The 70,723-nt window shown below is 37.6% G+C and overlaps 1 protein-coding gene and 1 non-coding gene across 3 annotated transcripts; one reads left to right on the top strand and one right to left on the bottom strand.

Annotated features, from left to right (window-relative positions):
• The first annotated feature begins 10,411 nt into the window (after window positions 1–10,411).
• On the top strand, window positions 10,412–10,518 carry LOC132376471 (U6 spliceosomal RNA). Its single transcript, XR_009506309.1, has one exon. It is a non-coding gene; the product is annotated as a U6 spliceosomal RNA (small nuclear RNA).
• Window positions 10,519–26,912: 16,394 nt separating this feature from the next.
• Window positions 26,913–67,419, bottom strand: HDAC2 (histone deacetylase 2). Of its 2 annotated transcripts, none has more exons than XM_059941377.1 (14): window positions 67,096–67,419; window positions 56,985–57,097; window positions 55,746–55,863; window positions 53,751–53,825; window positions 53,132–53,270; window positions 50,986–51,127; window positions 47,354–47,446; window positions 47,164–47,272; window positions 41,071–41,211; window positions 40,717–40,825; window positions 39,924–40,054; window positions 38,793–38,948; window positions 36,297–36,354; window positions 26,913–27,027 (listed from the first exon to the last, which is right to left on the bottom strand). In XM_059941377.1, the coding sequence occupies exons 1-14, from the start codon at window positions 67,145–67,147 to the stop codon at window positions 26,985–26,987; spliced, it is 1,479 nt and encodes a 492-aa protein (XP_059797360.1). In that variant the 5' UTR covers window positions 67,148–67,419; the 3' UTR covers window positions 26,913–26,984. The 2 variants fall into 2 exon arrangements, with proteins under 2 accessions (XP_059797360.1, XP_059797361.1); XM_059941378.1 differs by lacking the exon at window positions 26,913–27,027 and adding an exon at window positions 33,957–34,848.
• Between the last annotated feature and the right edge of the window lie 3,304 nt (window positions 67,420–70,723).

Here is a 70,723-nt window from a genome sequence, read left to right as displayed (position 1 = left end):
ATGAAGATGATGAAGGGTTGGGAATGTTTGCTCCAAAGGAGATTTCCATTTTTTGCATTTCAGGCCTTTGTTGTTACCCAAAGTTGGCTAGAAGTTTTGGAGTCATGGTTACCCCTCTGCACAGCTGTTCTTTATTTTTTTTATTACCACCATAGATCCAATCACAAGAGAAAAAGGAAGTTTATTATTTCAAATAGTTTCTTTAAATCTGAAAAACCGGGAAATAAGCCTGCAGTCATAAAAACATATAAATTCAATCATAACACCTCAGTCAGGCAAAACATCAGTCTCGTGAGCCAAGCAAGCTTAGCCCCAGTCCCTGCTCGGCCACTCTCACCGAACACCCCATAGTATCTATGATTTAAAGCCAAACCGAGCTGAGTCACTCAGCTCTGTGCGCCGGAGTGAAGAGGAATTAGTGGTGGGTGGGCTGCGGAGGGTATCAGCTGAGAGCAAAAACCCTTTCTCACATATGAATGCCAGCAAGATGGCTGCAGATCTTAGTTTTCAGACAAACGTTCTACTTGAACTAAAAAAGCGGGAAAATATTTTGGCTTCTAAAATTGATTGTTTTGTTTTGGCCGCCCCAGGCCACGTGCGGGATCTTAGTTCCCCCACCAGGGATGAACCCGCACCCCCTGCAGTGGGAGTGTGGAGTCCTAACCACTGGACCGCCAGGGAAGTCCCAAAATTGATTGATTTTAATGATAAATCTCTATGCTTAGATTTTTCTACAATAATATGAGATTCTCAGGGTAACTGACTTCAATTTCCTTGATGTTAATGCTCCTAACTCTGATTTCCCGGGTCACAGCATCAGAAGCAAGACCACATGGAGAAGAACGTCCTGTGGTTGCCAGTCTCCATCAGTCCCCGCTGGACCCCAACTCTGCAGCGCCCTGCTGCGCCTCCTGTGCGCTCACCTGGCTCCAGCGTGGCGCGCACCCTCCGGACGCATCCCGAATGCTGCTGCCGCTGTGCCCGTGCCCATCCCCATCCCCGCTCTGCTGCTTTGTGGCTGTCACTGACGTGGTCACCCTGCTGCCCCTAACCAGTTACGCAACCCTTTACCTGTCCTTGGGATTTGTTACTGCCACCCTGACGGCCATTCCTAGGGGACTCCTTTTCTTGATAAACTCATAGATGTAAACAGAGTTAATGTGCTTCCATTTATTCCAGTTACTATTTTTATTGATATTCAAACGAGAGCCCCTGCAAGTTAGTTCCTGACTCCTTTTGACACAGTCATAGAGGTTGTCAATAGTGTCCTTCTTTTCACATATGACCAGATGTTAAAGATTCATCTTGAGCAGACCTGGAGCCAGGTATTTCTCTAAGGAGCCCTCCTCCTTCAGGGTTCCTAATCTCCGTGTTAGGGATGCATGTTCCTAATGGGTTGTTCATTGTTTCTAGGCCTCTTCAGGGAACAAAGCTAGGAGATTGGAGATGGACAGATGATAGATGATAGGTAGATAAACAGATAGGTATAGACAAAATATTACAAGTTGATACTAATGTTTCCAATGCCAATTCTAGTTCAGGACCATAGGGCTTTGATCTGGTCTTGTCTATCTTACATCTGTATCTCCTTTCATACCCAAAATCCTGGTTCCCAGCAACACCTACGTAATTACTCATTTGTTTTACCCCACAAAACGTATCCAACAGTCTCAGAATAACAATAGCAACAATATAATTATTGAAAATTTTGAAGTTTTTTTGTTTTTGTTTTTTCCGCAGTTCCTTCTGATCTAAGGATATATATATCCCACTTGGGATCTAGAATTAATTCCCATGTGTTAAAGTCACTTGAAATATTTCCTCCCTGAGGGGATGTGCCATCAACCCCCAATACATAAGTTCAAATTTTCATATTGTTTTGTTTTAGTGATCATGTCTTAACATTTAATTCATTGACAACATATCCTGGAGATCCTCTCATAGGGTTATATAGAGATAATATTCTTCATTACTTTTTATAGCTGTATAATATTCCATCGTATGGATGTAACCATAGCTGATTGTCCCCTTTTGATCAACATTTGAGTTGTTTCCAAAAAACAAATAGTGATCCAGTGAATAATCTTGTGCATACATCTTCCCATACTTGCCAGTGCATCTTTGGGGTAGATTAGAAACTGGAATACTAAGTCAAAATATGGTCAGTAGAACATCTTTTGACCTGAATAATCACAGCAGTACTCCTATGCTTTAAGGATAGAATGATGCCACCTATTCCCCAAGCTCAGGGAATGGAGAGATGAGCCTTTGGCTTCTGATATAAGTCAACAGTTGCCTCTCCCAGAAGACTCATTAAGTCTTCAAACCAGTAGAATTTCTGGAAGTACATCCAAACATGCCCTGCTGGAACTAAATTCCTATTACTAGTACTCAGAACAGGCCTGGAACATCATCATATACCCAGGTGGAAACACATCTTATACATGTATAAAAGAAATCATGAAGAGTCAAAATAGATCTCAAAATTTCTTTCCACCATACAAGTTCTAAGTATGTCGCATGAAGCGACCTTTTCCTCCAACATTAGGACATATCACTGTTGGCTGAGCACCAGGTGGACAGTCAGTCTCCTGTTGGAAGCTCAGTCTAAGTAACCTGCCATTGGGAGAACTAGAAGGTACAATTACCAGCTCTTATCACTAATGGTTGAATTTGGGTAACTGAAATGCACGTTTTATGAGATTCCAATGAAGTCAAATATAGGCATTTTTGTTGTTGCAGCTGTTATACTTAAATAATCACAACAGTGAACTCCACTTCTCACCTTCTTGTAAGCCAATCACTGGGCAATAGTTACAACTTCTTTAGACTACTTTCTGCTGCAAGCACACAGTCAAAAATAGAAGAGCTGCAGGGGAGAAAGAGGAATATTTTATTATTACATTGGAGAGGGAAATGCAGTCACATTTGTCACATTAAAACCGCATCTCTCTTATGCAGCTGTCTTAAACATATGAATATATCATATGTAGAGAGAGGTAGATACGTATTTCCATTTTATAACTAGATAGATCTTAAATTGTCTTAAATTTCAGTTGTAACTTCTACCACTTTGAAAAAGCACTGCCTTGACCATCGTCTTTGCAACAAAGGCTTCTACCACAACTAGTTCACTGGATTCCCCAAGAATCATTTCAGGACACTCCATTTAAAAGACCCATTTCTGGGGCTTCCCTGGCGGTCCAGTGGTTAGGGCTCCTCGTTTCCACTGCAGGGGGCACGGGTTCGATCCCTGGTCAGGGAACTAAGGTCCTGCATGCCGCATGGTGAGGTCAAAAAAGACGATAAAATAAAATAAAAATAATAATAAATAAATAGAAGACACCTTTCTACCAGTGTAAGAATCCAGTTGTGCCTAGTGATCCCTGAGTGATATCTAGGACTAATCCTTGCCAGGTGATTGTTTCCAGAAAAAAATTCAAGTTAGAGTACCAGGTGGAAGAAACAATGTAAAGGAAAATGTTAAGACAGGTGGGCCCAAGCCTGGGCCCTCTCTGCGGCACGTGCAAGGAGCCTGCAGAGAAATCACCTCATTGCATCTTATTTAGACCCAGAAGCAGCCTGTAAATTCCCTGGGATATAAAATTACCTGTTTAGCTTGGCCAGCTGCCCATTCCCTTTGCTCTCCCATCCTGGGCCCATTGTTTTATAAAGGTGTCCCCACCTTCCCTTCTAGGGTCACATAGGTGACATGTGAGCTCACATGGCTGGTGTGATTTGTCATAGCCCAGAGTAGAAAGTGCCAGAGAAGATAGTAGTTATCAGGTGAGAGCAGCTGAATCCACTTAAAAAGTCCTTAGGAGAGGGTTTGTTTTTTTTTTAATCTGAGCATTTGATCTCCCCACTCCCACTTGTTACTGAATTCTGCTTATTTGAAGTTCTGGAAAACATGAACAAAATGAGTTAAGTCAAAAGAAAGTTACCACCTTTTGTAAAACAGTGGGAAATACCACCCAAGAGTGAAGGAATCTTTACTTCTTGAAAGACTGTGAGCTACTGACCTTTTTGGATTCTTGATCTATGCTATCTTTTCTTCTTTCTCTCTAATACCTAAACTTATTTATCTTTTGGTATGGAAGACCATGTGATAAGGCCAGGCTGATATTCTTTCACACCCTAAAGGTCCTAAAGTTGTCTCTAGAAACAAATGTTGAGCAAAACGGTCCATGAGAATGTTCTCATTATCTACTGTTCAGCCAAAGTAACACCATGCATAAAGTTGACCATGAAAGGTCATAAAGTAAAAGTGCACTGAAGAAATGACTCCAGAAAATCAGTACAATCTGTTCAGGGAATGGCATTTTCATAAAAAGGAAACTCACTGAATACATCTAAGAATTTGTAAAAATATTCTGAGTGTGTGCAGTAATATTTCCCTAGATAAATGGTTTTATATGGATTTCAATCATATTCTAACTCAAATATCTGCATAAATATCAGCTTCAATATGAATTGTCATTGAGGTATTATTTTTTGTTTTTATTGCAGATTATTATATTAATCATGTATTAACCTTGTTTATACTTTTTAAAGATAAGATATTAGCTGTTACCTTTGAAAATTGAGTTGATAATTAGACTCTGGCAATAAAATTAACCTGCAGTCGTGTCATAAAAAAAAAAAAAAAAATTCTGAGCGGATCACAAAAGTTCTCCTAGGAACCCTCACTACCTCCCCTTCACCCCGGCAGCTCCCCAGGAAAATAACCCTTGGTGTCGATCTTGCGATTAGAGGGATATTAAGTTTTTGATGACCTTGACAGATTTGGCGAGGGCTGTACAGCTGAGTGCTCAGCGAGCAGGGTTGGCTGCTCTGCAATGTGCTGTAGGCGGGGCGGCCCAGGATCTGGAAGCTCTGACCGAATTCTGCACATTCACGCCCCGGCCCCTCCCCCTCCCCCACCCTCTCCTGCAAAACAAGTGACCTCGCTCGGATCCTGTTTGTGCTTTACTTCCTTCCTGCGCCAAAGCAGTTTGCCCCCGAGCTTACCCGCTGATCCCTTTGGAGCTGCCTAGCTGGCTTTTCCTCCTTCTTGTCCTTTTCTCTTGTGCATTTGTTTTCTCAGAGTGAGCGCTCACTGAGGCCCCGGCTCCACTGCCTGAATTACAGGAAACTGGCCAAGGCATTCTCTCCCTGCTGTTCCTAGAGAGTTAGAAAGCCTGGGAATGGGTTTGGCAAGAAGGTTCCTTGTACCCTCAACCTTGACTGCTTCCAGTGCTGCCCACTTCTTCCCAGTTACAAGCACAAAACCTGCATTTATTGCCCTCTGGGGAGCTTCAGATTCACCTACGACCCCCAGGCCAGAGGGCATCACCAGGAGCCTTGTTGCAGAAGGAGGGACTCAAAGGTTGTTGAAGAAGAGACCCGGAGATCCCCAGCCCAGGCTTCTCTTCCAGCTGTCCCGGCTTCGGTGGGGCCTGCCAGCCCCCTCCTCTACCTTTAGCTTCCTTCCTGCCAGCGCCTTTGTTTATCGGAGGCATCAAGTTCCCACTGGGAAGCCTGAAAGAGTGACCAGTGGTTCTAGCTCTTTTTCTCTAACTATCTCTCAATGTCGTCTTCTTTCCTTCTCAAAGATAACTGGATGTTTGTTTGTTACTGATTTTCTTGGGATGAGGTCAGTGGGCTTTATTCTCCCCAAGAATGTTTGACTGTGCTACAGAAACACAGGTAGCAGGGCAGAAGGATGAAAGGAATCAGTTCGGGACCCCTGGCACTGGTGTCCCTCCAAATTTAGCTTCACCCAAACATGCCAAAACCATTTCCTTCCAGGCTTTTCACACTTACAGGACCCATGGTAAGTCTTTAACTTTTAGGTGAAATGACCTTTAAAGAAATAAAAGAGGGCTTCCCTGGTGGTGCAGCGGTTAAGAATCCGCCTGCCAATGCAGGGGACACGGGTTCGATCCCTGGTCCGGGAAGATCCCACAGGCTGCAGAGCAACTAAGCCCGAGAGCCACAACTTCTGAAGCCCGCCTGCCGAGAGCCCGCGAGCCACAACTGGAGAAAGCCCACGTGCAGCAACGAAGACCCAACATAGCCAAAAATAAATAAATAAATAAAAATTAAAAACAACAACAACAACAAAAAAAACCATGTAGCACTGTGATGTACATAATGTGATAGGAAAGTGGTAGAGCTACACTGGGATGTGCTAGTGGTTTGAAAAAAAAAAAAGAAAAGAGTTTCAAAAGCTGAACTAAAGGAAAGAACAGCACACTGAACACTTAGCCTAAAATAGGAGTGAAAAAGCAGAAGGTCCAAAGTTATTCGATGGGTAGTCTGTGTCCTACCTGCTTACTTTATACTTGCCCACCCCGTCTTAAATCAGCCTCCAATCTCGTTTTTTTGTTTGTTTTTTTTTGTTTGTTTTTTTAAATGAGTAAGCCTTCTTTTTGGCTCTTTTTTTTTTTTTTAATAAATTTATTTATTTATTTATTTATTTTTGGCTGTGTTGGGTCTCCGTTTCTCTGCCAGGGCTTTCTCCAGTTGCGGTGAGCGGGGACCACTCTTCATCGCGGTGCGCGGGCCTCTCACTATCGCGACCTCTCTTGTTGCGGAGCACAGGCTCCAGACGCGCAGGCTCAGTAGTCGTGGCTCACGGGCCTAGTTGCTCCGCGGCATGTGGGATCTTCCCAGACCAGGACTCGAACCCGTGTCCCCTGCATTAGCAGGCAGACTCTCAACCACTGTGCCGCCAGGGAAGCCCCCCAATCTCGTTTTAAAAGGGCCATCAGGGTTACAAAACCATGTCCTCCAGTGCCCCCATCCAATTCCTATGGCTCTCTGTTAAGCATCTGAGAATTTAAACATCTCTCCAGAGCAAGTACATCAGGAATTCCCAGCCCCCACTTTATATGACGTCTAAATGATGACAGTAAATGAATGACAGTATGTTCCATATCCCACATGGACTAGTTTGGACTTCCCCACAACACGGCAGCCTCAGGAAGGCAGGCTGCTTATATAGAAGCTGAAGGTTACAAGAGCAAGTATTCCAGCAAGCAGGTTGGAAATATCGTCACTGCCTTTTTTGAACTTGCCTTGGAAGTTACATAGCATCACAGTCAGAAAAGCCTGCCCAGTTTTAGGGGGAGGGAGCATAGCTCCCACCTCTTGATGAGAAGAGGGTAAAAGGATTTGTGGATGTACTAAACAATATTGACTGACCATCCCTTTTGTCTTGCAATTAAGTTTTTGTTACCCTGATCTTTTCCAGTTCTTCCGATTGGTCTAGCTTCAGGCGTTTTCCACATTGAAATGTTAGCAGGTGAGGTAGCTGGTCTCCAGAGAGGGCCCCTGAACCACTCCTCCCAGTATTGTGCTCTTGTGCAGCCCCCTCCCACACTGAATCTGGGCTGCGGCTCTGGGTGTGACTTCCCAAGAAGCCTTGCTGCTTCTACCAGGGTCTTTTGAAATGCCCATCCTGGGGAAAGTCAGCCACCATGTAGGAAGTCTAACCTGAGACCACCATGCTTTGTGGAAGTCCCATGTAGTCACATGGAGGAACCGCAGGAAGAGAACAAAATGCTTGGCGAGCCCCTAGAGATTTCAGCTGTCCCAGCCTGGATGGCCAGACACGTGAGGACGCCATCTTGGATGTCCAGGCTGGTTGAGCATTCAGATGACTCCAGCTGAGCCACCATCTGACTGCAAACGCACTTGAGACTCCAAGCAAGAACCATCCAGCTAGGTCTAGTCAACCCCCAGAAGCTTAAGAGATAATAATAAATTGTCACTTTAAGCCACTAAGTTTGAGATGGCTTTTTACATAGCAATAGAACACCAGGTTCTATTCATGCTGCCTCAGAATGTCTCCCCAATCTGGTTCTCTTAGGCAGACCTTCAGCTTCATATATTTGCTAAGGCAAAGCCTGCTGTCTGGTCAGAACAAGGACTCATGCCTTTAAAGAAGTTGCTCTTGGATGTGATACCAAACATGGTCTCAAGGAACCATAAAATAAAGGTCAGTACAGAGAAAAAGTGCCATGAGAACTTAGGAAAGAGAGAGAGAGAATTATTCCAGACTGGGACTGATGCGTCTGAAGAGGAGGTGGCATTGAATTGGATCTTGAATGCCGAGCGGGAATTTGTGGCTTTGTTTTGTAGAAATAGGGAGCTACTAAAGGTTTCTGAGCAGAAAGGTGATGTAATAAAAAAATTTGTTTCATGAAAATTAGTCTGAGAGCCATGTATAAAGTAAATTGCATTTGGGAGACACTAGACAGGAGTGGCCTGTGACGGGGAGGCCAAGAAAAAACTATCATGACCATCCAGGGGAGAACAACGAGCTCTTGCACTTGCCTATGGCACTGAGCACGGGTAAAAGGAGTAGTTTTAGGGGACATTCCAGAGGTTAATATGACCCTGAAACACTACATATTTCATACATGTATCATATGTGAAATGGTAAAATTATGACACCAATTCTCCCATCCGTGAAAAAATGAAAACAAAATAAATAATTCTAAAACTTTCCTTTTGAATAAATGTGGTATTTAAAAGAAAGTACCTTTAAAAAATAGTTTATGTTCTGGAAAAAAAAGAAAAAGTAAATTAGATCCATAACTTTAATGTGTCATCAGAGATTACACTTTTGGACATTTCTGGACAATATTTCTAATATATTCACATGGATTTACAATTCTTGTCACTTATCCATCCTTTTGGAACGTTAGCAACGAAAGAAGCCTCAAAGAACAAAGAAACAAAAAATCAGTGCAGCATCATTACGAGTTTTTAAAACCCACATTGGAGGCCTCCCTGGTGGCGCAGTGGTTAAGAATCCACCTAACAATGCAGGAAACACGAGTTCCAGCCCCGGTCCGGGAAGATCCCACATGCTGCGGAGCAGCTAAGCCCACGTGCTGCAACTACTGAGCCTGGGCTCTAGAGCCCGTGCTCCGTAACAGGAGAAGCCACGGCAATGAGAAGCCCGCGCACCGCAACAAAGATTAGCCCCCGCTCGCCACAACTAGAGAAAACCCGCGCGCAACAACGAAGACCCAACACAGCCAAAAATAAATAAAGAAATAAAGAAGTTTATTTTTAAAAAAAACAAAAAAACCCACATTGGCTGTTGGTGGCACAGTGTGGTTGCTCCATTTTTTTTAAAGTATGAGCTCCCTCTAGTGGCCAAAATAGTCTTTACTGCCTGATCAAATCTGCACCAGGCATTTATATTTAAATAATTTTAATGGTAAAGTTTAACTTCTAGAACTGAATTTGCACTTTAAAATTTTTCTTTGCTTTGCGCTGAGTAGGCTCCATAATATTAGCAGTGAATCTCAGCATCTACTATTATTGTTACAATTTATAATTATCAGTTTTCAATAATGTGTTTATTGAGTTTCAGACCACACCAAAATGCAATTATCACCTAATTAATGTACAAGCTAATTTACTATACATGTTCCCAAGAAGTGAGGTCATCATTTATCACTCTATATAATGTCCTCATAGATGAACCTATATCCTCTTAAAACTAGTCTAAGTTGAAACTATTCCAGAAATATACATTTCCCAACCAAATCCCATCAATCCTTACAGGGAAGGATCACCCTCAGTGGATTCCACTGAATCACCTCTCCCACTAGGGGTCAGAGTTAGACAAAAGCCTCCAAGAAGAGGGATTCGGAGGTGTTGGGGGAGTGAAAAGAAAGACTAATACTGAGTGTCTACTGTGTGTCAGGTGTTAGGTTATATGCTTTACATCTGCTGTCTCATTTGAAGCCCTAGAGGGATGTCATCCCATTCCTCTCCTATTTAACACAAATTTTCCAAATTCTTACGTCAGAATAAGGCATAGAAGAAAAGTAGACATCATCTGTGCCTTTATGGTATGCAGAGCCAAGTGGGAGGGCCAAGAAGGAAGCAGATGAGTGTACTTACTGGGCAGGTAGAAACCCAAGAAGTGGGAGGAGCCCGAGGAGTGGCTCTTCCCTCCAGCTGCTGAGGAGGGTGGCAAGCATCAGGGAGAATTGCCTTCTTGAGGAGGGGATACTAAGTTGAATCTTGAAGGACGCTGAGGAGTTAGCCAGGCAGAGGGACAGTAGGTACAAAGGCCTGGAGTCTGAAGAGAGTGTTAGTGCAAGTTGGCTGGAAATTAGGGAGGGGATGAAGGGTTAACACCCCATTTTCAAATGACCTAGTTGACACTCAGAGAGGTTTACTAAGAATCCTGCCGAGATAAAAGTGAGGGCTCAGTGATGGCATTGCTGTCTGCTTTCACCTCTGCCTTATGTATTGGGGGAATGTGACCGTCCCGATCAGGGTGATGCCAGGAGAAGTTAACACCAACAAAAGTAATTATGAGGCCAGCTCTGCAAATGCCTCCCTCTTTGAAGCTAACGATGGCTGGACTTGTGTGTTTGAAGCAAAAGTGTGAACACCAGTGCTCGCTTCGGCAGCACATATACTAAAATTGGAACGATACAGAGAAGATTAGCATGGCCCCTGCGCAAGGATGACATGCAAATTCGTGAAGCGTTCCATATTTAAAAAAAAAAAAGTGTGAACTCCAGAAGTGGTTTGGTAGCCAGTTATGATGAGCATAACACAGCTGGCCTTGGGAGTGGGCAGAGTGGGCAGCTTTCCCACTCAAAGGCTGCCCAGCCTTCCTCCTGACCTTAAGATCCAACCCAGCTGCCCCACCTTGGCACCATCACTCAGTGGAATTGCATCTTCTAGCCAGCTAGGACCTAAAGTGAACAGGAAAGACAAAACTTGTGTGTAGTCAAAATTACTCTCGAAAAATACCTTAAATTATCCGTAAAATGATCCATATAAACATGGTTTTGTATATACAACCCAGTATAGTGAATCTTATAAACCCTGCAGTGTGAGACCCACTGAGCTAAACTAGGAAAAGCACAAAATTAGAGCCTATAAGCAGAGGTCTGGGTGTTCAACCCATTCCTCCTTTAAAGTCATCTGAGCCCGACCCTCTCCTCCTGATTTCCATGATGCTTATTCCTCTCATGCTGTCTTTAAAGCTGCTTTGTTTTCCTCCAGTTTTATTGAGGTATAATTTACACATAATAAAATTCACCCATTTTAAGTGTATAGTTGATGAATGTTGAAATTGTACACAGTCTTATAATCACCACCACAATCAGATGTAAAACATTTCTGTCATCCCGGAAACTTTCCTTGTGTCCTTTGAAGTCAACTCCCTCCTCCAAACCCTGGCCAAAGGCAACCTCTGGTCCTTTTGTTGCTATAGCTTTGCCCTTTCTAGCATTTCATATAAGTGGAATCATAGAATATGTAGTCGTTTTATATGGCTTCTTTCAATTAGGGTAAAGTTTTTGAGGTTCCTCCATGCTGTTTGTGTGTATCAGCAGTTTGTTCCTTTTTTTGTATGTAGTGTTGATTACTGCCCAGCTTCACAGAAGGACAAATTACAATGAATTTTCAAAGACTCCTCTGCAGTCAGTGAAAACACAAGGTATCACAGACCTCACTGGCCTTAATGAGGAGGCCTGAGATGAATTTAATTACTGTGCCATGCAATGCCTATCCCAAATGCTCTGTGAGATTCACAGCTTGTAAGAGCCAATGTGAATATAGATGAGTGTGGACATGGCATCAATAAGACATGTCGAAGCTATTCATCACTCTGAAGTTTCATTAAAGCTGTAAAGAAAGCGCACACTCCCTCATGACTGGTTGGGTATCTTGCTGTGCTCCCGAGAAGGCAGTTTCTACTGACCTGAAAGAGCAGGTAAGAGAGAGGCAGTGCGTCTTTTCTTCTGCTTCCAGCTCCCGGGCTGCCTGGATCACTGCCTGGGTCATCTGTGGACCGAAGGTGACACTGTTCTCCAGGGGGCTGGAGCACAGGTGGATAATGCCGAAGCCAGTAGAGACTCCCCTAGAATGAGGCAGGTGGAGGCGAGCTACGGAGGAAAGGGAGCTTGACGAGTGGGCCTAGGAGGAAGGGTAGGGGTTATTTATGTAGAAGGTACGGATAGTAAAGTCATGATTAATGATTCTGAGAGAGAGACAGCCAGAGACAAACTACTGCAAGCACACCACCCAGGACAACTCAGGACCTATGTTGTGAAGGGTGCCCTCCCCATGTGCAGTGCATTTGTCAATAGGAAACTTTGTGCAAAGGTCCCAAAGCAATTCCTTAGAAGTGCTATCTCATCTTGCATTTAGAAAGATCCAGACATGGAAATGTGGCAGTGACTGTAGTGGGTATAATGAACCCCATCGGGAGGCCTGGGTCTTAGCTCCCTGCACTAGTGGAGGGAGAAGAAGCCTTGAGCAATTTTCTCCCCCCTTAAGTGTTTATTATTATCTTATTATAAAAGTAATAATAGCTTGCACAGTACAGAAAAGAACAGTGAAAGATGAATGCCCATCCGCAGTACAGTGCAGTAATTAAGAGCCCAAGATCTGGTAAAAATCCCAGCTCTGTCACTTTCTACCTTTAAGATGACAAGCAAGTCACTTAATCACTTTGTGCCTCAATCTATGGAAATGATAATAATAGTATTTGCCTCTATAATGTTGTTGTGGAGGAGAAAGAGTGTAAGTACATGCCATGCTTAGCCTGTTGCTGAGCAACAGGAAGCTTTCAATAAACTATAGTTGTTGTGATTATCGTTGTTGTTTCTATTATTATTATTGTTGCTGTTGTTGTTATAATGACTCTAGCCTTATCTTCCACTTCCTATATTTAGTCTGTTAACAAATCTTCCAGTGTAAAATCTAATCTCCTCCTTGGCCCAGACCTTTATCATCTTGATTGAAAATATATACACCTGTTGGTCCCCAGCCTCATTATTTTGCATAAATAGAGCTTTGACCAAGTGTATCCAAAGGTAGGTAAGTGTGTGGTAAATATACCTGTCATTTACATTATCAGACAGCGTATTTGTTTCCTAGAATCCTGATACTGAAAACACATAGCATTGCTCAAAACATTAAATGGAATAAAACTCAATATAGCTGCACTAATCTGTGCTTTCTAAATTTACTGACAGAAGTGCAGAAAGTAGGCTGGCATGGCTTTTGTACAATTTCTGTATCACACTAACCTAAATTCAAACAGTGTGTTTAGATAAAAATATTGTTCCCTCCAAAGAGGTTCCCAACTTTACAGAGAAAAACACTTCTGTGTGGTACATTACTTATACAATGAATGCCTTGCTTTCTGGAGGAGAAATGATGCAAGCACATCACCACCATATTCTCCAGAAGTAAAGATTCTCTGGCACCAAGTCACAGCCAAGGAGGGGTCCCCAAGCCATGGAACAAATGGCACCAGCAGTTTAGCACCACCAGCCGCCTTGGTGGGGTCAGAAGATAGAGGGGTCCTTGTGTGATGGGTGTTGACTCCCTGTTGCGGCCAGGCTGGCTGGGATGGAGTGGTAGAAGGCAGGAGAGAAACCAGAACCACAAATAACAGATGGCTGGCCAAAGCTCCAGGGACTTCGAAGAAAATATTTGCCTAGGAGGCTCTTCCTTAGAAAGATATTGAGGGTTGTTAAATGTATCCTCTTGTTAGGGAAATTAGAATTGTTTTCTTCTCTTAGTTGGAAAGAACAACCAAGAAGAAAAGCAGTACTCTTAAGAAGTACAGTTTGGGCTTCCCTGGTGGTGCAGTGGTTGAGAATCTGCCTGCTAATGCAGGGGACACGGGTTCGAGCCCTGGTCTGGGAAGATCCCACATGTCGCGGAGCAACTAGGCCCGTGAGCCACAACTACTGAGCCTGCGCGTCTGGAGCCTGCGCTCTGCAACAAGAGAGGCCACGATAGTGAGAGGCCCACGCACCGCAATGAAGAGTGGCCCCCCGCTTGCCGCAACTAGAGAAAGCCCTCGCACAGAAAAGAAGACCCAACACAGCCAAAATAAAATAAAATAAATAATAATTAAAAAAAAAAAAAAAAGAAGTACAGTTCATCAATTACAAGATTAGAAAACATGCTTCTTTCCAAAATTTACATTGAATTTCCTTCCTCATCCCATATGCAACCTTGTGGACTTAAGGTGGTGAGTCCTCAGGGTCACCTGTATACCTCTCTGTCTGCTCCCCCTGCTAAGTAGGAAGATATTTGAAGTCACATCTGTGCCTGCTTCATTTCTGGAGTGCACAGGCCAGGGTCACACACTTTGTAGGTAACCCAGTAGATGTTGATTGGATTAATGTTTAATAAAATGAAGCCATCAGCTCTGGTGTTATCATCATCATTATTTCAATTTACTGACTTTTGCACCAAGGCCAAATACATTATCATCTTTACGCTTTGTTAAAGCCATCTATGTAAAATTGGCAGAAATTGGAATCTTACAATAAACTAGAGTTAGCAATAATAGTCTCTATATGTATTTTGTGTTTTCAACCCCAGATCTCAAAGCATTTTAGGAAGAAACATTACTATTACATGTTTTTTTTTTTTTTTTTTTTAAACATTGTTTCCTTTTCTTTTTTTTTTTTTTTTTTTTAACTTTTTGGGTTTATTTATTTATTTATTTATCTATCTATGGCTGTGTTGGGTCTTCGTTTCTGTGCGAGGGCTTTCTCTAGCTGCGGCAAGTGGGGGCCACTCTTCATCGCGGTGCGCGGGCCTCTCACTATCGCAGCCTCTCTTGTTGCGGAGCACAGGCTCCAGACGCGCAGGCTCAGTAATTGTGGCTCACGGGCCTAGTTGCTCCGCGGCATGTGGGATCTTCCCAGACCAGGGCTCGAACCCGTGTCCCCTGCATTGGCAGGCAGACTCTCAACCACTGCGCCACCAGGGAAGCCCCTACATGTTTTTTTTTTGTTTTGATTTGGTTTTTTTAGTAAAAAAAATAAAATGATCATTTTTAGTAAAAAAAAATAAAATGATCAATCTATATAATAGTCAATAAGATGTTAGTAAATAAATTCTGGAAATTGATGAAAAGACATACTATGCAGTCATTAAAATTATAATGTAGCTCTATATTTATTAACAATGCTATCCTTGGAAAAATTTTTATTATAAAAAAAAGCAGTTTAAAGTATGTGTGATGGAATACCTTTTGTGGGTAAAACTATGTATGACTATATGTGTAAAAATATGTATGAGTGTGTGTTTGTAAATAGGAAAATAATTTCCTCTAGGGTTGGGGGGGTTACATTTTATATATTACTATATCTTCTGTTTTTATAATGATGGAAAAGTATTACTTTACACTCACAAAATGCTAGTTTAAAAGGATATGTAGAAAAAAATATTTTTGAAGAAAATATTTTTAATTACTCAAAATCTTAAAGAAAATATTTTTAATTACTCAAAATCTCATCACCAATAATTATTCAAAAACTTTTTTATACCATTTGTATTGATTAGCTAATGTTTTGTTACAGAGTACTTCAAAACTCAGTGCCTTAAAATGCTAATCTGTTATTACAGCACATGAGTCTGTTGGACACCTGAGGACTGCCTGATCTAGGCTGAGTTTGACTGATGTTATGAGCCAAATCGTGTCCTCCAAAAATTCATACTTTGAAGTGCTAACCCCTAGTGCCTCAGAATGTGACTGTATTTGGAGACAGGGCCTTTAAAGTAGTAATCAAGTTAAAATTAGGTCATTATGGTGGGCCCTAATCCAATCTGACTGGTGTCCTAACAAGAAGAGGAGATTTGGACATAGACACACATAGAGAGAGAACACCACATGAACGTGAAGACGGCCATCTACAAGCCCAGGAGAGAGGCCTCGGAAGAAACCAACCCTGCCAGCACCTGATTTCAAACTTCCAGCCTCCAGAACTGTGGGAAAATAAATTTCTGTTTAAGCCACCCTGTCTGTGGTACTTAGTTATGACAGCCCTGGAAACTAATACAGCAGGTATGAGTTGGGCTCCAGGTACAAGTGAGCTGGGAGCTCTGCCCTGGGCTGGGTTTGACAAGGGTACTTTAGCTGGGGCGACTCACCTCCACATGCCTAAATTCCTACTTCTGGCACCTGTGGCTAGCCCTGGGCATATCTCTCTGGTGGATGGCAGGAACACAAGAGAGAAAGTGGAAATATGCAAAATCTTTTGAGGCCTAATCTTGGAGCTAGCAAACTATTGATGCTGCTTCATCCATTGACCAAAGAAATCCAAATGACTAAGCCCAGGGTAGAGAATGAATGCAATCTAAATAACTGTCAATAAGAAGTATGCCTACTGTGGGAGAGAACTGCAAAGAGGCACAGCAAAGTGTATGGATATGGAGGAGGGAAAGTGGGGCAGGGCCAGTTGGGGCCAATGATGTAATCTATGTTAGTATTTTAGATGTTCACATATGTTTATATTGCAGCAGTCTTAGACCGTGTACTATATCTATATATTTCTAATTTTACTTACATTTAATCTTATTCCACATTTTTAATAGGATGGATAATTTTAAACTTTATTAGATGCAAATACACCATATTAAACCCACTCTTTTTATTAATTGAGACTACAGAGGTACATACTCAATTGCACAGTACATTAGTGAGGAAGTAGTATAAAAAAATCAGGTTGAAAATTTGTTTCTAAAAAATCAGTCAAAAACTTAACACATAAATTAACCAATATAAAAGTTTAATCCAAATGGAAAGTTTATAACAGCACAGTATAATGTTTCATACATGGGGAGTACTCTATATATTTGTTGAAAAGATTCTATGTAAATTTATTTTGAATGTGAAAACTGTTGCTAAAACAACACATTCAAAATGTTAGAACTCTCACTTGTTGAAACAAAGAAAAAAAATACATACAAAATACTGACAACAGTATTGACTCTAAAATGTTACAATTTGGTATCCACCATCATCCTTCTAGTTAGAAACACATGGAAGTATTTTACGGACATGTTAAAACTTTTTTATTCACTTGGATGGAAGATTGGCTAAAATTTAGCCATCCTGATAGCCATTTTTTAAAAACTATGATACTATGTTTGCACTCCAAAAACACTTTTATGTTTATGCAAAAGGAATGTGAGAAATCTTCAAGAATTTTGTTTTCTGAAGAGTGATAAGCCTCATTTTCCTAAAAGGATTAAAGGATGAGAAAACTTTATTGAAGTTTCCTTTCTAAGAGAAAGTAAATCTTGGCTCCAAGTTCATTTTCCAAATCAGGAAGCAGAAATTTTTTCTTAGGATAGCATTGAACTTGAGAAATAGAAAAAAAAATATTTTCCAGTGGTTAATTATTTTTATAATTTGGTTCTAAAAACATTACCACTACACATATTTCTAAAAAGATTTTAGTGTCTTATGTAATCAGGAATGCAGTCACTTAAAAAACATGTGGAAATTGCAGAGCTAAATAGCGGACATATATTTATTACATTTGGTACATGCCCATACTCTAGGGATAGCTAAATGTGTGTATAGTACTCCTTTGTCTCCTCTTAGAAACCCCTCCAGAGCTCTGTTATGAATTATATTGTTTAAATATGTCCACATTCAGTTTCGGGGAGTTATTCCCAAGCCGGTTTCAAATTGAACACATGTTGCATCTGTTTTCTGTTTGTGAATACTGAATGCTTAGCACTTTAATTGGGATATTTTTCTTTAGAATGAAATAATTTCAAATATTCGCTGAATCAAAACATCAGTTTCCTTTTCCAGTTTCCATCACGGATTGTTGGTAGGTTTCCCAGACCTGGTCTCCTGTGCAGTAGGGAGGGACCCACCTCCCCTTGGCATGTAAGGGGGAACAGAGGAGGCAGCAGGCAATATCCAGACCCCTGGATCATCCCTTCTGCACGTCCCATGCCTCTCCAGATCCCACCTGACCTGAGGGCACATATTCAAGTACTCTGGAAGGTTTTAACCATCTCACCTTCTTCTAGTAATTTATAATCTTTTTTTCTTTGAAAACTTCAATGGGTGCAGAAGAATTTTCCCCACAGATAAATTTCTGTGAAGCTACTGGAACCTCAGCTCCCTCCCCTGGTTTGATTCACTCAAAAGCCTTTGGGGACCTCGATTTTGGGGGTATATGTGTTTAGGATAAATTAACCTGGTTGCTGGGTAGAGTATGGGACAGTGTGGATTGAAGCAGAAAGAGACTGGAGGGAAGGAAGGCAAACTAGGAGGCTGTTGGTGTTGTCCGTGGGGAAAACAAGGAAGGTCACTTCAGTAGAATTGAAAGAAAACAGCATGTCCTCCTGGGAAAAGCACAGACTTCAAAGTGAAAAAGGACTGGGTTTGAACCAAAGCTCAATCACGTATGAGCTCCGTGACCCCAAGCAAGGTACCCGACCCCTCTAAACCTCAGTTTCTCTACTTGGAAAATGGATGTGAAATTAACATATATAATTCTTGTGACGACTAAATTATAGTTTTTTAAATACCTAGTATATAATGTTAATATGTGATTTTAAATAGACACATTTGAAAGATATTATGAAGGAAGAAACAAATAAAGGCCAATGGATTGAATACAGGAAATGAAAGAGAAAGATATTCAAAGATCAGAAAGTATCCAGTCCACCAACACACAATTTCTCTAATTTACTGACCACAGGACATGTTTTTTTTCCCCACACAAAATTAAGTAATTAATCAATTAAGGAATAATGAGGTTAAATAACTTGCCTTAAATCAGGCACTAATCGTGGCAGAGACAAGACTCCAGTTTTTGTCTTTTGCTCTCCCCCTTCCCTTCCTTTACCTTCTCTTTCTGAAAAAAATTTGATCTGAAAAACTGTATATTAGACAAGGCAGAGCCAAGGCAGGTGCCTACACCTTGAGGAGCCACAAAGTGGAGTGTCAGAGTCTGAGCAGGATGAGGGGCGCCCACATGGAGATGAGCGACTCTTCTGCTCCTCAAGGGACTGACTGCAGTCACCCCGGGGCACTCAGTGGGCCTGGGCTGGGCTAGTCTTTCCATTTCTTAAATGCACTAGCTCTTTTCTGCCTCAGGAAAAGGCACTAGGCAAGGTGCCCTCTCTGTCTGGAGTCTGTAATACCCAACTCCTCACTAGGCTTAATTCCTACTTATTCTTTAGATCCCAGCTGAAAAGTCACTTCCTCAGATAGACCTTCCTGACGCCCCCTCTCCCGTTGTCCCCTCTCTCCCACATCCCAATCTAACTTAATTTCCTCACTTCTTCATGCCACTCCTTCTTCGCTTTTATATAGCTAACTGACCAAAATCATAACTACATAATTGTCTGCTGGTTTGCTATGCCTGCCTCTTTCAGGAGACTAGAAGGTAGATTAGATTAGATTTAGGGCCAGTGCTATGAACACTACAATAAATACATCAATCAGGAGAGAGCCTAACATAAACATACACATTTTTTTTTGAGGCGAAATTCACATAACATAAAATTGAGCATTTTAAAGTGAACAATTCAGTGGCGTTTAGTGCATTCACAGTGTTGTACAACCAACACTTGTATCTAGTTCCAAAACATTTTCAGCACCTCCAAAATGAAATCTCATACCCATTTAGTACTTACTCCCCAAATCCCCCTCTGCCCTAGCCCCTGGCAACCACCAATTTGCATTCTCTTGCTAACAATTTACCTATTCTTGATATTTTATATAAATGGAATCATACAATATGGGACCCCTTGTGTCAGGCTTCTTTCGCTTAGTGTAATGGTTTCAGGGTTCATCCACGTTGTAGCATGTATCAGTATTTCATTCCTATAACATTTCACTATTATATATTAGTCTGTAGTTTTTTCTTGTGTCTTCATCTGGCTTTGGTATCAGGGAAAGACTGGCTTCATAGGATGAGATAGTAAGTGTTCCTTCCTCTTCCATTTTTTGGAAGAGTTTGAGAAGTATTGGCATAAATTCTTCTTTAAATGTTTGATGGAATTTGCCAGTGAGGCCATCTGGTCCTGGACTTTTTTTCTTTGTTGGGAGGTTGGTTTTTTGGTTTTTGGTTTTTTACTGATTCAATCCCCGTTACTTGTTATGTCTTTTGAGATTTTCTATTTCTTCTTAAGTCAGTTTTGATAATTTGTGTATTTCTAGGAATTTCTCCATTTCATCTACATTACTAAATTTTTGGCACACAATTCTTCATATTATTCTTTTATAATCTTCGTTATTTCTGTAAGTTTGTTAGCAGTGTCTTCACTTCCATTGCTGATTTTAGTTATTTATGTATTCTCTTTCTCTTAGTCAGCCTAGCTAAAAGTCTGTCAATTTTGTTGATCTTTTCAAATTTGATGAAATATATGAATCTACAAATCTAAGAAGCTCAATGAACTCCAAGAATTATAAACACAAAAAATATACATTGAGACACAGTAGGGTCTCACAGTTTAGCATGAAGGCTTTCATTTTCTCAGGGTGTCACCTCAGGTCTTGTGTCTCTGAGCCCAGAGCCAATCTGGTTCATCTTCTGCAGAGGGCAAAGCTCTTCTACTGGGGAGGAGGAGTGGGGTGACTACCAGGCTTCTCAGGGTAGGGAAAGGTATTTAGAGATCTAGTTGATCCTCTTAAAGACATCATCCATCGTCCCACTTTCATTTCCAATTAGCACTGCAGATTTCAGTGATGCCTCCCATTCTATGCCTTTCTGGAGTTCTGACAAGGAACTGACTGCTTCCTGACTTTTACCCTTGCAGCAGTTGGTTCCAATCACCACTTTCTGTAACTTTCCAAAATGATCATTTTTCTTTTCTGCTTTAATATCCACTTCCATTCTCCTTCTGGATTTAGTTTTTGCTCCTTTTTAATATATTAGTGGTTTTAAGAAGGACCAGAGATAAACTCATATCTCATTTAATCTTTATATCTATCTGAAACTGATATTATTCCCATTTTATAGATGAGGAAACTGAGGTTCAGAGAGTTTAGGAAACTTGTAAAAGGCCACAAAGATAGTAAGTGGTGATCTTTATACTACCTTATATAGCTTTACTAAGCATAAGTAGTCACAATTACTCCAATGTTACCTGGCTTCAGCAAGTGTGCTAAAACAAGTTTTTTTTATAGAGTTCCCTCTGTTCCCTATGGCATAAATCAAGAAGTTCATTTTCCTGGTACTCGTACCCCAAGACTAGACAGGTTCATTATTTTAACCTTTACTCATACTCAATGTTCCTAGAGACACAGGAATCTGTGTTAGGCAATTACTAGCAAAGGTTCAAGAAGCAGTAAAGAGGAAAACAAGTGGTAGTGATAGTGGCTGAGAGAGATTTGGATAGTTGTGCAGGAAGGAAGAGTGGATTTGCTTCTAGGTGGGCAAGGCAACAGCGACTCAAGTCTAGCCTACCAGAGCCCAGAGAGAGAACAGTTGATGATTTACTACTCCATTGCACTAAACAGCTAACACCAAAGAGTCCTCTGGGAAGAGGAACAGGCCAGTTATGAGTTTATTTCCTCTCAGTTCCAAATAGAGCCTTCTTTGCCTGCACTGCAATATTAGAGCTGACTCTTTTAAATACCTCTGCTTGGTCAGCTGGCATGATACCAAGCTTTGTCAGTAGAGGGTGCTAAAGGAGGAGGGGCTTCTCTTCTCCGGTTCTGGTGTGCTCGTCTCAGCAGGTCCTTGCAGCGTGAATGGCTTCTCCAGCACCTGGCTCCTGCATCACCAGTCAGTTCTCTAGCGCCTGGCCCCATCACACAATGGTCAGCAGCATCTCCCTAGCACCTTAGAGGGAGAATTTCCGGCAGGTGTTGCAGAGTGGGTTTCCACCCGGACAATCCCCAGTGACTTCTCTGCTACCCTGAGAGCCATGCACGTTTCCTCTCCAGAGTCTGGATCTCAGTCTTGGGTTGGGGTGGTGGGCTCTTTGAACACGCTCTCTCAGTCCTAGGGGTAGTGGACTCTCCTTATATCTGTTATTTATTGCTGTTTTTTCAGTTGGTTTTTTTTTTTTTTTAGCATTCTCTTTATTTTTCACTAGGCAGTCCCTCACTACTCCAATCCTGTTATAATTAATGATTATATTAAACTTGTCATGTTCAAATTACATTGTGGTTTTTCTCTCCTGATTAGACTTTGGCACAGGGAATCTTTGGTCTCTGTGACCTTTATGATATTTTTCCAATAGAAATTTTTGGTATAATGAACTGATGTAAAATTTTAAAAATTAACCTCTGTGGGTAAATGTTTATATATGAGGGAAAGATTAAAAAAAAGAATTTCTAGTAAGTATATTATATTCAACAACCAAGAAATATATTGCATACCTATTATGCAAAAAGACATAAAGGCATACTGTTAATTTTGGACTTGAAAGATCTTTCAACACAGGGATGGCAAAAGCATTTCATCTTTAATGCCAACCCTGATGAACTATAATGGCTATCTGGGTTGAGAAGGATTTTAAGGCCAGAAAACAATGATCAATTTATGATATCTGCCACAGGTAAAAGTGGTGGGAAAGCATGGTTATGTGTCAGCTGTTACCTGACCAGTTTTACAGATTAGTAAACTGAGGCATAGAGATTTAAATGACTTGGTCAAAGCAAAGCTATATAACATAAAGGCTGTGGCTAACTCCTTATTTATGATTTCCAGTGCACTGCTCTTTACCTGTTGCTGCTCCAAGTGATGATGGAGTTTTGAGCAGGCCAAGTAAGAAGCACGAACAAGCTAAAGATGAGGCTGGTTACCCTTAAATCACTTTTAGGAACTGTGGTGCATATCTGGGAAGTCAGATTTATTGCCCACCATAGTAATAAATAGATCTGAAATAAAATGAACTTACAGAGTTTTCTAACTCTAGAAACAGGACGGCATTGAGTGTCATTAAATTAAGAAACCCCAATGACAATGGAGATACGACGACCCAAAACCTATGGGACGCAGCAAAAGCAGTGCTAAGAGGGAAGTTTATAGCAATACAAGCCTACCTCAAGAAACAGGAAACATCTCGAATAAACAACCTAACCTTGCACCTAAAGCAATTAGAGAAAGAAGAACAAAAAAACCCCAAAGCTAGCAGAAGGAAAGAAATCATAAAGATCAGGTCAGAAATAAATGAAAAAGAAATGAAGGAAACAATAGCAAAAATCAATAAAACTAAAAGCTGGTTCTTTGAGAAGATAAACAAAATTGATAAACCATTAGCCAGACTCATCAAGAGAAAAAGGGAGAAGACTCATATCAATAGAATTAGAAATGAAAAAGGAGAAGTAACCACTGACACTGCAGAAATACAAAAGATCATGAGAGATTACTACAAGCAACTCTACGCCAATAAAATGGACAACCTGGAAGAAATGGACAGATTCTTAGAAATGCACAAACTGCCGAGACTAAACCAGGAAGAAATAGAAAATATGAACAGACCAATCACAAGCACTGAAATTGAAACTGTGATTAAAAATCTTCCAACAAACAAAAGCCCAGGACCAGATGGCTTCACAGGTGAATTCTATCAAACATTTAGAGAAGAGCTAACACCTATCCTTCTCAAACTCTTCCAAAATATTGCAGAGGGAGGAACACTCCCAAACTCATTCTACGAGGCCACCATCACCCTGATACCAAAACCAGACAAAGATGTCACAAAGAAAGAAAACTACAGGCCAATATCACTGATGAACATAGATGCAAAAATCCTCAACAAAATACTCGCAAACAGAATCCAACAGCACGTTAAAAGGATCATACACCATGATCAAGTGGGGTTTATCCCAGGAATGCAAGGATTCTTCAATATACGTAAATCAATCAATGTGATACACCATATTAACAAATTGAAGGAGAAAAACCATATGATCATCTCAATAGATGCAGAGAAAGCTTTCGACAAAATTCAACACCCATTTATGATAAAAGCCCTGCAGAAAGTAGGCATAGAGGGAACTTTCCTCAACATAATAAAGGCCATATATGACCAACCCACAGCCAACATTGTCCTCAATGGTGAAACACTGAAACCATTTCCACTAAGATCAGGAACAAGACAAGGTTGCCCACTCTCACCACTATTATTCAACATAGTTTTGGAAGTGTTAGCCACAGCAATCAGAGAAGACAAAGAAATAAAAGGAATCCAAATCGGAAAAGAAGAAGTAAAGCTGTCATTGTTTGCAGATGACATGATACTATACATAGAGAATCCTAAAGATGCTACCAGAAAACTCCTAGAGCTAATCAATGAATTTGGTAAAGTAGCAGGATACAAAATTAATGCACAGAAATCTCTTGCATTTCTATACACTAATGACGAAAAATCTGAAAGTGAAATTAAGAAAACACTCCCGTTTACCATTGCAACAAAAAGAATAAAATATCTAGGAATAAACCTACCTAAGGAGACAAAAGACCTGTACGCAGAAAATTATAAGACACTGATGAAAGAAATTAAAGATGATACAAATAGATGGAAAGATATACCATGTTCCTGGATTGGAAGAATCAACATTGTGAAAATGACTCTACTACCCAAAGCAATCTACAGATTCAATGCAATCCCTATCAAACTACCACTGGCATTTTTCACAGAACTAGAACAAAAAATTTCACAATTTGTATGGAAACACAAAAGACCCCGAATAGCCAAAGCAATCTTGAGAACGAAAAATGCAGCTGGGGGAATCAGGCTCCCTGACTTCAGACTATATTACAAAGCTACAGTAATCAAGACAGTTTGGTACTGGCACAAAAACAGAAATATAGATCAATGGAACAGGATAGAAAGCCCAGAGATAAACCCACGCACATATGGTCACCTTATCTTTGATAAAGGAGGCAAGCATATACAGTGGAGAAAAGACAGCCTCTTCAATAAGTGGTGCTGGGAAAATTGGACAGATACATGTAAAAGTATGAAATTAGAACACTCCCTGACACCATGCACAAAAATAAACTCAAAATGGATTAAAGACCTAAGTGTAAGGGCAGACACTATCAAACTCTTAGAGGAAAACATAGGCAGAACACTCTATGACATACATCACAGCAAGATTCTTTTTGACCCAGCTCCCAGAGAAATGGAAATAAGAACACAAATAAACAAATGGGACCTAATGAAACTTAAAAGCTTTTGCACAGCAAAGGAAACCATAAACAAGACCAAAAGACAACCATCAGAATGGGAGAAAATATTTGCAAATGAAGCAACTGACAAAGGATTAATCTCCAAGATTTACAAGCAGCTCATGCAGCTCAATAACAAAAAAACGAACAACCCAATCCAAAAATGGGCAGAAGACCTAAATAGACATTTCTCCAAAGAAGATATACAGATGGCCTACAAACACATGAAAGAATGCTCAACATCATTAATCATTAGAGAAATGCAAATCAAAACTACAATGAGATATCATCTCACACCGGTCAGAATGGCCATCATCAAAAAATCTAGAAACAATAAATGCTGGAGAGGGTGTGGAGGAAAGGGAACTCTCTTGCACTGTTGGTGGGAATGTAAATTGATACAGCCACTATGGAGAACAGTATGGAGGTTCCTTAAAAAACTAAAAATAGAACTACCATACGATCCAGCAATCCCACTACTGGGCATATACCCTGAGAAAACCATAGTTCAAAAAGAGTCATGTACCAAAATGTTCATTGCAGCTCTATTTACAATAGCCAGGACATGGAAGCAACCTAAATGTCCATCGACAGATGAATGGATAAAGAAGATGTGGCACATATATACAATGGAATATTACTCAGCCATAAAAAGAAATGAAATGGAGGTATTTGTAATGAGGTGGATGGAGTTAGAGTCTGTCATACAGAGTGAAGTAAGTCAGAAAGAGAAAAACAAATACAGTATGCTAACACATATATACGGAATCTAAGGAAAAAAAAAAAAAAAAAAAAGGCCATGAAGAACCTAGTGGCAAGAGGGGAATAAAGACACAGACCTACTAGAGAATGGACTTGAGGATATGGGGAGGGGGTGGGGTGAGATGTGACAGGGTGAGAGAGTGTCATGGACATGTATACACTACCAAATGTAAAATAGATAGCTAGTGGGAAGCAGCCGCATAGCACAGGGAGATCAGCTCGGTGCTTTGTGACCACCTAGAGGGGTGGGATGGGGAGGGTGGGAGGGAGGGAGATGCAAGAGGGAAGAGATATGGGAACATATTGTATATGTATAACTGATTAACTTTGTTATAAAGCAGAAGCTAACACACCATTGTAAGGCAATTATACTTCAATAAAGATGTTTTAAAAAAAAAAAAAGATACAGATTCAGATAAATACTGCATCTAACATTGATTTTCAATAAATATTCATTGTATTCACAAAGTAGCTGCAAGTGTAACTTCATGATAGTAAACATCTTTAAAACTTAAAAAAAAAAAAAAAAAGAAACCCCAATGCTTTACCATTTACTTAAAGAGATGTCATATGTTAATTTGGTTTTCAGACAGATTTTAAAAACGTACTCACCAACAAAAGGGAATAGCACAGAAATTGCACCTAAGCCTAGTACATGTAAACATTAACTATACAAGTAAATATGTCTAAAAATAATATTTTCTTTTTTTAATTCACCAAAAAGAAATTTTATTTGCAGTTGACTGATGGGGAGGATGATAGCTAGTAATAGTTTGGACTTCGGATTGTAGAGAAAATATTTTCCTGGAAAATACTGTATGTCCACTTCAGATAGATCCTATGGAAATTCGAATTCAGCCCATTTAAGAGTATAACCTCTGCAAGGCCGATGAGATGTAGCTCTCCAGTTCTTGTACCTGGAAGGCTGTTATCCACCACAGGAGCACACAAGAGTGCCCTTAAGCAGCTCAATCCCACCTAGAATCTAATCAAAGGCAACCCAAGTTTGAATTTTCCTGCTAGACTACAGAATAAGGAGATTTTGAAGTGCTTTTCTCACCTAGGGATACAGCAAAAGTGCAATTAAAAAAGGCAAAAGGAGAAACTCTTGTCTCTTAAGTCAAACATTCAGTTTATTAGTTGCCAGAACCCAATGACCTTTTGTTGGTATTTATTAAGCAGAAGCAATTTTGAGAACGTTTTCTCTTTTAACTTAGGAACTGTTTCTCTATATTTGCCTGTTTATTGAAAAGTTTTACCTGCACATCAGGCAATTAATTATATGTCACGTGATTGGAGGTCACCCTTGAAATGTTGATTTCTGAAGAAACAAAAAAAGCTAATTAGTTAAAGGATACATGAGAGAAGCTAGAAACTTCTGCTTTATCAATAGAACCAAAATTCGTAACTTGAGAGAGACTAGAGTCCTAGATTTCACTCATTACTTTGTTGAACTCACTCCTGAACACATACCATTGGTTACAAGGTGGGCCTGGCAAAAACACTGACCGATTTGGAATTTTATTATTCACGTTATTTTAGAAATAATTAATTTGTACATATTTCCTCAACCTTTAAACATTCGTAAATTATTAAAGAGCAAATAACAATTTAATCAAGGACTCAACTCTCCTTTATAATTTATTCCACCAGCATTTACTAGTAATCCTAATCACAACTCTGCAAAGTTTCATAATTTCAAAGATCAAAGAGGTTAGGTACTTAGTTTAGTAACAGAAGATGTGGAACAAGAGTCCAATGTCCCTGCATATGAACTTCACTCTACTGAGATACATTTCTTTTTTTCTTTTTTAAAAATATTTATTTATTTGGTTGCACCAGGTCTTAGTTGCAGCAGGCAGCCTCCTTAGTTGAGACTTGCCAGCTCCTTAGTTGCAGCACACAGGCTCCTTAGTTGCGGCATGCGAACTCTTAGTTGCGGCATGCATGTGGGATCTAGTTCCCTGACCAGGGATTGAACCCGGAACCCCTGCACTGGGAGCACGGAGGCTTATCCACTGCGCCACCAGGGAAGTCCCTGAGACGCATTTCTTAGAAATAAATTTCAATTCTCCTTTTTTATTGTGTATTTTAAATGATTCCATTCCCAGCCAAAATAGAAAACTACTCTGGCTCTAATATTCATTTCCATTCTACTTTTGACTAGACAAGTCACAAGTAACATTTACTACCAGATACACTCTACTGTGTTTTATGGATGTAAAGCTCAGGAATCAGTGTTATAATTTTTCTACCTAAAGAAAAATCCAAATCAATAAACCACATTGTAGTTTAATTCAAATAGTATTGAGTCCAATACTGCATTCAGAAGAACCTGTTAATGAGTGTTACTCTGCTTGTTAAATGGATCACCAAGTGATTACAGGAGAAAATACACAAACAGTAGAAAAAAAAATTTAAACAATGGAACATCTGCCATCTTGTGGTAAGAAGGAGGAAATGCAGCCACTGTTGAGTAGCTTCTAAATACTGTAACACTTCTGAGCATTTATTTCTTCCCATGAACATTGCTATGCATGTAAAAAGCCAATAACAATGTAATAGTTTCATTTTTTCCATAATCCATTCACAACCATTTTGCTTGACAGATTATCCACGAGTAAATCGCAAGGGCACTGAGATCCCCTTAAATTTGCCAAACGTTAATAGCTCCCTTCCTAAAACCAGTTGTCAAAAGATTGCTTCTCTATCCACCATGGCCTAGTAGTTTGATGCTAGTAGGCATCGAACTGCAACAGAAGGCTCAAAAGCAATTCATCTGATGTCTAAATAACACTTGAAGATTTGACTTCCCTCACAATTCTGGCCCGATCTATCTCCCTTTACCTGACATAACAACAACAGTAGTAGTTAACACTTGTTGAGCATTAACTGTGTATTGACTCAACCCTTACAACAACCTTAATGAGGTGAGGACTATTATCATCTTCCTCATTTTAAATTAAGAAGCAATTGAGGCACAGAGAAGTTAGTAACTTGCACAAGATTGTGGAGAAGAAAAAAGGATCTTTAAGCTGCTGAAACTTATTACATGTGATAGCATACAAATTGAAGTTTTCACTTAAAACCTTGAAATCCATGTCCTTTATACCACAATATAAATAAGAAATGCTATGAACCCCAGGTATAAGAGAAGCTTCAGTAGTAATTTTACTGAAGCCACAGAAACCAGAAGATGCAGGTAAATTACTTCAATGTAAGGACTTCAAAGAATCTCCTATTGACAGAATGCTAGTAGGTTTGGTAATTATACAACTACCTTATAGTACCAATGGGATTTGGAAGTTTTCACCCATGTCACAAGGAAAATGAGAAAATTGAGAACACAGCAACATCTTCATTAACTTAGTTAAAGGACTGGCCCCCACCCCCTTGCTGAATTGAGGTGTTTGTTTTAAAGTGCCATTTTTTAAGAATGAAATGATAGTGATGGTTGATAGCTACTATACCCTCATCAGGACCACATGATTCTTCCAGATGACTTACATACCTTATTTTTTGTGTTAGGCTTTTAGCCACATGGCAAAATCTTCCTTCTCCTGGGAAGAAAAGAAACTAAGATAGTCACTAATGTCCCAGCAACACTGAACTGCATGAATCTGCAAGTCATTGCAAAAGATAATTTGAGAAAAGGAAAAGAAAGCTGTAAGGTTGTATAAAATTTCCATCCCTTTGACCAGAAATGATCTGTTCATATTTTTTAGTTAATTAAAAATTTACACATTAAAAAAATTGAATAAAAACCCCATGATAACCTCAACAGATGCAGAAAAAAACTTCTGATAAAATTCAACATCCATTTATGATAAAAATTCTTCAGAAAGTGGGCATAGAGGGAACATACCTCAACATAATAAAGGCCATATATGACAAACCCACAGCTAGCATCATACTCAATGGTGAAAAAGCTGAAAGCATTTCCTCTAAGATCAGGAACAAGACAAGGATGCCCACTCTCACCACTTTTATTCAACACAGTTTTGGAAGTCCTAACCACAACAGAGAAGAAAAGGAGTCCAAATTGGAAAAGAAGTAAAACTGCCACTGTTTGCAGATGACATGATACTATACATAGAAAATCCTAAAGATGCCACCAGAAAACTACTAGAGTTCATCAATGAATTTGGTAAAGTTGCTGGACAGGAAATTAATATACAGACATCTGTTGCATTTCTATACACTAACAATGAAATATTAGAAGGAGAAGTTAAGGAAATAATCCCATTTACCATTGCATCAAAAAGAATAAAATACCTAGGAATAAACCTACCTAAGGAGGCAAAAGACCTGTAGTCTGAAAATTATAAGACACTGATGAAAGAAATTGAAGACGACACAAACAGATGGAAAGATATACCATGCTCTTGGATTGGAAGAATCAATATTGTTAAAATGACCATACTACCCAAGGCAATCTACAGATTCAATTCAATCTCTATCAAATTACCATTGGCATTTTTCAGAGAACTAGAACAAATAACTTTAAATTTTGTATGGAAACACTAAAGACCCCAAATAGCCAAAACAATGTTGAGAAAGAAGAATGGAGCCAGAGGAGTCAGGCTCCCTGACTTCAGACTATACTACAAAGCTACAGTAATCAAAACAGTATGGTACTGGCACAAAAACATATAGACCAATAGAACTGGATAGAAAGCTCAGAATAAAACTCATGTACTTATGGTCAATTAATCTAGGACAAAGGAGATAAGAATATACAATGGAGAAAAGACAGTCTCTTCAGTAAGTGATGGCGGGAAAACTGGACAGCTACATGTAAGAAAATGAAATTACAACATTCTCTAACACCATATACAAAAATAAACCCAAAATGGATTAAAGACCTAAATGTAAGATCGGATACTATAAAACTTCTAGAGGAAAACATAGGCAGAACACTCTTTGACATAAATTGCAGCAGTATCATTTTGAATCTGCCTTCTAGAATAATGGAAACAAAAACAAATGGGACCTAAATAAACTTAAAAGCTTTTGCACAGCAAAGGAAACCATAAACAAAACAAAAAGACAACCTATGGACTGGGAGAAAATATTTGCAAATGATAGTACTGACAAGGGATTAATTTCTGAAATATATAAACAGCTGATACAGCTCAACATCAAAAAAACAAACAACCCAATCAAAAAATGGGCAGAAAATCTAGATAGACATTTCTCCAAAGACATAGAGATAGCCAACAGGCACATGAAAAAATGCTCAACATCACTAATTATTAGAGAATGCAAATCAAAACTACAATGAGGTATCACCTCACACCCATCAGAATGGCCATCCTTAAAAGTCTACAAATAACAAACACTGGAGTGGGTGTAGAGAAAAGGGAACACTCCTACACTGTTGGTGGGTATATAAATTGGTACAGCCACTATGCAGAACAGTATGGAGGTTCCTTAAAAAACTAAAAATAGTTACCATATGATCCTGCAATCCCACTCCTGGGCATATAGCCGGAGAAAACTCTAATTCAAAAAGATACATGCACCCCAATGTTCACTGCAGCACTATTTACAATAGCAAAGACATGGAAGTAACTTAAATATCAACAGATGAATGGATAAAGAAGATGTGGTACATATATACAATGGAATATTACTCAACCATAAAAAAGAATGAAATAATTCTGTTTGCAGTGGCATGGATGGACCTAGAGATTATCATACTAAGTGAAGTCAGACTGAGAAAGACAAATATCATATGATACTTACAAGTGGAATCTTAAAAAAAAATACAAATGAACTTATTTACAAAACAGAAACACGCACAGAGATAGACGATAAATTTATGGTTACCAACGGGGATAGTGGGGGATTAGGAGTTTGGGATTAACGTATACACATTACTATATATAAAATAGATAAACAAGGTCCTACTGTACAGCACAGGGTACTATATTCAATATTATCTAATAATCTATAATGGAAAAGAATCTGGAAAAGGATATATATGTATATCTGAATCACTTTGCTGTACACGTGAAACTAACACATTGTAAATCAACTATACTCCAATAAAAATTTTTTTAAAAATTTGTATATTCATAGTCCAGCATTCAAATCCCCATGAAAGCAGCCAATGCTTCAATGCTACCAGTTTCATGATCACCTTTCCTAGATATTTGTATGATCAAGTAATTTTATCTATTGTTTTCATTTTACACAAAAGGTATGTCACATGTCCCACGTCTTCCTCTTTTCACTTAATGATGTGTCTTGAAGGTATTTCCATATATACAGTACATAGTTCTCATTCTTGTTAGTTATAGCTGTATAGTATTCTTTCTTAAGTGTCATTCAACGCATCCTATATTAAACATTTAGGCCATTTTAATCTTTTATTACTTTAAGCAATGTTTCATAATGAAGACTTCTGAAAGTCATATTGCACATAAAGTATATTAAATTTTCCAAAATGGCATTTTAAATCAGATTATTTGATTTTGATACAGAGTGTCAAATTAAGCTCAAGAGGTTATACTGACTTACTTACACAACCTACTACAAAACACAACTTCCTTAAACTCTTGCCAACAGTTGTTCTTTATAACATGATAGGTTTAAAAAATTAGGTTAAAAAATTTAAAAGTATCTTCATAGCTTTTAACTTGCATTTCCTAAATTAAGGTTAAAAATCTTTTCATACTTAAGAATTATTTGCATTTTTTCCCAGTTAACTCTCCACATCCTTCATGCCTTAAAAAAACCTTTATCTTTAGATATTAGCCTCTTGAACTGTGACAAGTTGCAATTCTGCACACTGCCCGCCCCATTTGTCATTTTTCTCAATTAGAAGTTGCTAGTCTACAGAGTCTTTTAAATATCAATTTCGTTTACAGTTTGGGTTCAGTGTCATACTTAGAAAGGCCTAGTACTTTCTCAAAAGTCCCTTATGGTTTCTAGTACTTAGTTTCATTTTCCCTTTCCAACTAATCTGATTCTTCTGATGGAGGGCATAAAACTTTTTTCCCATTTGGCTACCCATTATCCCCATACCACTTAAAGAATAATCTCTCTTCCCTCATCAACTTGAAATATTTTTATCCAATATTAATTTCCAAATGTATTCGAGTATTTATACATCCTGTATTATGATCTTTTTCACTATACACCAGAACCGTAGCTTCTTTACACTTTTATTTCTAGAAATTTTTGTTATTGCTCTTGTAAATGGGATCTTCCTTTTTCCAACAGATCTTCTGGTTGTTGTTCAGATATATTAACAGTTGCTGGCTTCTGTGTATTAATGTTGTACCCAGTCACCTGGCTGAACTTGCTTGTTTCATACTGTTCTTTTGAGGCTTCAGTTTTATATAAATGCTTCTATTTGTAAACAGGAAAACAAAACCTAAATGTGACCAAGCAGGCTCACCTCAGTACTGAAACAAATTTTTGGTATACCCTTCTAATCGAACATTAATACAGAGCAGTTAAAATGAGCTGCCCTTGTTAAACAGGGTCAGATAATTAAAATGTAAAGAAGTTACAGAAGTGTTCACATGCAATACCATTTGTTTCGCAAACACTAAATGCGTGTCACTATTTCACTAATGAAAGACTGAATTCCATAATTCCTAATGTCATAAGGGTTTATATGCTGACAGATATGCAGCAAGAGTGAAAACATGGATAAGATATGGTTACTTCTGAAGAGTGGGAGGGAAATTAAATGGCAAAGTGATAAGGAGGGCTTCTACTTCTTCTGTGTAATTTATTTAAAGAAAAAAAAAAGCTTGAACCAAATACTGCTAAAGTGAAACATCTGTTAAATACAGGTGGGAGAACGGCTGTTCATTACAAAAGTCCAGGTGCTTTTGTGAATGTCTGAAGTATTTCTTAACACAGGCTTTTAGAGAAACATTTTTGACTGACCTGTTGTCTAGCATTCTATAATTTTTATCTCAAAATAATCAATTTGGGCTTTGTGAAAAGAGAGATTTCACTGATTTTGGCAAGTTTCTGAAATGTTTTACTTTCTCCTTTGCATATTTTAGTAGTAGAAATTACCCCATTTGTCTGCTTTCTACCGCTAGAATGTAAGCTATAGGAGCAGGCATTTTCCCCTTTATGTTCAGATGCATACTCAAAGCCTTAATGGGTAGACACTCAATAAATTGAACGATAAATGACTTTTAAGTGTTGATTTCCTTGATTTGGAAACCTGGGTGTAATTGTGGAACCTGGATACCATGTAAATGCAGTACAAGAACCAGGTTTTGTCTAAACAGCAGGTTTTATTTTAGCCTTAATATAAACACAGGAAAGTTCTGGTAAAACACAACCATACAATTTCTTGTCTACTTGGTATATAGTAGGGATTGGCAAGAGTCACATATAGCTCAGTATGGAAGCTATATAGTTTCCTTTTCTGATTATGGATTTCTTCTTTTAACTCAGAATCTCCATTTCCAGTTTTTGAGAATCTTTGGTTCAGCTCAAAGATAATTCCTATATCTCAATTGCATAGCTTGTATCATTAATTTCAGAGATAAATTATGATAATGAGATATCAATTGTCACCAACATTGACTGGTTAATCTATAGAGAACAAGACTGTAGAACTCCTATTACATTAAGAAATAATAATTACTGTAAATACAGTAATTTCCTGAAGAAATAGTTTATGGATGTCTTTGAAGTTGCAAATCAGTATCTTCCACCTCTAGTGTATTCTATTTCTACAGAAACAGTCATGTCATTAGCCTACGAAAAAAGACTCCATGATGTAATAAACAGACAAAAGACAATCCAAGTACAATTTTTTAATAAAGATAATTACAAAAGATGGAAAAATCAGCTCAGAAAGGCCAATTACTTCTTTAATAGAGCAGTTTTTTGACATAATAACACATCAGTTTTAAATACTATCACATAAAGCATGGTGGAGAAAAGAAATTTTGCTTCGTAATTAGAAAACTCACAATAAAACTTGCCAAGAAAAACAAAACCAAAAAAGCCATTTTGAAAATAAATACAGTCCATGCCAAAGTAGTATAAAATGAAGCCAGAAGTCTTCAAAAAGAAAACATTTTTCTTCCCAATATTTTCTCACTGAAAGTGATGAGACTCTCAAATTCAAGGGTTGCTGAGCTGCTCTGATTTGGCTCTGTTAAAAGAGGCAACATGAAATATTAAAAACAGCACAATCACCATTTAATGCACCGACCAATGGATCAGTCTTCAGTGAGTCCTCATTCTGGGCTCATACCAAGAAACACGCTAAGCTGACAGTGCCTTGAGTGTTTTTGGAGTACTGACTGCCTTGATCTTTCTAGGGCTTTTACAATCTATTCCAAGTCATCCTATGAAGGCTAGCACAAAATTATGTGTGGCTAAGCATTTACATGCTTTCCAACAATAAAAACCTCAACTACGGTTTTTTAAAAAATTATGTACGGTTTAAAAGAAAAATTATGTTATGCTAGCCCAGTGCTTCTTAAATTTACCTGTCTCACAACACTAAAAAACCATGTATACAGAAATAAGAGCACCATGAAAGATCACGAGTGCCTACATAAAAGTTAATAGCGGGCTTCCCTGGTGGCACAGTGGTTAAGAATCCACCTGCCAATGCAGGGGACACGGGTTTGAGCCCTGGTCCTGGAAGATACCATATGCCATGGAGCAACTAAGCCTGTGCACCACTACTACTGAGCCTGTGCTCTAGAGCCCACGAGCCACAACTACTGAGCCCGCGTGCCTAGAGCCTGTGCTCCACAACAAGAGAAGCCACTGCAATGAGAAGCCTGCGCACCGCAACAAAGAGTAGCCCCCGCTCGCCCCAACTAGAGAAAGCCCGCACGCAGCAATGAAGACCCAACGCAGCCAAAAATAAATAAATTAAATAAATTAAAAAAAAAAAAAGTTAATAGCAAAACAAGGCTCAGATAAATTATGTTCAAGAATATAAATTGGGGCTTCCCTGGTGGTGCAGTGGTTGAGAATCTGCCTGCCAATGCAGGGGACACGGGTTCGAGCCCGGGTCTAGGAAGATCCCACATGCCGCGAAGCAACTGGGCCCGTGAGCCACAACTACTGAGCCTGTGCGTCTGGAGCCTGTGCTCCGCAACAAGAGAGGCCACGATAATGAGAGGCCCGCGCACCGCGATGGAGAGTGGCCCCCACTTGCCGCAACTAAAGAAAGCCCTCGCACAGAAACGAAGACCCGACACAGCCATAAATAAAAAATAAACAAAAAATTTAAAAAATAATAATAATAAAACAAGGAGAATCAAACATTAAAAAAAAAAAGAATATAAATTGATCTATATTCAGTTACAATACTTATTATTACCAGTCTTTGTAATTTTTTAAAAGCAAGCTACATAAATGAAAAATGAGAAAGTAGATGACATATAAACTAACAGTTAAGATACATATATTGTCTTATGCACCATTACAGACTAAAATTCAGAGCATCTCATAACAACTTACTGATATTCCAGGTTCAGTTCAGTACTTCTCAAAAGAATACATGTACACCCACCCCAACCCCAGTATGTGCTCATTATTTTTATAGTATATGAAAATTACTAGATAAAGAATATAGTTTACCCTTTGGTATCTGTTTTTTCACCACTATTGTCCTTGGATTTATCTTCTTCTTTAACATCTAAAAACAAAAATTGGGAAGAGATTAACACCTACTTTGAAATATAAAGTGTATACATTTTATTTTAAAATATATCTTACTTAAAATATAAAAAACTGCCATATACAATCTTACTATTCATGAAATCAGTAACTAAATAAGCTTTGTGTTAGGTGCTGTACTAAATGACAGAGGTTCAAGGTGTCAGTATAACACTGTAGTCCTGCCTTTGGGAAGTTTTCTTCTATGGGATCACAGCACTACAGCCAGGATATGTGCTGTGAAGAAGTCCAGCCTACAGATGTGAGCACAGCACTGTGGGAGATTAGGAAAGGCTATGATGAAGAAGTGACGTCTGAGAGACATTCTGAAGAACAAATAGTTTTTGGGTGGGAAACGGGGAGAAGTATCTTGAACAGAGGGAAAGCTTAAAAGGACTTTGAGGCAAGAAGGAATTAGGTTGGAAGGAAGAACTGAAAGACCAATGTGGCTGGAGTACTGTGAGAAGGGGACAGAATTAGAGGAGGCCAGAGACAAAACAGAAGCTAAATTCTACTGCTTATATAACCATTAGTTTTTAACCCTCACTAAATAAGTACCAAAACTTTACTATTTAAAAAAAAATTAATGAAACAGGAGGAGCAACACTACCTATTCAAGATCACTGAAACAAATCAGCCCAAATGTACTAAATTTTTTCTTTAGATAAGCAAATGAACCAAAGTTGTGAGGCACTGATTATAATACAAACACATGGCAATATGGTTACTATGACATTTGTTTAGGCTTCTGGCTTAATTTAGGATGTGCAAACTTAAATAATTCAAAGTGCCAAATGGGATAGGGGGAGGGAGGTACAGAAAAGAAACGTTCCTAACTTCAGGTTTTGAACTACAGATTTTTAAAAATGTTTTCTATGGTAATATTTCTTTTATCTGTAGGCTGCAAGATTTTAACAAATCCAAGACCCTATAAGAAGAATTTCATTACCAAATTTCATTACCGTATCAGTAACAAAAGTATTTAGGAACTACTATGAGATTAATCCATTACCAGGCCATTAAGCCAGATCAAAAAGTACTCTCATTTTTAGCTTAAATAGCAATGAAAGATAAGCACCATAGTGCACCCACTTTCCCGTTTGGAAGAAAAAGCATAGAAAAGATAAAGATTTAAAAACAGGAAGAAACACCAAAAAGGAAAACAAACAAACAAACAGAAAAACCAGACAAGACAAATTGACAGTAAGAGAAAAAAATACTAGAAAAATCCTACAACTAAAGCTAAGTCCTTCTTACCTCCATCACAGCTGGAATTTCTGGATGTCAATCAGTACACAAGAGCAGACTGGAGCCATCATTGTAATACATTGGGAAGTTAAAATTATAAAACGGTAGATAGAGAACAGTAGCGTATAGAGGAGTCAATCCACGAACAAGAACAGAACTAGATGTGTCAGACATGCTACGGATTCCTAACTCTCTAGTAAAAAAGAACACGAGAGCCAGCTTACTCACATAACTTCAATATGATAGGAAAAGGATGATGGACCAGTATCTCTGAATCAGTTTTCCACATGCTACAGGGTCAAAATTAACAGGTCAACTAAAACCTGTGCTCATCACCTTTACTTGCATATAGGTATCAGGTATCCATCAGGAAATGCACCAAGTGCAAGAATACAGATATTTAGCATATTGCATTCTCTAGCCATGAGCAGCTCAATCTAGCAGAGAGATATAAAAAGTCCCTAATGAGGTGCTATAATACAATGTGTTAAATAAAATAAAATGACCCAGGTATGTGTAAGTGCTCTGAAAACTCAGATAAAAGTAACACATTCTGGTAGCAAATTCAATGCCCTAAAGCATCTATTTTCTCAACAGATAAACTGACACAGCATTTTTAAAATTAAGACAGCAGAAAGTATTATCTCCTCCCAACCCAGCTGCCAAATCCCTTCCCATCTTTCTGCAGCTTTTATGTTTCCTTCATATAATTTCTGAACAAAGTCTATTCTCTGAGCCTTTTCAAAATAGTGAAACTAGTCTAAGGATAGATAATGTGACTCTTCTGTGTTTTATTACCATCAAATAAACTTACAGGTAGTTACAAATTATCTTAGAATTTCAGCTCTGCTCACAGGCTACATATGGATCTATAACCACTTTGTCCTCTCTCTTACCCAATCTGTATCATAGTGCAATGTTCACTATTTTAAGCCTATGTCGTCAAGAAGAGAGAGTTTCCTGTAATATAAAAACAAATGTGACTAATAACATTCAGAGAGCTCTAATTAAAAGAGCTTACTTACATGGGGGGAAGAAAAAAAGTCACCTACTTAGCACACTCACCCCCTCCAATACTTGTGTAATTGACTTCAGGATCTCATAAAAATTGCAGTATAGCTCACTTTCGAAAACTTACAATTAAAACATTAATCAAAAAATAAATCTGACCTGTTTTTTTGTCCTCTGTTTCCTTCTTGTCTTCTTCAATTCTAGCTTTCTTTGCTCCTTTCTTATGATCAGCCACATTTCTACGACCTCCCTCTCCTTCGTCCTCAGAATCTGAGAATTCTTCATCACAAGCTATCCGTTTGTCTGATGCTCGAACTGATACATTAAAGATTTTTAATAAAAGTTTTGACAAAAGCAGTCACAGGTTTTACAATTGTTAAGTGCACCCCTCTACAAAAGAACTAGCCAGTCACCACATTTAAAAGAAAGGATAACAGATTTTAAGATTAGAACTGAATGCATGGCTTGCTAAATACTGAAAATTTAGCTTTAATCTAGGAAGAAATAATTCAAAGAAACATGAAAAACATTTGCAGATCTCATTAAAAAAACAAACAACTTTGGAGGAAAAAAACTGTGTTTTCCTGATAGGTGGTGGGAATGATGTCTTCAAATAAAAAGTAATCTTTTATTTCAGAGCTGAGAGGGGAAGTAGAGAAAATAAAAAATATTAACACCAAGTATGTTAGAATGTCTATACCGTGATAGCATACCATTATGCTATAAACCTACGAATCATATTAAGTGGAATTAGACTGTAGAATCAAACAGAAGGTGCTTAATGTTATTCAACTCACTCTACATAAGTGGTTAATTTGTGGAAACTTCTGATCATATATGCAGTCAAATAAACTGAAATGGCTGACACTCCAATCAAGCTTTGAGACGTAGGAAATTAAATCCACGTAAGATTAAAAAAATGGTAAAAATAAAGACAGTAATGATAGTGTGCTCACGAACAGGGGTCCCCAACGCCCCGGACCATGGACCAGTACCAGTCTGCAGCCTGTCAGGAACCAGGCCACACAGCAGGGGGTGAGCAGCGGGCGAGTGAATCAGCGAAGCTTCATCTGTCGCTCCCCATCACCTTCATTACCGCCTGAACCAACCCCCACTCCCGGTCGGTGGAAAAACTGTCTTCCACGAAACCAGTCCCTGCTGCCAAAAAGGTTGGGGACTGCTGCTCATGAAAACATGTGAAGTTCCTGGGCCACCAAAACCTTCAATTTATAATGTTCTTTTAATAAACCAGAAAAATGTAACAGAATACACATCAATGGACTATCTTACTAGAAATTCTCTTGTCTGGATCTTCTGCATCTTCATCTCCACTGTCTTCATGAACTGCATCTTCCGGAATAGCTTGCATTTGGACGCCAGGTGCATGTGGCAACATGCGTAAATTTTCAAATAAACGCTGTCTAAATTACAACATGCGCAGTTATTAGAAAAAATTATTTTCTTTCAAGTTCCTTTTAAATGTAAGAGGAAACATTATGCAAAAAAATTGCATCTTTTATCTAGCTTAACCTATGAATTAAAATAGTAATATTTACTGAGCACTGATACTTTACATATTATTAACCCATTTAATCCTCAAAATTTACAAGGTAGATACTATTTCATCCCCCATTTCAAGGATGAGGAAATATAAGCACAAAGGCAAATTAACTTGCCAAAAGTCACAGAGCTAGTATGTGGTAAAGAGAGCACACAAACCCAGGTCTGTGTACTACACATGTCTCTCTAAACACTCCATTCTTAGATAAAGCTCTATCAAAATGTTTCAATGAAAATAAATTTCACTTTCATGTAAAAGTAAGAAAATATAAAATTTATAGTGCCCCTTTCAATTGAAAAATCCATTTTAACTAATAGAAAATGGAAATATTTTTGAGCTATGAATCCCATACATTTTCCATTATTTTATAAAATTAATCAATAACCTTAAGGTTTCAAATACTTTTGACAAAGGAAATACCCATGTATAAAGCTAAAATGACCTACTGCATTTGGCCCTCTAAAAACTCCTAACGCTGTATCAAGATGAAATGTTTATCAAATCAATTCAATGATGTCTTACTTTATCTTTTCCATATATTCTGGAGTGTTCTGGTTTGTCATGTTTGAAGGACTAATATGCAGTTTGAAGTCTGGTCCAAAATACTCAAAGTAATCATTATATGGCAATTCTATCAAAAACAATGAAATAAAGTTACATATTAAAAGCTCAATTTTCACACAAATCCATGCACAAAATCCAGATGCAAGTTGTGAAATATTTCCAGAGAAAATGTTTAAAAGTGAATGCAAAATGAATTCATTAAGTGACTGCTCTCCTATTTACATGGTTTTGGAATCAACTGTAATCACCTAAACATCTTTTTCTATGAATTGACAGTTCATCCAATAAAGACATCAAAATAAGAACACTTACCATTGGGAATCTCACAATCAAGGGCAACAGCAGTCTCATATGTCCAACATCGAGCAACATTGCGGATTGTGTATCCACCTCCCCCAAGCATCAGTAATGGTAAATTGAAAGTTTTTACGACTTCTACACATTTAGCATGACCTAAAACAAAGAAAATTTGGGTAAATACATTTGCACATTGTAACAGTTGGAAAAATAAATTTTAAAAAGATAATACAAACAATACTTTACTCAACCAAAATGGCTTTTAATATGTGAAAATTTCTAGTTTAAAACTTCTATCAAACACCTTTTATGCAATGATATACAAAACACAATAAGACATAACTGGCTATGTTAGCAAGTGTCCCTGATCAAATATACAACTATATTAATATTAAAATATGAATATAACACATTTTATTAATGTGATATGAAGATATTATGTTCCTGTAAGGTTACCTGGGGGAAAAAATAAGTGAGGTTGCAATGAAACACTGTATAATCTAATCTAAACTGACTTTTTGTTACCACTTTCCTCCATAGACATGTACAGAAAAATTATGTAAGGCTATACAGGTTTAACTATAGGCTATCGTTAGGCAGTGGTATTACGGACATTTTTCTTAACTTATCTAAAATTATAAAATTAATATCTATTACTATTAAAAAAAACTTTAACAAATTTCTATGTGTAGAAATTTCAGTATAAAGTAAACCTAACATGAAAACAAAATATTTCCTTTGGATGCCATAGTTTAAAAAACAGTTACGAGTTACTAGTAACTTCTTATATTATCATCATCATTCAGGAACACAAGTCAATGTTTAAAGCAAGAAAAAAAATCCTTCAATTATAGAAGAAATTGATGTATGCTGAATAATATTTTGGAAAAATCAAAAGAGTACAAAGAAAAAACTACCTAAAATTCTATCATCCAAAGATAGTTTTTGAATATTCCTTTCCAATTCTTTTTGAGTTAATTTTTAAAAGCTTAATGGTATGTTTTCTTCATGTAACTATACTGTGAGCATTTTCATTAAGTAGTCAATAGTTACATTATATGCTTTGTGACCACCTAGAGGGGTGAGATAGGGAGGGTGGGAGGGAGGGAGATGCAAGAGGGAAGAGATATGGGGACATATGTATAACTGATTCACTTTGTTATAAAGCAGAAACTGACACACCACTGTAAAGCAATTATACTCCAATAAAGATGTTAAAAAAAAAGGGTATAAAAATATGTATAAATACGTGAAATTATGTATAAGGACATAAAAAGTGTAAATACATAAACATATAACATATATAAAAACATATATATATATATATAAAACAGTTACATTATATGATTCATAACCCAACTGTTATTACTGCAATTATGAAAATTCAGGTTTCTTATAATAGAGGAAAACCATTTGGGTATTTTTTAAAGATGAAACAAACAAACAGTTAACTTAAAGATAACAGTAAAGATAGCTGGCTAAACAAAGACATTTACTTTTCTTTCATCTCAAAACCTGATAAAAATGGTTATAAAGGAATTTTTTAAAGGCTCAAATTTATAAAAATGAAGAATGGGAGAGCATACAACAGTATCAATAGAAAATAAGATAGAAAGGAGACAGACAAGAGGTAAACTGACTTTAGCAGTTTGAACTGAAGCTGGCAGTGGAGAAAGCTTGGAATCAAGTTTGACATTTGGGATTGCAAATATCTTTACATGCTTTATACAACGGACATTCTATCAGTCAGCTGAAATAGAATATAGATTTATAGTAAGTAAAATAAAATGCTGTAGTTTGTGATTATGAAAGCTATTGCTTTTAAGTACAAGCATTAATAACTTTCAAAAAGTTAAGAAAACTGACAAGTTAATACACATCTTAAGAGTACATTAAGTAGATTTTAAGAAGATTGTATCCATTTTGAGGAAACAGACAGTTATCTGCACATTATTTTCAACAATACGAAACTTCTGCTTTTTGGCCACTTTTGACCTAGCAAGAAAAGGGGCAATTAATTTCAAATTGTTCAACCTAATATAAGCAGAATAGATTGATTACGTCATAATTCTAATGCTGGCTGGCATAGGAGCTATTGTAACATCAAATAAAATAGCCTTTAATATCTGTATTTAGTTATTAAATTCCATTTAGGCCAAGAGTTGTTCTGGAAAAAGTTCTACTTGAGAATTCTTCACATTTTATGAGAGAATTCAAAACAGAACATGAACTTGTTACCTAAAAGTTCACAAGGAAAACAACTCTAAAATCATGTACAATATCCATGATAAATCACAACTAATCCACACATAATAAATTTTAAGAACTTATTAAATAAAATTTCAGATTTATTCTTATACCCTAGCAGTTCATTCCATAATGGTGATCTTTACTTTGGTCTGGACCTCTATCATACGTTGATTTCAACACTTATAAGCAAAGAACAGCTCGATGTTCTACCAGATCTACAGAGGAAATTCACCCAAACAGGAACAAGTCAGAAGGCTGTTCTTCATAGAGGTAAAACTGATAGAACACTTGATCCATCTGAATATAATGTACTATTTATAAATACCGGCAATTTATTCATGAGTAAGGAGAAAACTAAGGAAATGACAAAATTGTATGGGGAAAAACAAGTTATGCAAAAGGGAAACTGAATAAGCTGAAACACGCTTTAATGTTGCTGGTGATGCCATTAACACTGAATACCATGACCAAAATTCTGGTCTAAATACCAGATTTAAATTGTAAAAATGGAAATATTGGAAGGGTGTATGCATGTGTTGGGGACAAAGTGGTGACTCCCTCTTCTTTCACAATGTAAAGTGAATATACAAGGTTAAAATTAAAAATTAAAAATAATAAAGCTTGGGGAAATGGATTAGAGACCTAAATATAAGACTGGACACTATAAAACTCTTAGAGGAAAACATAGGAAGAACACTCTTTGACATAAATCACAGCAAGATCCTTTTTGACCCACCTCCCAGAGAAATGGAAATAAAAACAAAAATAAACAAGTGGGACCTAATGAAACTTCAAAGCTTTTGCACAGCAAAGGAAACCATAAACAAGACGAAAAGACAACCCTCAGAATGGGAGAAAATATTTGCAAATGAATCAACGGACAAACGATTAATCTCCAAAATATATAAACAGCTCATTCAGCTCAATATTAAAGAAACAAACACCCCAATCCAAAAATGGACAGAAGACCTAAGTAGACATTTCTCCGAAGAAGACATACAGACGGCCACGAAGCACATGAAAAGATGCTCAACATCACTAATTATTAGAGAAATGCAAATCAAAACTACAATGAGGTATCACCTCAATCCTGTTAGAATGGGCATCATCAGAAAATCTACAAACAACAAATGCTGGAGAGGGTGTGGAGAAAAGGGAAACCTCTTGCACTGTTGGTGGGAATGTAAATTGATACAGCCACTATAGAGAACAATATGGAGGTTCCTTAAAAAACTAAAAATAGAATTACCATATGACCCAGCAATCCCACTACTGAGCATATACCCAGAGAAAACCGTAATTCAAAAAGAAACATGCACCCGCATGTTCATTGCAGCACTATTTACAATAGCCAGGTCATGGAAGCAACCTAAATGCCCATCAGCAGACGAATGGATAAAGAAGTTGTGGTATATATATACAATGGAATATTACTCAGCCATAAAAAGGAACGAAAATGAGTCATTTGTTGAGACGTGGATGGATCTAGAGACTGTCATACAGAGTGAAGGAAGTCAGAAAGAGAAAAACAAATATCGTATATTAATGCATGTATGTGGAACCTAGAAAAATGGTACAGATGAGCCAGTTTGCAGGGCAGAAGTTGAGACACAGATGTAGAGAATGGACATATGGACACCAAGGGGGGAAAACTGCGGTGGGGTGGGGATGGTGGTGTGCTGAATTGGGCGATTGGGATTGACATGTATACACTGATGTGTATAAAATTGATGCCTAATAAGAACCTGCAGTATAAAAAAACAAACAAAACAACTAATACTAAACTTTCATTGGGTTATTTGCATGGAAATATGTTAATATAAATGTTTCAGACATTACATGAAATTTCTAAAAATCTTATATTTGTATTTGTATGGAAATATGTATGGAAATATGTTAATATAAATGTTTCAGACATTACATGAAATTTCTAAAAATCTTATATGTTCTGGTATAATGTTATAAGTCATAATCCTAGTTATTACTTTAAAATGTATATCTCAGAAATAACTAATTTTCTTGTCAACTGCATTATTATGAACTGTCATCAAATCTTTAACCGTGGTCATTTTTAAGTCTTTTGTCATTTACAGACAGTTCTGGGTGTACTCTGATGATTTTGCAAATATGTTCCTATAAAAGGGTTTCATCTTCAAGAAATTCATGGAAAAGACTCTGACAAGTACAGGTTTCTGGTAATTGACTGTACTGCTGAACTGAATGAATAAACATTTTCAGAACTCTAATGAAAAACTGATGAACTCATAAAAGTGCTAACAAAAGATCAAGATGAAAAAAAAATTAATTACATGGGACTGAGTGAACTGATGAGGATGAGTATAATTTTTGTGACTTTCTGTCTGAATTAAAAAAAAAAAAAATCCCACAAGGACTCAGAGGCAGAGAATATACAAATCAATTTTCACTGCAAAGTAAAGGAGCTGTTGCAGTGGAGGATTACTGGACTGAATGTCAATATTATGACATAGTATGAGTGTGTTTCATGTCTGGTAATTGCAATCATTGTTGCTTTTGTTGTGGTCATCCATGTACAATGCTTGGTGTCAGTCTATTTATCTCTTGTAAAAATTTTAAAAAAAAATTTATTTTTATAAAAATAAATAAATAAATAAAGCTTGGGGAATTCCCTTGTGGTCCAGTGGTTAGGACTCTACACTTGCACTGCCAAGGACCTGGGTTCAATCCCTGGTCAGGGAACTAAGATCCCACATGCTGCATGGTGCAGTCAAAAAAAAAAAAAAGAAACAAAAGCTTGCATGTTATTTAAAGAAAGGTAAGCACCAAAAGAATCAACAAAAATTGTTGAAAATTATGCTAAGTGTAATATGTGGAATCAAAAAAACAAATGAACAAACATTACTAAACAGAAATAGTCATAGATACAGAGAACAAACAGATGGTTGCCAGAGAGGAGGAGAGAAATATATGAGGGAGATTAAGAGGTACAAACACTGAGTTAGAAAATAAATGAGTCACAGGTATGAAATGTACAGAGTGGGGAATATAGTCAATAGTAATATAATATTTTTGTTTGATGACAGATGACAACTAGACTTAGCATGGCGATCATTTTGAAATGTATAGAAATATCAAACCACAATGTTGGGGACCAGGAACTAACATAGTGTTGTATGTCAGTTATATTTCGAAACAAACAACAAACAAACTCATAGAAAAAGAGATCAGATTTGTGATTACCAGAGGCAAGGAGTGGGGGGAGGGGAGATTAGATGAAGACAGTCAGAAGGTACAAACTTCCAGTTAAAAGATAAATAAGTATTAGGGGTGAAATGTACAACACGATAAAGATAATCAACGCTGCTGTATGTTATAAATGAAAGCTGTTAAAGAGAGTAAATCCTAAGAGTTTGCATCACAAAGAAAAATGTACATATTTTCAATGTATTTCTTTAATGTTGTACCTATAGATGAGTGCTCACTAAACCTACTGTGTTAATCATTTCATGATGCTGAAATCATGATGTTGAAGTCAAATCATTATGTTGTACATCTTATGCTCACATGGTGCTGTATGTCAACAACATCTCAATAAAACTGGAATAAATAAATAAACAAATAAATAAAAGTTTTAAAAAAAGAAGAAAATCGCTGCCTTGGTTGGTATTGCAACAAGCCTTATGAAACTACTCATGTATGAATATATACATAAATTTGACAAAACAAAAGATACATGCGTATGACAAAAACCCATAAAAAACACAAAACACATGGTTCCCTGTTAAAATAGCAGGTAAAAATGAAATGACAACTTTTATGAGAAGTTCTTAGGAAGAAAAAAATTTTTTTTCCTGGAATATCACCCTTCAAATTGCTTACCTTTGACTGTCAAATTGAAGCAACCAAGTCTATCACCGGATAGTGAGTCTGCACCACACTGTAGCACCACAGCACTAGGTTGATACATCTCCATCACTTTTGAGATAATCTATGTACAAGGTAACAAATGTTAATGTCTCTAAAAAACATTTTAGAATTCCTTTTCATTTTTGAAAATAATAATACTTACAGGCTTAAATATCTGCCCATATGATTCATCATCTATACCATCTCTCATTGGAAAATTGACAGCATAGTATTTGCCTTTTCCTGCACCAATATCCTAAAATACATAGTTAAATAGATCTGAGAATATATCATAATAAAAAGTTTGAAATATTTAATTATTAAAATATTTTTAAAAGATTAAAAGACTAGGTAATAAAACCCAATTCTTAATTCATCTAGTAGGCTGAGAAAGGAAATAATACAGAAAAAGTGCATATTACAACATTTATGGATGGCTTTTAAAGCTGAAAAGAACCAATTCCACTTAATCTGTAATGATTATTTTGGAGAGAAAAGAAATTTAACACAGTTAAAGGCAATTTGAAGTTAAATATTACTCAAGAAATTTGTCATAAACAAAATACACAAGACAACTTTATAGGTAAAACTGTAGGAAATATAAACTCTGAGCCAAAAAACCCTGCAGGACAATTGTCTCTAAAGTAGAATCCTTCTTGTGGCTCACAATCTGGTATGAGTTTACTTATAAGACTTTCTTGAAGTTTTAACAGTTGCAGACTAAAGCATTGAAATCTGTTCTTTAATTGGGTTTGAAATAAATTTTGTTTCTACTTGTTGAATAAGTACCACTCTAGGCATTAATACCTCCCAAAAGAAGCAAAGGAGAGAAATTGAGAGCTGAGTTCCAGCTACACACACACACACACACACACACACACACACACACACACACTTACTTAAAACATACATACATGTATTATATATACTTATTTATTTGTATATGTTATGCATGTGTATATCTATGTATATGTTCATACAGATATATACACACATAAACAGCTGACCTTTGAACAACACCAGGGTTAGGGGTACAGACCCCCATATAGTTGAAAACCTGAATTTAACTTTACAGTCTGTCCTCCATCTCCATGATTCTGCATCTGCGGATCAACCAACTGTGAGTTGTGTAGCACTGTAGTAATTATTTATTGAAAACAATCTACATAGAAGTTCAAACCTGTGTTGTTCAAGGGTCAACTGTATATTCCTAGAAGATACGGTAGAGACATTTCTACAAAACAGTGCTTTAACTACAACATCAAAGGATTGGGGGTAACTGATTCTTACATGTTTTAAATTACAGTTGACCCTTAAAAAACAGGGTTTGAATTGTGGGTCCACTTACATGCAGATTTTTTTCAATAAATGTATTGGAAAATTTTTCGGGAAATTTGCAACAACCTGAAAAAACTTGCACATGACTGCAGTCTAGAAATATTTTTAAAAATTAAGAAAAAGTTAGGTATGTTATGAATTCAGAAAATACATGTAGGTATACATATACAGAATATGTTAATTGACTTTATATTATCACGAAGGCTATTAAGTATTTATGCTTTTGGGGAGTCAGAGTCATATGCAGATTTTCAACTGCACAGGAGTCAGCGCCCCGACCCCTTCATTCTTCAAGGGTCAACTGTATAATGTCTCAATATATATGAATCTTTAGAATTACTAATACAAATACATGTTCTTCCCTTATCTCTCATGGAACGGTCTCAGCTTGAATCCATTTTTTTAAAAAGCATAGCTTACTCTTCAATATTAGAGTTATTATGATCCAACTTTCAATGAAAAAGCATGAAATTACACACTCACTCCTACAATTTTTCTTAAACAATCTAAATTTTTATATAACTAAATACAAACTATACACATGTGGACAAACTTAAAGAACTGTAAATCCCTAGACTTCTGCACTAAACACACAGTTGGAATACATGTTGACGACACTAAGATTTCACAATACAGAAAGTTGGTCAGCACTTCTCACTCTAGCTAAAGGCTGGTAACTCAGAACTGTGGCCTTTGTTGGACCAAGTTTTACACCTTCCATTTCTTATTCCACAACTACTACTTTATCACACCTTCGGTTTTTTTCTTTCACCTAGACTACTGATCTAATAAATGCAAGCATAGTTCTAACAACAATCTAAGCTTAGACTAGCCTTCTTTTCTGATTTAGAATGAATTGTCAGGTAGAAAAGGTAATGTTTATTAAGTTATACTCAAGTTTCACGAAAGTCCAAATACAACTGCACATATAATGAAGCAGTTGATTTTAGTTTCCTAAATTTGGGGGACACCTTTATAATATGCAAAAGGAAAAAATTTTGACATTTTATACAGGGAGTATAAAAATCCTAAGAAAAGAGATATTGAAAGTCATTCTCAACCTTTTTAAAACACATATTCTCCAATATTTTCTAACAACTTCAAGTACATTGTTAGAAATTAAAACAGAGGCTTCCATTTGCTATTTCTGAGATTATCAGAATTGTATTGCAAAGACACTTTCTTTAAGCTTAAAGCTGGAAAGCTTTTGCTTAATTTCTACCAGAGTGCAATGGTTATACACAAACAAATTCTACTGGTTTAGAACAGTGGTTCTCAAACTTTAGTGTGCAGAAAAGAATCATCCAGAGTTCCTAAAGTCTGAGAATATGTGCTTCTAAGTTGTCAGGTGACAGTGATTCTGCTAGTTTAAGGATCAATCTTTGGGAACCACTGGTCTGTAAGACAAGACCAAGTGGGGAAAGTTACTGAATGAGCTAACACGGCAAGAAAGAACTGAAAATATAAATTATTTTAAAAGCCACATAATTTAAACTGAAATAAATGAAACAAATGACCTCTTACCCACTTATAGATAAAGAAAGGTTTCACTATCTGAATTCTTACTGAAAGAGCACAACCTTGTGATCGAATAATTAAGTCATATATTTGAAGACTACTTTAAGGTCGCTCTAAACTTTCGGTTGTTAAACTATAAAGACATACCACAGATCTGAAAAACAACCTTAACAAAACAGCTTGGGACTAATGTTGAATGCCATGCCAAAAGAAATCTCCCATATAATACAGCTAAACTAAAAACAGCGGTTTAAATTTCGGAATAAACTTCAACATGTTTGTAGTTTGGTTCAAAAAACCAAACCTCTAGTGGAGCAAAAAAAAAAACTAAACAACTTCAAGAGCACCAAATGAAAGAAGATAACAGAAATACAGAAATAAATGCACTTAATGTAATAGGCAGGCGGGATAAGCTATGATATTCTTTCTCTCCCCAAGGCGGGGGGGGGGGGGGGGGGGCGGGAGAGAGAGAGAATATACATACATTACAAATTTCAGAAGCCTAAAGAAAAAAAGGGATTAAAATTAGACCAATTAAATAAAGACCAATCATAAAAGGAGGGCAGTACAAGAACCTTAAAAAGACTCAATTATTTTATTCCACCAATCTTTATATTCAACAGCAATACAGGCTACCATCAAGTAGGTTTTGAAGATTCAAACTGAACATCAAGAAAACTGCTTCATGCTTTGTGGATGTTCAAAAATATTTATTCAACCAAAGAAAAAAGCTCAGCAAAAGAAAGCCCTTTAAGTTCTCGTTGAATGTTTGCTTGTAGTCAGCAAAAGTGAATTCCAACAAATGTTATAGCATATAAAATGACTAATCCTTCATACAAGCTTCAAATTAATGACTCAGAGAAACATTAGTTCAGGTGTAAGATTACTAACCTCCTAGGTTAATCTCATAATATTTATTCAGACAGAATTCAGTCTTACCCTCAAGTCTCCTGTTCCAGGAAAGTATTCCCCATATTTATGGAATGATACAGTCATTACACGATCTGTTGTATAAAAAGCTTCTTCAACACCATCACCATGATGTATATCAATATCAATATATAAGACTCTCTGATGATACCTGAAAACAAAACCTTAAGTAAGTTTTCAAAAAGGTTTTGAGATGGGAAAAACCACCATGGATTCAGGAAACCTATTTTTGAGCTCCTGCATTCCAGAATGTTTAATCCCCTTTCTTTTCTTTACTTCCAGCCTAAGACACCATTCAAAGAGACCATCCTGAAGTTACAGTTTGAGCCTCAGACCTTTAAATCTTCCCTTTAAACCCAATCTAGGTGAGAAAATGTATTTACTCTGTGAAATCTGCCCTATTCTGCTTTAAAAACATAGTATATGTTTCTGTACATTAATAACTGAAGATTATACCTTACTTAAGATTGTTACTTTAAAACATCTCTCTAGCATATCTTTAGTATTATAAAATAGGGTTTGGCAATCTATGGTCCATAGTCCCAATTTGGACAATGGCCTCTTTTTGTATAGCCTTTTGAGATAAGAATAGTTTTTAACATTTTTAAATGGCTGAAAAATACAATCAAAACAATAATTTCGTGATATGTGACAATTAAATGAAATTCAAATTTCAATGCCCGTAAGTAAAGTGTTACTGAAATATGGCCATGCTCGTTTGTTCATGTATTGTCTATGGCTTCTTTTTTATTTCAACTGAGTGCTTGTGACAGAAACCACAAGTGGTATTCTCATCACATCACAGTGCTGCTTGGAGAACTACAAATCTCAGTAAAATTCGAATGCATTTTAAGAGCCACATGTATCACCATACTGGACATCTTATAACCAGTGCATACCCATGTCAAAACAAGAAACAAGGAAAGTGAATTTCATATATCATCCTTTCAAGGCACAATGAAGTGAGGATTATTATGGGATTAGATGGCAGAGCACTGTGTTTATTTTACAATAATACCACAACCATGTTAAAAGAATACAATGCAGGCTGCTGACATTACCGACTAAGCACTCACAAGAATATCCTCAACTAGCAGGAAAGCAACATTCAGAAACTTGGAAAATAAAAACCAGAATGTCTCATCATAGACTTTCTTAAAAAAAGAAAAAAAAAAGTGTGAACAAAGTTAAGTGTCTGAGTTGCTCATAAGCTGTTTCCAATAGTCAATTAATTAAATCAAGTTTGCACTAGTTGAAGAAGTGTGTCCAGAGAAACTACATTAAACCTGTTAAGACTGTTAGCATGCAGGCAAGAACTGCTACTCAGAGACGAAGACACAGCAACCAACATCAACAGTGAATTAAAAAACAAGGCAAATGATTTCAACGGGTTTTGCTTGGCTCTCAATTAGTCAATTGATACAGATCAGTTGTTTATTGAAGGAGTCAATACCTAATTTTAAGTAACTGAAAAATTAGCCTTTATAAATAGTTTGCATGGAATAACTTCAGGCAAGAACACTTTCAAAGTTAAGAAAACACCAATTTGTTACAATCTGAAGTAGAATCTGCTAAGATGTGTTTTAACTAATGAGGGTAAAAAATCTAACTTTGTAATCTCCAAAATCACAAATACCGCTATAGATATTGCTCTCAAACTGCAGTCAAGAATAACTTTAACTCCTTTAGTAACTTAGATAATTATATCCATTAGCACAAAACCCCATTCTATGTGGAAGCTAGGCAGTTAGCTGGTCTCATTCAATAGGTAAACAAATTTCCTTTAACATAGGTTTCAAATTTTTGCCTTCAAAAGTTAAAACTTACAAAATGTTAGAACATAAACTTCTAGGATCATGTCATTTTTCATTAATTAAAACTATACCTCCAATCTAAATTGTCAAACTACTCCTAATATTTTTTAGAAAGGTACTTAATGGAGCCTCAAACATTGATATGTACTTCTCATTCTTAATAATCCAAGGACTGGGCAAATTTCCTGTATTTTTACAATGGGTTGGAATGAATCCACAGATGATGATTCACCATTAACTATTTTCAACCCACTGTTCACTTTTTTTTTTAAGCCATAGATTTTTATTGTTTTAAATAAAACACTTTTTCATAGGAAAAACATCAACACAAATTAACTTACTTTAGTAATTCAAGGATGGCAAGCACAATATCATTAACATAACAGAATCCTGATGCTTCTGATTTCTTAGCATGATGTAATCCTCCAGCCCAGTTAACAGCCATATCAGTTTGTTGTCGGTTTAACTTCACAGCCCCAGCTAACAAACAAGACAGAGGAGACTTTTAAATGTTTAAGATAAAAAATTAGTATAACTAGACAAAAGCCCTAGTGGAAAGAGTATGCCATGCATAAGCAAATAAGCAGAAGAGTATAAAACCATAAAAGGATCATTATCAAGGGCACTAACAGTTTCTCCTTAGATAACTATTTTCCTATAGTTGTGATCTGATTAAATAAGAGCACATAGATGGAAAAGAGTAGTGACAATGGTAGCTAGAAGAAGTCTCTAAGTGAAAATGCAACTGAAGTAAAAAACTGAAAATTAAAAAAAAAAGTTTGAGACATTATGATCCCAAAACATGGAGGGGGGCCCAGTTAAAGACAACTGTACTCTGCTATAAACACACTTTTTGTTATTAAAATCCGCCACTATTAAAACTTGTTCTAAGCAAATAACCCAAAAGATACATACCAAGTTTAAATCAACTTTCAAATTTGACCAAATCAGGACACTTACCAACTGAACCACCAGTTGAAAGCTGACAAAACTCAAAGAGTCCATCAAACACTGGACAATCCTCTCCAACATTAACTGTGGAAGATGGATTTCATTAATTTCAATTCATTCTGTGAATTAATGAAAGTCTTTTCTTACAAAAACTATTTCCTACAAATAATGTATGTTTGATGCAATCATAAAACATACACAGCACAGCAGTAATCTAAAGTTTGCAATTTTTTCCAAGGCAGTTAAAGTGCTATATGTGAAATACCACCACCAATTCTTAACATGATTATTTGTGGAATATGTCTGCTTTACTAACAAGAAATCAATAGCTATCAAAATATAAAAGGTATTTGGTGTTATTTAATTAAAACATGGGCTTAAATTTTCCAGGCATTTCTCCTTAAATATATGACAGTAAATTAATCAAAATTCTAAAAACTTTAAATAAGTAACTTCAGTTGCTTTATGATTTACATTCTTTAAAACTCCTTAAGTACACAGAACATCCAAAACTTTGAAATGTATTTTAATGATTACCAAAAAGATGTAACAGTTGGTTCCCTACATCCATGGTTAGCATTGATCTTGAAAGATGGTAAGAATTAACTACGCTCATGACAGTCAAGATACAGAAGAAATATTTAAGGCACAAGGAGACAACACATGCAGATATACCACACATCACGACATATTTAGTTCCTCAGTATTGAATGAAAGAGGAACTAAATATGTTGTGATGCATATAACCCATTCTCAGTTTCTCCTCATCCCTTAATTTATATCCTCTTCAAAAAAGGGTTATTATTTTAGATAGCTTTGTACATCCTTAATTTATTGACACTATAATGAATAAATTTTAGCTTCCTGCTATTCAGATATGATCACAATCTTAATACAATTCAGTATTATGTAAATTTTAAACCAATCCTGTTAATTCATTTACCTTAGGGCTACCCATGACTTAATCTAAGCCTGAATCCCCACTGAAAAAACAGGGACAAATAATATCTATTTATATTATAGCATTTTATTGAATCAAATGAGATAATCTATGGTAGAAATGTACATGAAATTCTATGAATTTATGAGATGTCTAGCAACTACACTTAATTTAGTATTATTGAAATTGTTCTTTTTTAAAAAAAATCATTACTGAAGTCCATCAATAAAAACATTGATGAGAATGAATTCCAGTATCAAGCTTTAAAAGACACCGTTCCAGTCATTTTCGAATGACATTTTGCATTCCATCTTCAAGTCAACCAATCTCTAATAATAAAATACCTTTTATCTACAAAAGAGAACACTATGTAGAAGACAACCAAAAGCTTCACTAATACAACAAAGGGAAGTACAAATTATATGTACAATTGTCCCTTGGTATCCACAAGGGAGTGGTTCCAAGACCCTGAAGACACCAAAATCTGGAGATGCTCAAATCCCTTATATACTATTTGCATACACCCATGGAACATCCTCCCATGTATTTAAATCACCTCTAGATTACTTACAATACCTAATACAATGTAAGCAGGTGGTTGTAAATTCAATGTAAACAGTTGCCTACAGGAGGCAAATTCAGTTTTGTTTTTTGGAACTTTCTGGAATAGTCCAGATTAACTAAAGCACCTAAACAGAAGACAAGAGGTATACACACCGAGCTAAGGCCAAAGTACAATCATTTTTTTTTAAAAAGCAGGGGAGTGAGGTCTCCCCACCAATATCCATTATCCCGAAGTTAACAAGGAACCAAAACAGAACGCAAAGAAGATCCAAATAGCCCTTTGGAAGTTTGGCAGACCAATAAGCTTCAAGTAGGTTTTTTTTTTTCTTTTTTTTTAAAGTAGCTTTAGTATTGTTACACGGACTTTTTAAATCAGTAAATAATTAAAACAATATTTTAGATAAGGAAAATACCTAGATTTGGATAACTAATTACAAGCTTCTAAAAGTACTCATTTATATTTATCACTACTAATATATACTTTTAACATAGAAACGTACATCTCTGCATCTGCTTACTATACTCAGACATGTTATCTGGTCTTATTGAACGCAGAAATTTGATGTACTCGTCGCTGTGGTATTTTGTCATTTCTTCAGCAGTGGCTTTATGGGGCCTCTGTGAAGAAAAATAAATGTCAGAGTTGTGGAATTACAACTGGTTACATCAGGGTTACCAAACACAAAGTATACAATTTCCCCTAACAATACTCTCAAAAGAACTAGGTCTGCCAGAACAAAACAGATAAATTCCAAAGCAAATCCAAATTTATACATGTGTGTTTTAGAAAATAGAAACCAAATCTAAAGATAATTCATATTCCTTTAAAAAGGATTAGGCAGGCCTAACACCAACTATGAATTAATCACTTTTATTTTAGTGGAAATAGGTCAACCCTTCTAAAGACTAATCCACGTTCATAAACTCTACTTTCTCTTATTTTCTATCACAAACCTCCTGCTCTATATCCAGTAACTTCATCAATGACCAAAAAGCTTCAGGAAGGCTGAGTAAGACTCATTCAGGTAGAATGAGATTCATTCTCTATTAGTTCATGATCTCTCTTCCTTTTCCTTTGACTATCCAAATCATCCTTGTTCCTAGGATCTTTTCATTTATGACACACTTCTGCCACAAGGCTTCCTGACTGAAAGTCTTATCCAACTCTTCTTCTCTAAATGTCTACAATCTGAAACAAAGAAGCTCACATATATTACCCAACATTGTTAACTGCTTCAAGTCTTTCTTTTCTCCCCAAGTGAATAAGAATTGTTGCATCTTATATCTGTTTATCTATACTCCCACATCTTCTACAAAATAGACACTTTGCTTGCTCACTAATACAGTGTTCCTATATGCCGACAAATGTTGGTAGGATTAATTTTCTGCATAATTCTTTTGTAACAGTCCCAGGTCAACTCTTCAGCAGCAGACAGGTCAATAATAATCATAACAAAAATATTTAGTATGCTAAATTGAGTTGGTCTCCAGTTATGTGAAAACCTGGGGAAGGGAAACTGTTTTTTAAAATGGTTGAAGGAATAGGGGGGAAAAAAAGAGGCCACAGCTCCCACACTTTCAAGTTTTCTCTGAAGAATAAAACAAAAAAAGGAGTTTCTGTTTTCTTCCACACCTTTTCACCTGCTAAATGCCCTCCAACTTTGAAAACAAAGTTTCAAAGTAGTGGTTTAAACAAACAAATAAACAAACAGTGAATATTTACCGAAAGGTATACTCACATATATTTCCATTTTTCTATACAAGCCATAATTTAGCAGCAAGTTATGGGTCATGCGGATCCTATGAGGTTTCATGGGATGACCCTGTCCATAATAATAATTTCCAATATCACCTAAAAGAGGAAAGAGACAAAATGAACAATACAGACAAGAGAATCTTCATGAACTATTTAGATTTATGTGTCCACCATTAGACATTTATCACCTAAATAAGCTTTATTTGAAATCTTAAATAATAATTTTAGATTTTGCAACTTTCAAACTGTATTAGAAAACCAAGATCCTATGCACACTTTTACATACTGATGACTCCATCAATACATTACGTTTGTTCAAAGATTAAGGCAAGCAAGCTTTTCTGATTTTTAGTTTACTGAACTTTCTTATTTAGGATTACTCCAAATAAAATACTCTTTACTCACTTACAAAAGGAGTTTTTGTTCCTTAGAGTGATACCTACTTTTAGTATTTACTGGCAAATTTACATGCTTAAGGTACATTCTCTGAGTTTCACCAGTATGACTTAAAAATTTTATAGCAAATATTGCTTCTTGGATAATTCACTGGCATGCCAAAAATCCTTTATAGTTGGTATTATCGTGGCTACAATGTTTTATATATCCATATCACCGTCAATAAGGGAAATTTTGGTAACTGAAATTTGGATCCTAAATAAAGTTTTGCTATGATGACATACTTACTACATTTTTCAAGGTAATAAGGATATTTTTTCTCATTCTTCACGATTAAAAAGTTATAATTCCTAACCTATTTTTTTTATGATATATTACATCCCAAGGTCTTAAAACTGACACGTAAGATTTACTTTAAATAAAATAACACCAAAATCCCAGATTTTTGTCTACCAAATTTCAACAAAATTAATACTTTTAGGTAAAGATCCAGTGTTTCCATAATAAAAAGTGTTAAGGATGCCACTTAAATATATACCATTTTTGTAATGTAATGGATAATTTTTACAACAGCCTTTATTAGAAATTACCTTCAGTACTAATTCTAGTTTTTAAATAATCAATTCTAAAATTTTGTTAGGATAGTCAAGCTGATTTTAATGGTTTGAAGTTAATCATTTAAACATGGGTTCATATAATAAAAACTAGGGATAAAGAATGCCATTTACTCCCCTTCTAGATCAAAAAAAATCTTTCAAAATCCTGCCTAAATACACACCTTTTTTGTTTGTTTAATGTAAACTAGGAATTCAAAAACTTTTGCTTCTCTCTTCCATATTTTTGATAACAGTCCAGGATGAACATTCACTTTTATAACATACCCGTTTCTAATACTACTACTAATTGATTTTGTTGGTACCGCACCTCTAATTTACTTAACTCTTCATTTTCAACACAAGCTCTCTTCTGAAAACAATTCATATATACACACGGTCATTTAAAAGGAAAGTAACCTTTCTTAATCTGTACCAACGGTAAAGCTAAGACAATACAATTAGCAAAGCAGAGCTATGGGGACACTCCTCTGCATTTATCACAATTCAGAGGCTATGAATGCAGGAAACTCCCTCCCAAGCTATAAAGCTCTGCTCTACATCATGGTAGTACACATGAAGTTCCTTGAAAGCAGCCTGGTCTCAATGAATTCTTAGATGTAGAAAGCCCACTAGAGATACAAAGCATCACTGACCTAAGGTTAATGCAAGGAAGGTATTTCTAAGTTATCATCACTACCAAAGGAGATAACGAGAGTAAGAATAAAGAAACTAGTCTTCACATAACTTCCATCTGCCCCTGTGTAAGAATTATCAAGATGAAATGTCTCTAATATCTACCGTATCTTAAGATCAAATACTCTAGTTATGTACATACTGAGAATCCAGTGAAAAGTAATCACTAATCTAATAATGGGGAAGACCACAATAATCTATAGAAGGGAAAGTACAGTTGCAATTTCTCAGCAAGAGTGCTTGATAAAAAAAGATGTTAGCAATAATTAACATTTATTGAGAGCTTACTAGAAGGCACTATTCTAAGCACTTCATGTGTATTATCTGTTAATCTTCTCAACAACCCTACGATGTAGGTATTATTACTACTTTCCTATTTTATAATAGTGAAGATGGATGAGATGCAGACAAGTCAGGTGATACCGTCAAAGTCACATAGCTAGCAATAGAGGAGCTAGATTCAAACTCAGGCAAGGCAACTCTGCCAATCTTCTTAAGTAGTAGCTACTGGGAAAGCAACGGCACTTATAGAACCTAGAAAGAAATGGTAGGGGGAAGCCTGACAAGAAAAGGACATTAATACAGGCACACGGGTTCGATCCCTGGTCCGGTAAGATCCCACATGCCGCGGAACAACCAAGCCCATGCGCCACAACTACTAAGCCTGCGTGCCCCAACTACCAAGCCTGCGTGCCACAAGTACTGAAGCCCGTGCACCTAGAGCCTATGCTCTTTAACAAGAGAAGCCACCGCAATGAGAAGCCTGCGTGCACACTGCAAGGAAGAGTAGACCCCACCTCTGCAACTAGAGAAAGCCCGCGCGCAGCAACAAAGACCCAATGCAGCCAAAAATTAATTTTTTTTTTTAAAAAGAAGAATATGTACACTACTTAAATGATACATGTCCACAAGGGCAGCCAAGCTACAGATAACTGCTATCTGGCTTATGAAGAATTCTTCCAAAATGTAAGGGGGGTCTAAAAGAACCATCTCCAACTTTTTTCCTGCTTAATCCCCTATCACAAAATTCTCTACATGGGTGCTTTGCAACCATCCACTTTTTCATAAAGATAAAATGGCTTTTATTAGTTTTAAAAACCTATGGATTTCATTCATCTGATTTAAATGGTCAGTAACGTAATTTGGGCACTTAAAATGTTACCCTGATTTTCATCAAAATACTTAAAAATGCTTTACCAATGAAATAAGTATCCAGGAAAATTAGCTCAAAGTGGTTCCTTGAATACAACAAACTTCGTCAATGTGAAGTAATTACCAAAAAGATTTAGTTATCTGCAAAATTTTCAAAACTGCTCACTCTTCAAGAAGCTATCAGAAGAGAAGTGGCTACTAAGGTCTACAATCTCTTTTATCTAAAGTCGTCTAAAGTCCTTGAGACTAGATATATTTCAGACTTTTTCAGATTTTATAAATGTAAAATGATACATCTGCCAGATATTATGTGATAACCTGGAGACTGGGTGGCATTCTGTAATCAAACATTAATATTTCAGTAGCAAAAATGTACGAATATTCAGAATAAGAGGAATAAAGATGATAAACGTTAATTCAGGTTAAGCTTTTGATTCCAAATGAGTTACAAAAATTTTTTTTTCACTTTTCAGGTAATTTTGGATTTCAGGACTATGAAATATAAAATATACCCCTGAAGAAAAGCTGACTAAAAAATGATTCAGGAAAAAACAGAGAGCTACTGTATTATTTTTGTCTTCCACAGACCAGTTAGTCCACTAGCGGCTTTAACACACTGGCCACTTCTTGAAACATTCACTCTTGGCTTCCATAATACCACTTTCCTGGACTTTACTACCACCCCACAGCCACTCCTCCACCAACCTTTAAATATCAGGGGTTTCTCAAGTTCACTCATTCACTGAACAGACCAAGAGCCTACCGTGCGCCAGGCAGGTGCTTGGGTAAGTCAGTGAATCAAGAGTGCTGCCCTAAATCCTCTCCTCTCAGGAATAAGTCACCTAACTGCTCAGTTCAGAAATGTAGGAGCCATCCTTTATTGAGTCATCACAAAGCCCCAACTCCATTTCCAATCCATCAACAAGTTCTATAGGTTTTACTCCCAAAACTTCTCTTAAATATGTCCATGTCTATCAGTTGCAATCATTATCTTGTACGTGGACCAATATATACTCAATTCTTGCTTTCAGTGTTCACATTCTATTACTCTTTAACCATTCTTTCTCCACTTTCCAGAGTTCTCTCTACTTAAGAAACCTTCAATGGCTTTCTGCTTCCTGAATATTCAAGTCCAAATCTCTTAGCACAAACTCTTGTGTGGTCTGGCCCTTTACTACTTGGCCTGGCACCCTACAGTTCCCCCATGTCTTCCTCTTGGCTTCCTTTCTGTTAAGTGCACCAGGTTCTTTCTAACTACCCAGCCTTTGAAGTTTGCAATGTCTTACGTAGGAAAACTCTTTTAAGGAGGCTGGCCCATTCTCTGCCTTCAGGCCTTCCCTTGTCCGATTTACCCTACAAAGGTCCCCTCTCTTACTATCTTACCGTCTTATTTTTTTTTCTCCTTAAAGACATTTTTTTTAATTTTTTAGATTTTTATTTTACATTGGAGTAGAGTTGATTTACAACGTTGTGTTAGTTTCACATGTACAGCAAAGTGATTCAGTTATACATATACATATATCTATTCTTTTTCAGATGCTTTTCTCACATAAGTTATTACATAGTACTGAGTAGAGTTCCCTGTGCTATACAGTATTATACAGAGTTGCTATTTTACATATAGTAGTGTGTATATGTTAATCCCAAATTCCTAATTTATCCCTCCCTCCCACCTTTCCCCTTTGGTAATAACCATAAATTTGTTTCCTAAGTCTGTGAGTCTTGTTTCTGTTTTGTAAGTTCATTTGCATCATTTTTTTAGGTTCCACGTATAATAAGTTCATTTGCATCATTTTTTTAGGTTCCACATATAAGTGATATCATATGATATTTGCCTTTCTCTGTCTGACTTACTTTACTTAGTATGATAATCTCTAAGTCCATCCATGTGGCTGCAAATGGCATTATTTTATTCTTTTTTACGGTTGAGTAATATAGGTATATATGTACCACACCATTATCCATTCCTCTGTCGCTGGAAATCTAGGTTGCTTCCATGTCTTGGCTGTTGTAAACAGTGCTGCAATGAACATTGGGGTGCATGTATCCTTTTTTTTTTTAAATCAATTTATTTATTTAATTTTGGCTGCGTTGGGTATTTGTTGCTGCGTGTGGGCTTTCTCTAGTTGCAGTGAGAGGGAGCTACTCTTTGTCGTGGTGCGCGGGCTTCTCAATGAGGTGGCTTCTCTTGTTGTGGAGCATGGGCTCTAGGCGTGCGGGCTTCAGTAGTTGTGGCCCGCGGGCTCTAGAGTGCAGGCTCAGTAGTTGTGGCGCACAGGCTTAGTTGCTCCACGGCATGTGGGATCTTCCCAGACCAGGGCTCAAACCTGTGACCCCTGCATTGGCAGGCAGATTCTTAACCACTGCGCCATTAGGGAAGTCCTGGGGTGCATGTATCTTTTTGAATTAGAGTTTTCTCCAGATATATGACCAGGAGTGGGATTGCTGGATCATATGGTAGCTCTATTTTCAGTTTTTTAAGGAACCTCCACGCTGTTCTCCGTAGAGGCTGTACCAATTTACATCTCCACCAACAGTGTAGGAGAGTTCCCTTTTTTCCACACCCTTTCCAGCATTTATTTCTAATACGGTCTTATATTTTCTTCTTAGGACTTCAATCTTTTCTCTACCTGGCACACAGTAGGAACTTTAAGCCCATTTGATATTTCTGAACCCAAAGCTGACTTCACCCTTACACTTGAACTTTTAAATCTTATCTCATCCATGTTTCAATGCTGTTATTATTCCCTAAGAGATAACTACCCTCCCTCCCCAATTCCAACTGTTTCCTTTAAGGATTTGTCAACACAAGCATTTAAAATTTTTGTTAATGGAAAGACATAATTACTAATACTTTTTTTTTTTTTTGGTAGCAGAGAAACCTCCTTTTTTTTTTTTTTTTGTAGCCATGGCAATAGTTCCACTCTTGGGTCACCAAAGGAAAAAAGAAAAATCTTTTAGGTACCAGATGTTGATCTCTCCTTGGACATTAAAACTAGACAATGTAGAAAAGGATTAAGTAGTGGAATGAGTCAAACAGAGATACGAATCTATTTTCACGGGGAAAATAAATAAAACGCCACTCATCCTACCTGTCTGTAACTTGAGTGGGTGTAAGAATTAGAGAGAATATTATATGAAAGTGCTCCAGCTATAAAAATATAAGGTATTAATCATTTATTCATCAATAATGTAAAAAATGTGTTTATTTATTTATTTATATTTAGGCTGGTGAAAGTATAGACATCAGCAAAACAGACTCTGTCCTCATGAAGTTTATATTCTAGTGGGAAGAGAGACAAAACTTAGGTGGTATAATTAATAGGGAGAAAAGCAGTAACGGATTAAGGTAATAGGGAAAAGCTTCTCTGAAAAGGTGAAATCTGAAGGACGTAAATGGTAAAAAAAAATCTGGGGGAAGAGAATCCAAGTATATGAAAATCTCAGTCTTATGTTCTACTATGTTTAAATTAATGATGTGCAATTAAAACCATTAGTATTTGTGAACTGCTGCTATAATTCATTCAGCACCCTGATTTGCCTCCAAAGAAAAGATTACCTATTTTATGGATAATAACGATTTATACTATACCTAAGAACCCATGCAATTACATTAAAGACTACCTAGCAAAAGGCTTTGGCATCACTGTTATAAGTAAACGTCTAAGGAAATCTGTCAACAGTTGGCTGCCAAGCAGAATTCTTATCATGTGCTACAGTAAACTAGGAGTATATTGGGAGACATGATCTCGGTAACTCTTTGTACAGTGTTGAGTGCTTTTCTCTGAACCACTTGTCTCCAAATAGTTTGATGTATCTTATCAGAGAAGGGAAAAATACAACACAGAGCAATGCATGTAATCATATAAATTATGTACATATACAACCCTATTATATTGTATATACAGTAAAAGACACTAAATGTAATTGGCCTCAAGCTTAATTTAAAAGAAAGTACACTTAACATTTCTAGATAAAGTATTAATAATGTGAGTATTTAATCAGAGCCTAACAAAGCTTGGTTTGCTAATTACATTTAAGTACAGAATCACATCATTTTATTTTTTACTTTTTATTTTTTTCTCTTTGGGCCACTCTGTGTGGCGTGTGGGATCTCAGTTCCCCAATCAGGGGTAGAACCCATGCCCCCTGCAGTGGAAGCTCAGAGCCCTAACCACCACATTGCCAGGGAATTCCCAGAAGTCACGTTATTTTAAAGCCAGAAGGGATCTAACTATATCGTTTACAGATTATTGACAATCTTGTAGTATATACTAGAAGATCAAGACTTAGATATACGTTTTTGGAAATGAGTCATGAGTCAATAGCTGCAATAAGAGAAGTAAAAACTTCTCTTACTTGTCCTCAAAGTTTTAAGAATACTTTATCCATCAGTGCCTGAAGGTTCACTTGAAACCATCATTCCAGTGATCTAAAGGGTATGATACTGAAGACTGTAATGTGTACAGAGAAAAGAACATATGTCTTTAGAAGCCCCTTTCATTTGCTAGACATTCTCTCTGTGTCACCAAGAGTAGTCCTAATGGTCCCAGTAAGCCTAAAGGTAGGATTCCTATGGTTACAGAATTTGCTACTTCACTCCTTTCCTCTTTATCTTTCTTCCTTCTACTTCCTTTACTAACAAGTTAAAACCAGCTATTCTAGTCTAATAGATTAAGGTCCTATTATTATTGACACCACACACTCCCAATCCAATCCATGTTGTGTATCTTAGAGTCAGTTCCCTGTGCACAAGCTGCTTTACTTGCATCCTCTTTCCTCACAATTAAAAAAAGAAAAAACTACTATCGCTGCCTTTATAAGCTGACAAAATAGGGTTTTTCTGGTGATGAAAATGTAAGCTTTGGAATTAACTATGCACAGCTTAACATACTATCACATACAAAGAAACAGCATAATAATACCCCTTCAATTTAATAACCTCTGCAAAATATTTTATTAGCCCCACGCCCACGAAAAGAACTCAAAGCATATTCCAAATGTAAGCAACTACAAATTCCATTCTAAAAATTAGTCAAGGAAGAGCCATAGACAAAAGACAGATAACCTAACCAGAGATACCCAAACATTCAGTTATACACCTGCTGTTGGCCATCATATAATGCAGTTGTATGGTCCACTACAAAGTACTTAAGTCACAATCAAAGATTACTCTATCAAGTCTGCATCCCCCCTTCCTATCAAGTACTGCAATCCAGTACTTGCTCCCATTCCCTCAACAAAGGCTCATCATAAACAGGCCCAGGAACAAATAGCTGATAAAACTGCAACTTAAGTGTACCTCCTCCTGGTTCTACGGTTCAAGCCTGGTGACAAGAAGTTCCAAGCAGCTTACTTCATCGGAGCCTATCACTGTCAACAGCAACTAACAGCTCCCCAACCTTTTAAAACCTTTCTTCTCTACCCAAAGCCCTGACAACAGCAAATCTCTAAACCTTAGAGAAACAATGTTGTTTTAAAAATTAACTTACATACATAGTTATTTACTTTCCAATTTGGTCATGGAATGCAAGACCAGGCCAGTGACCCAAAATATGCGTGAATTCTTAAAGAATTAACTTTAAGAAACGTTAATAATTCACGTTAAAATTAAAATGTACTCCCATCTCCACCCCCCATGATGGCATAATTTCAAATCAATTTGTATCACACATACATGCAGTTCTCTCAAAAAATATTTTAAAAACATAGCTGTGACTATTTAGCACCAGCTACCAAATATCAAACAATTTAGATTTCTTCTGTAAGATTTTAGATTTTTCCACAAATGACACAAGTGGTTATTTTATATAAATAGGCATTAAAATGATTCATCTTTGCTAACTGAAGAGATATGATATGGCCATTTTAAAATTAAAGTCAGATTTATTCTGACCTAGTCCTGTAAAATCTTCCCACTGCTCTAAGATTTTATGGTTCATAATACATTGAATGTAGTAAACAGCTTCCAAAATTTGTATCGCTTCACACAAATCAGATGGACTTTCAAGTCTCTGAACCTAGTTTCTTTGTTAAATTTTAGAATTTCTTCTCTGGAGAGTAACCTACTAGGAACTATTTACCAAGTTATCGTCTTTGTGCAATCTAAAAAAGGTAACCGCTCCTTTCATTGTATTTTGACTGGCACAAGAAACAGGATTCAAGAAGACTTACTGCTCAAATTGCAAATGAGAAGAACCCCTAAAATGAAACTGTCTGACTTTTATAATTTACTGTTCCATGAGCTCAAGCTTTTCTGATTATTTAGCACTTTCTGCACTGCTCCTCAAAGTTTTCCTGCACCAGGACTCCCATCGCCTAGAAACAGCCTTCGCAAGCCAAATGCCAATGCTATCTGTCCCACACCTCCAAAGCACGGTATTTCCTGATCGAACAAAGCAACAAAGGGGTGGGTGGTAACCACCTCTCAGAGAGGCAAGCCAGGACCCGTCGAGTCTGATCGACAACACAAGCAGCAACAGCTCTACGATGCCCTACCACCGTCTTATTTCCCGTGAAGCCTGACTACCTCAAACTCGAAAACCCTCATTTTTATTGAGGAAGTGAAGCCTTTTCATTTGAATGCTGAGAAAGTGGCGCTCAAAGAACCCGGCAAACAAAGGAGAGGGATGGAGCCCACGCAAAACAGGGGTGTGAACGCGCCTCAAGGCGCACGTGGGCCCCCACCCTCAGGGGCTACTCTCCAGCACCCACCCGGGTCGAGGGGTCCGGGGGAGAGGCCGGCGGCAGAGAAAGAAGACACTCGGGCCAGCCGGGGACAGAGGGGAGCGGAGGAGGGGAGAGGAGGGATGGGGGCTCGAGGGGCGGAGCTCTCGCGGCAGTGAGGCTTTGTGTGGAGTCTGGGCCGGGGTAGCTGTTTTGACCCAGGGGGAGAAATCGGGTGCAGGCGGCCGGAGCAGGGGACCCCAAACCTCCCTCCCACGAGCGGCGGACGGGAGAGGCGCGAGGGAGGGCCGTCTCCTTCGCACCAGCACGAAGCCAGAGTAGGCCGGCGGCGGACCGCACTGCGGGAGGGAGAGGGGCAGGACGGAAAAGTGGGGCGTCCGCTTAGCTCCCCGCGGAGGCTGCCAGACAGCGTCGGGTCGCGAATGGGTTAAGATGCGGCCAAACGTCGGTCCCTCCTCCTGACCCCTCAGCACCGGCGACCACTCGCGACGGCGGCCGCAGAGCCAGATGCGGCTCCGGGCCCGGCGCCGCAGCCCTTCCCGCCCACCCACCCGCCGGCCGGCCTCTCACCATCGTAGTAGTAGCAGACTTTCTTCTTGCCGCCTCCCTGACTGTACGCCATGGGCTCCCCGGCCACCGCCGCCTCCGGCTCCTCCTCTGGCTGCTGCTGCTGCTGCTGCCGCCGCGGCTCGGCGGGGAGAGAAGAGGGCTGGGGCGAAGGTGTGGGGGTGGCAGTGCCGCGGGGAAAGGCAGGCCGGAGGGTCGGAGGGAAGACAGGAGGGGAGTGCCGGGAGGGCTCGGTACCGCCCGGCCGAGTGGCCAAGAGCGCGGACCGGGGGGTGGCAGCGGCGCCAACTCGCGACACTGGGGAGGAGGAGGGGGCAGCCAAACCACCTCCGGAGGCTGAGGGGAGGTGGGGCGCGTCCACTGTGACTCCACGGGGGAGGAGGGGGCACGACTAGAGAAAGAGGCCTCTTCAGTTCTGGGGAAGGAGGCCTTCTAATGATGAACAACTTGCGCAGGGCGGCTACAAATACAGTCGGAAAACGATTTTTAAAAAGAGTCAGGATTTCGCTCCGTAAGTAAAGGGAGCGTGGAGCCAGGTGAACGCTCCCCCCCCTTCGGATCTTCGCACAGTGGTTGCGCCTATCTTGAGCCTGCGCAGTAGGCGCCTGCTCAACCGTAGCCGGGGCCGCCTAGACCCCCTCCGCGATGTCCCACGCCGCTCCCCTCCCCCACTGTGGCGAAGCTCCCGCCCGGGCGGACCACGTGCTCTGAGCCGGGCGGGGAGAGACCACTGCCCCACCCCTTCGACCTCATGGAACCCGCCGAGCTGCAGCCCACGATCCCTATACTGGGTCGTCGTGGATTTCATTTATTTTTTCATTTTCTGCTGATAATTGCTCGGAGGTTCTGACCTGTTAAGGGGACCTGCTGCAGACATTAAGGAGTACCTGGGTTTGAATGGGCATTTATGGAATGCATTTATGTGTTGGATAGGGTTCTGAGTGTTTGCATTTATGATGTATTTCATTGATACCTATTTGTAATAGATAACCTGTTAACTCAATTGAGACTCCCAACAACGCTGGGATGTAAGTATTATTTCTACTCCTTCTTTATAAATGGGGAGATTAAGGAACTTGATCCTCTCAAATGTTGATGGTCTGGAGTTTGATTTCAGTCTTTCTCCAGAATCCACACACCCTAGCTACTCCATTATGACTGCTACTGATGGCTGGGCATGGAAAGATTGGTGCAGAAGTTCAGAGAAAGGACTTTAAAAACTCTTGGAAGTTATAAATACCTTTGTCCCTGTGTTCAACAAGTCAACAAACATCGAGCACCTACCTACTCTAAGCCAGCCACCTTGCAGGTTACTGGGGGGAGGCAGAGGCTGACAGTCTGCTACATAGAACTCTTATTCCCCTGTACCATTTGACATTTATAGTTTTCCCAAAATACACACTATCCCTCACCCCCATTAAAAAAAAAAAAAAAAAAAAAGGCCTTATTGAAGCAGGAATTATTCAGAGCCACTACCAAAAATATCCTCTTTATTTTACTATTTGACTTCAAAATCCCGAAGTAGTTCATACTTAAAGCAGCAATTTTCCTGGACCTCATCCCCAAGAAATTTAGAAAAAGTCCAGGGTAGCCTCCATCGCCCTTTACCCAAGTCTGTATTTTTAGCAGGCACCCCGGGTAACTGATGCAGTTGGTACAGGAACCAGAGTGAGAAACTTTGACTCAGAGGTAAAAATTGCATGGTATTGACTTCAAAAGTTTTACTCTATCAAGTCCAAAATCAACTTGGTACATTCTGAGAACAGAATAAGTTAATTTAGTAGAAACTAATGTTCTTCTCAGAGCCAGCATAGTGGATTCTGAAGTGAGACTTTGTCTACTTCTGGAACACTTCCCTGACTACTTCTTCCCCACCCCGGAGTCTGTTTTTTCGGCCCCTCACTGCCTGGATGTGACTTGTACCCCTCTAGCTCCACACTCACCATGTTGCAGTTGCCTACAACTTCTCTGAACTTCTCATTAGAACAGAGAGTCATGAGAGGAGCGACTGTGTCTTGCACATAAGTATATGTGTATGCCTATGACTTGGGGCAAGTCACTCGATTGTCTGAATTGCCTTATCTGTAAAATGGGGCAGTATTACTTGGAGAGTAATTCCTCATGTGAATATAGAGTACCTCAAATAAGAAAATTAATACAGAATAGTTTTTAAACAATAAAGAACTATGTGAATATAAGGGATTATTAGGATTATTGTTATAATACCAGTAATAATTATTACCGTTGGCATCCACAGCACCTAACCTTGAACATGTGAAAAGAGCCCGGACATATATTTATATATTTTGACTGGTTGAGGAACTTGTTATATTAATTATTATTTAATAATTTTATTTATCTATTTTTAGTTTTTTAATTGAAATATAGTTGATTTACAATGTTATGTTAGTTTCTGGTGTACAGCAAAGTGATTCAGTTTTATATATATATATATGTATACTTTTTAAAGTATATATGTGTACCTTTTTATATTCTTTTCCATTATGGGTATTACAGGATATTGAATATAGTTCCCTGTGCTATACAGTAGGACCTTGTTGTTTATTTTATATATAGTAGCTTGTATCTGCTAATTCCAAACTCCTAAATTATCCCTTCCCCATCCCCTTTCCCCTTTAGTAACCATAAGTTTGTTTTTTATGTCTGTGAATCTGTTTCTGTTCTGTAAATAAGTCATTTATATCATATTTTAGATTCCACATATAAGTGATATCATATGGTATTTGTCCTCCTCTTTTTGGTTTACTTCACTTAGTACGATAATCTCTAGGTCCATCCATGTTGCTGCAAATAGCATTATTTCACTCTTTCTTATGGCTGAGTAATATTCCATTGTGTAATAAAAACAAAAAACTTAAAAAACTTTTTAATAATGGCCATTCTGACCAGTGCGAGGTGATGCCTCATTGTAGTTTTGATTTGCATTTCTCTAATAGTTAACAATGTTGAGCATCTTTTCATGTGCCTATTGCCCATCTGTATGTCTTTAGAGAAATGTTTATTTAGGTCTTCTGCCCATTTTCTGACTGGGTTGTTTAGTTTTTTGTTCCATTTTTTAGTTTTTAGTTTTTTGTTATTGAGTTGTATGAGCTGTTTGTATATTTTGGAAATTAAGCCCTTGTTGTTGCATTGTTTGCAAATATTTTCTCCCAGTCCATATGTTGTCTTGTCGTTTGGCATATTTCCTTTGCTCTGCAAAAGCATATAAGTTTAATTAGATCCCATTTGTTTATTTTTGCTTTTATTTCTGTTGCCTTGGGAGACTAACCTAAGAAAACATTGCTACAATTTATGTCAGAGAATGTTTTGCCTGTGTTCTCTTCTAGGAGTTTTATAGTATCATATCTTATATTTAAGGCTTTAAGCCATTTGAGTTTATTTTTGTGTATGGTGTGAGGGAGTGTTCTAACTTCCTTGATTTATATGTGGCTGTCGAGCTTTCCCAACACCACTTGCTGAAGAGACTGTCTTTTCTCCATTTTATATTCTTGCCTCCTTTGTCAACGATTACTCTACTTTAGGTGTGTGAGTCTATTTCTGGGATCTCTGTTCTGTTCCATGGATGCATATGTCTGTTTTTGTGCCAATACCATGCTGTTTTGATTACTGT

This window comes from Balaenoptera ricei, chromosome 12, assembly GCF_028023285.1.
Source record: "Balaenoptera ricei isolate mBalRic1 chromosome 12, mBalRic1.hap2, whole genome shotgun sequence".
Classification (NCBI taxonomy): Eukaryota; Metazoa; Chordata; class Mammalia; order Artiodactyla; family Balaenopteridae; genus Balaenoptera; species Balaenoptera ricei.
Note: the sequence above shows the minus strand (reverse complement) of the source record. Positions and strands in the feature narration are given on the sequence as shown.

Bases quoted from the DNA above. Each gene is read 5' to 3' on its own strand.
- HDAC2 (XM_059941377.1), bottom strand. From the start codon at position 67,147: ATGGCGTACAGTCAGGGAGGCGGCAAGAAGAAAGTCTGCTACTACTAC. The intron at 57,098-67,095 runs GTGAGAGGCCGG...TTCCTCTTTTAG, and splicing joins AGTCTGCTACTACTACGATG to GTGATATTGGAAATTATTAT. The intron at 36,355-38,792 runs GTCAGATTTATT...TTTTGTTTTTAG, and splicing joins AACAGAGGACAAAAAAACAG to ATGTTAAAGAAGAAGATAAA.